Genomic DNA, 58,900 nt, shown 5'->3' with positions numbered 1-58,900 from the left:
TGAAGCTACTGGACGCCGCCTGGAACGTCTCTCCAGGAAAACAGCACTTACTATTCATAAGGACATGTATCTCAGTCATATACAACATTATAAAGAAGCTATTTATCATGCTAAATCTGCTTACTACACTAGTAGGGGAGAGTAGTAGATAGTGGCTGCACAGGTTCATAGACACCTCACTGGAAATAACTTGTACAAACAGTTTCAGTCTGGCTTCCGTTCATGTCACAGAACAGAAACAGCCCTAGTAAAAATGACCAATGATCTTCTGCTTGCTGCTGACTCTGGACTCATCTCCATCTTCATTCTCCTTGACCTTACAGCAGCTTTTGATACTATCTCTCACTGCATCCTTCTTCATAGATTAGCATCTATTGGCATCAATGGTACAGTACTCGCCTGGTTTACTTCTTATCTCTCTGGCCGCTCAGTTTGTTCAATTACTCCCTCACAGATCAGTATCTACTCCAGTTAATTCCGGTGTACCCCAAGGCTCTGTCCTGGGTCCTTTACTTTTAATCATCTATCTCCTACCCCTAGGTAATATTTTCAGGAAGCATAACATCCAGTTTCACTGCTACGCAGATGACACCCAGCTCTACCTATCCTCCAAACCCACAGCTACTCTCCCACCCACATCCATTTTTGACTGTTTAAGTGAAATCAAGGTCTGGTTTACTCACAACTTTCTTAAACTTAATGGCAATAAAACAGAATTTATTTTAAAAGGCACCAAATCAGCACTGACTAAAGTTCCAACCAGTCTTTCATTATCCATTGATAACTCTGATGTCACACCCTCCCCCCAGGTTAAGAGCCTTGGTGTCATCCTCGATAGCACTCTGTCCTTCACAGCACATATAAATAATATCACTCGGTCTTCCTACTTTCATCTCCGTAATAGTAACCGCCTTCGTCCCTCTCTCATCCAAACAGTACCGCCATACTTGTCCATGCTCTTGTCACAACACGTTTACAGTGGCTTGCAAAAGTATTCATCCCTCTTGAACTTTTCCACATTTTGTCACATTACAGCCTCAAATATGAATCAATGTTATTGGAATTCCACGTGAAAGACCAATACAAAGTGGTGTACACGTGAGAAGTGGAACAAAAATCATACATGATTCCAAACATTTGTTACAAATAAATAACTGCAAAGTGAGATGTGCGTAATTATTCAGCCCCCTTTGGTCTGAGTGCAGTCAGTTGCCCATAGACATTGCCTGATGAGTGCTAATGACTAAATAGAGTGCACCTGTGTGTAATCTAATGTCAGTACAAATACAGCTGCTCTGTGACGGCCTCAGAGGTTGTCTAAGAGAATATTGGGAGCAACAACACCTTGAAGTCCAAAGAACACACCAGACAGGTCAGGGATAAAGTTATTGAGAAATTTAAAGCAGGCTTAGGCTACAAAAAGATTTCCCAAGCCTTGAACATCCCACAGAGCACTGTTCAAGCCATCATTCAGAAATGGAAGGAGTATGGCACAACTGTAAACCTACCAAGACAAGGCCGTCCACCTAAACTCACAGGCCGAACAAGGAGAGCGCTGATCAGAAATGCAGCCAAGAGGCCCATGGTGACTCTGGACGAGCTGCAGAGATCTACAGCTCAGGTGGGGGAATCTGTCCATAGGACAACTATTAGTCGTGCACTGCACAAAGTTGGCCTTTATGGAAGAGTGGCAAGAAGAAAGCCATTGTTAACAGGAAAGCATAAGAAGTCCCGTTTGCAGTTTGCCACAAGCCATGTGGGGGACACAGCAAACATGTGGAAGAAGGTGCTCTGGTCAGATGAGACCAAAATGGAACTTTTTGGCCAAAATGCAAAACACTATGTGTGGTGGAAAACTAACACTGCACATCACTCTGAACACACCATCCCCACTGTCAAATATGGTGGTGGCAGCATCATGCTCTGGGGGGGCTTCTCTTCAGCAGGGACAGGGAAGCTGGTCAGAGTTGATGGGAAGATGGATGGAAGAAAACCTCTTGGAGTCTGCAAAAGACTTGAGACTGGGGCGGAGGTTCACCTTCCAGCAGAAAAACCACCCTAAACATAAAGCCAGGGCAACAATGGAATGGTTTAAAACAAAACATATCCATGTGTTAGAATGGCCCAGTCAAAGTCCAGATCTAAATCCAATCCAGAATCTGTGGCAAGATCTGAAAACTGCTGTTCACAAACGCTGTCCATCTAATCTGACTGAGCTGGAGCTGTTTTGCAAAGAAGAATGGGCAAGGATTTCAGTCTGTAGATGTGCAAAGCTGGTAGAGACATACCCTAAAAGACTGGCAGCTGTAATTGCAGCAAAAGGTGGTTCTACAAAGTATTGACTCAGAAACACAAAACACTGAGTCATCAGACTCAGGACCATGACAGCACTGGTCCGGGGGCCGGCTGTGCCGAAAGCAACGGCGGCGATGTAGAAGCAGTTCAGGGGGCCGACCGTGCGGACGGCAACGGCGGCGATGAGCAGACAGTTCAGGGGGCCGACCGTGCTTAAGGCAACGGCGGCGACGACAGCACTGGTCCGGGGCCGGCCGTGCGGAAGGCAACGGCGGCAACTCAGGCGAAGGGGGTCCAGGGGCCGCCCACGACGGCGATGACGCCCAACCAGTAGCCTGGAAGGCGGCCGATTAATCGAAGACACGGAGGCTGGACCAGGCGACGCTGAAGGCGAAGACACGGAGGCTGGACCAGGTGACGCTGAAGGCGAAGACACGGAGGCTGGACCAGACGAGGATGAAGGCGAAGACACAGCGGCGTGGAAGCCGGAGATGGTGGCGCTGCAGGCAGCGGCGTGGAAGCCGGAGACGGTGGTGCTGCAGGCGGCGGCGTGGAAGCCGGGGACGGTGGCGCTGCAGGCGGCGGCGTGGAAGCCGGGGACGGTGGCGCTGCAGGTGGCGGCGTGGAAGCCGGGGACGGTGGCGCTGCAGGCTGGACGGATCCCTTGGACCCTCCAGCGACGACAGGAGACGAAGGCCGGAAGGGCCCCTTGGACCCTCCAGCGACAACAGGAGACGAAGGCCGGAGCAGTCCCTCGGACCCTCCAGCTGAGACAGGAGACGAAGGCCGGAAGGGCCCCTTGGACCCTCCAGCGACAACAGGAGACGAAGGCCGGAGCGGTCCCTCGGACCCTCCAGCAACAACAGGAGACGAAGGCCGGAGCAGTCCCTCGGACCCTCCAGCTGAGACAGGAGACGAAGGCTGGACGGGTCCCTCGGACCCTCCAGCTGAGACAGGAGACGAAGGCTGGACGGGTCCCTCGGACCCTCCAGCTGAGACAGGAGACGAAGGCTGGACGGGTCCCTTGGACCCTCCAGCAAAAGCCATCACAAAGCCAGCAGGCATGGAGTCCACTGGCAGACACGAAGGCAATTGGGGCTGCACTGAGCACTGGCTCTGCCCAGGCAACGCTGACATGGTACAGTTCTCAGGGGGCTGCTTAAACTTCAGGGGTCCAGAATCAGCTGGGAACTGAGACCTAGCCTCTGGGGAAGCCCTGGAGTGGAAAACTATGCCAACAGCAGCTAAACCTTGAGAAACACCCAGAGTAGAAACTAGATTATCTCCCTGCATGGAGTGACTGAGTAAATCTGGTGACACAGGAGGCACTGGAGACTGAGCTGAAAGTGGCACTGGAGACTGAGCTGAAAGTGACACAGGAGGCACTGGAGACTGAGCTGAAAGTGGCACTGGAGACTGAGCTGAAAGTGACACAGGAGGCACTGGAGACTGAGCTGAAAGTGACACAGGAGGCACTGGAGACTGAGCTGAAAGTGACACTGGAGACTGAGCGGAGAGTGGCTGCTGGGCAGCTAACTGAGCGGAGAGTGGCTGCGTAGGCGAAAAGTAGTTCGTACTGCTATCTGCTGCACAAAACACAGCCCCTGAATGAACAGTCACATAGTCCGAAAACGAAACAGAGTCCTCACTCACCACAGCCGGCGATTTAGAAGTCCGAACGTCCGGCTGTGGGGTGGCGCGCCGGCGACGCGATCGTCGTTTCCTCCCCGCAGACGGCTCCGACGGGCCGGGCAAAACCACATCCGGCGGGTTGGGCAGCAAGGGAGAAGTGGCTGAGAGAAGGTGTGGTGAGTTGTGGAGGAAGGCCTGCATGGTCGGGGGAAGCGATTCCAGTAGCCATGGCAGGCCGGAAAAGAGCCGTTGTAACCGGCTTTCAACGGCGCGGCGGAGCTCCTCCGGAGGGTTCTCTAGTCACAGCCCGAGGAGAATCTCCACATTGTAAGTGATGTCGTCCCGGAGCTCCTCGGACGGATTTACTGCTGCTGGGTCCATGGTGGCTGGTTCGTACTGTCACGTCCGGTGTGGCAGACGTGTGGAGTTGAAGATAGGACCCAAAATGCGGCAGCTCTGGTGCAGGTGAGTATTTATTGAACAGGAGTAGATATAAACAGAAGTGGCGGGTGAACATGAAACTGGAAAACCTAAACTGGGAAAACTGAGTCATCAGACTCAGGACCATGACACTTAGTCTATTTTTACCTTGCTTAGCTTTCATACTTGCTTTTATACTTTAATGCTTGTTTTTTCTCATTTACCTTATGTTTAAATTTTATTTTGCTATATTTTATTATATTGTATTGTTGCTACCATTTTGTACTATTGTAAGGTGACCTTGAGGGTCTTAAAGGCACCTGTAAATAAAATGTAATATCATCATCATCATTACTATTATTATTATTAGTATGTCTTTGTCCTATCTTGTCTACAATATCCTGACCATAACTTGAACCTGGTATCCAATCACTTCACTGTAATTGCACATTACCACTTCGTATTGTCTCTGTCCTGTCTTTGTTTATTGTACATAGATATAGTTAGTAATAGCACCTTTTCATCTCTTAATCTTACCCAAATCTAGCGAGTTATTATTTATTTGTAATTTCAAGTTTTACATCTCTTGGAGATATATTTTTTATATTCTTTTAAATGCACCACAGGGGGCTTGGGGTGAAACGACATTTCGGTAGACTGTATACTGTGTATATTGTTGTATTGACAATAAAGACTTAGAATCTTGAATCTCCCACAGAATACTTCAAGGGACACAATACTTTCTCCAAGTCCACAGAACACATGTTGACTGGTTAGGTGAACTCCCATGCACTCTCAAACATCCTCAAGAGGATAAAGTTGGTCCAGTGCTCCACGACCAGGATGAAAACTGCATCTCCCTCTTGAATCTGAGGTTTGACTAACAGATGGACTCTAATTTCCGTCATGTTAGCATAGACTTTATCGTTGAGACTTAAAGGGTTAATTGGCCTAGGCTGCCAGGGGGCTTCCCATGATGCACTGAGCATCTTCTTCGCTCACTTGTTCTCTGTGTTTATATACCACTCTGCATTTAATCATTAGTTATTATTAATCTCTGGATCTCTTCCACAGTGTGTCTTTTGGCCTGTCTCCCTCCCCTCACCTACAACCCATCACGGCAGACGTGTGCGTGATTCTGCTGGAGGTTTCATTCTGTTAAAATGGAGTTTTTCCTTCCCACTGTTACCAAGTGCTTATGATTGAGGTTCTTTCTGTATTATTGTAGAGTACCTTTTACAATATACAGCTCCATTAGGTGACTGTTGTTGTGATTTGATACTGCAGCATATAAATAACATTGAAATGAATCTAAGTTTGTATGCAGACCCTAGTCTATCTGCCTCTGAGGTAGAACTGGAGGAAGTGCAGAATAATAAGCCATCTGGGCTGCAGACGCCTCGGGGTTAATAAGGACCAGCTGGATGAATTGTGTGCTGTTTTACCTTGTTTCTACTGTCTACTCATGCCTTCAGTCGGAGCCCACTGCTTTCTCTCTCACACCCTCTCATCCATATATCTTGTGTGTATGGATTCCTGGAGGAACTGATACTATTTCCATTCAGATGCCTGGTTGGCATCAACTAATCACTGACCTTCACTTCCATTCACTCCAGTAGCAGGTTCTCTCAATTTGCTATTTCTCTACAACTCTACCAATTTGTTTCCCACTTGGTCTGATGTTCCTTGTAATGTGGTAGCCACTCTTCATCTCCCCACCCCACATAAAAAGTCAAATTTTGCAAAGGCATTTTGCTGCTTCCCCAATACTGGCCTCAAGCATTGTTCAACCATGTGTTCATTGAAGCTAGCATTTCAGGGTGGCTTGGGTTCTGTAGTTGACTGTGTCTATGAGAAGAAAAAAAAACAAAACACATTTCAAATGTAGCTTACATTGACCACACAGGGATCTTCTGTGGACAAGCCAGCTCTTATCAGAAATCCCAAATAACGACCCCAAAAGGCAAAACTGCCGTGCACTGTGTGTGGGCACACCCACTTGGGACATCCATGGGATAAATGTGGGTTAGCCCAGCCCACACAGCCCCACATCTCACCTACACCTGCCCACTGTGGGCTCACTTGCTGGAAAAACCAAAAAGTCATACAGTCAGAGAAGTTGTTTAGAGGAAAAACAAAAAATGAGTGAATATAAATTATTACTGTCATCTCAGTTGTTTTCTTTCAGTGTTTAATTTAAATCCATTTAGATAAGTTCAATGAATTGGTTGCTTTGTTTACAACCTAAACATCATGTCACTATGTTCCAAACTGTCAGCCATTAAAAATGAGGTTCTTTAGTTGACAGTAAATCCTCACCATCACCAACACTCATATCATATCGTACCAGAGGGTATCTGCTTTTTATCTATCTTCTATTTTTAAAAAGACTTTGGTGGTTAAGGTTTCCCCAAATGCAAAAATGAATAAATAAAATACAAAAACCCCCATACTGTATGTCTGTTTTAGATTTACAACCGTGTGTGTGTGTCTTCCTCTCTCTATGTGTCCTGGTGGAATCTCATTTTCCAATGTGGGGTCCTTCAGGATCCTTGCAGCTGTGAGGACAGCTCCACACCGCTTCCAGGCACTTGTTACTGAAGGGAAACCCCACTTAATGGGGGTACACCTCATAAAGGAGGTCTACAAGTTTCCTGAGTGTGTAACGGGCAGGGAATGTTGATCTCTCTAGCAACAATCATGATGGAAGTTTATATACTGAACAATTACAAGAGTATGTTGCGATGGTTCCACATGAGGAAACAGCTTTGGGTTATTGGAATGTAAGCTTTCCAAACTTCTTTAGCTTAAGTACTTTTTTGCTTTGCTTTGTTGTTTGGCTGCAGTGTTTTTTTTCCCAAAATGTGAGTGGTGGAAGAAGTGCGCAATCTTTTTAGTTAAGCAAAAATAACATCATTTGTCCAGACTGATGAGGTTCAAGCTGTTTTTAAAGTGTGAAGAGCGAGTGGTAAGCTGTTCCAAAGCCTTGGAAGGCACAGTGTTTGTATGAATGGGTGCTGGTGAATGAGGCACGTTGTATAAAGCGCTTTGAGTGCTCAGATAGGGTAGAAAACCACAATTTAAGAACCAGTCCATGTACCAACAACACCATGGCCAATTTAGAATCACCTATTAACCCAACATATATGTCTTTGGAGGCACACATACACAGAACATGCAAACTCCACAATGAAAGGCCCCAGTCGGTCAGCAGGTTCAAACCCACAATCTCCTTAATGTGACGCAGTAAGGAGTCTGTTCATTAACCTGTGGAGGAATTTGCTGATCTGAGTCTGGAGTTTTGATCATTATTTGTGCCGTAGACGGGAGTCTACGCAACCCCTGGAGGGGCTTTTGGTAGAGTACGAGTGAATACCTATTGTCATAGGGATTAAAGGTACTGTGCTGCAGTGGTTTGAATCATATCAGTCAGAATCAACAGTTTCCAGTTTGTTCATGTAAATAGTGAATTATATTCACACACTAAAGTTAATTATGGAGTTCCACAGAGGTCTGTGCCAGGACCAATATTTTTTTTTTACATTACACGTGCTTTTCTTAGGTAGTATTATTAGAAAACATATCATACATTTTCATTGCTATGCAAAGGATACCCAGCTTTATGTATCCATGCCCCCAGATGACACACACCAATTAGTTAAACTGCAGGAATGTATTAGACAGACATAAGGCAAATATAATTCCCTTCCTGTAACTTCAGATAAAACTGAGCTTTTTGTACTCTGCCCCAAGATTAGGCTTGTTAGGTAGACTGCTTGCGGATTTCTATGATGCATGTCCTGTCTTCCTTCTCTCACCCCAACCAATCGCAGCAGATGGCCCCGCCCCTCCCTGAGCCTGGTTCTGCTGGAGGTTTCTTCCTGTTAAAAGGGACTTTTTCCTTCCCACTGTCACCAAAGTGCTTGCTCATAGGGGGTCATCTGATTTTTACGGGTTGTTCTGATTTCTTTATATTATTCTACTATTTTTACATTACAATATAAAGCACCTTGAGGTAATTGTTGTTGTGATTTGGCACTATATGAATAAAACTGAATTGAGCCGAACCGTTTAGCTGCTCTAATATCAACAGAAGGAGGCTACTATTAGTGCTGGAGATCAGAGGCTGCAATCAAACTCAAAAAATGCGTAGCTGTCCCTGTCAGAAGATACATTCACTGAGCAGAAGATGGGGATTGGGACTAATGGGACCAACATTAACACAGCTCCACTTACTATTCCCACTTGGTTATAGATTAAGAATCAGGGACCTCCATAGAAAAGATAGTTGGATGCAAGATCAAGAACCATCAAGGGATGTTAGTTGTGTTTAATGAGAGGCAGGATGAAAGAGATTTACTGCAATTTGTCCAGAAGTGAGCTGAAGTGAAAACTCGTTCAACATCACAATAGAGGACATCCAGCGAGTTATGACATGTTTGAGTCCTACTAGCAACATTCATGCGCGTATGCTTATATTTAGTTGTTACTGTTATGTAGTATATACAGCCATGGATTGAATCAGGCAGGACTCAAAGAGCAGACTCAGACCTAAGTTTGCAGTAGGGTTCATCAGAGAATGAGAAATGGTTATCAAGCAGGGAACTGGGAATAAAGGAGAGCCTCAACGAGAATTGGATCACAGGAGCTCTGCCACAGAAGAGAATAGCAATTAGCTAGATCCAACAGGTAAGTGTTGTAGTGGTGAGTTGTGGAAGTGTCTGATTCTCTGATTCTGTCTTACTTGTTATGGTGGGCGAGGAGAGCAAGAAGGAAGAACTGAGTAGGCAGGAGAGTTGCAGACCATCAGAAGGTGGAGAGCAGGCAGACAAGTTGTGAATAGGCAGGTGGGAGCTGTTGCTGTATAGCGGGTGGAAAGCATCAATCATAGCATGACAGCTCGTGTAGCATTTGCTGGTATACTGTAGAATACAGTTTGTTATATTCTCAAAGAAGAATAAGTCGCGCTGCAGCAGCAGCAGCAGCAGCACAGATTGTTTCTTTGTGAACAGGCTACAAACAGAAACAAATCAATTTGGAAGTTATTTAAAGACAAACCTCATCATTCACCCACCTGCCAAATTCAACATTAACCTCTGATTGGAATCCCCAGTTTCACGGTGCTTAGAATGATCGCAGGTAAGGATGTGCTAAAATGCATCAAAAACCTCTCGTCTGAGAATGTTTTCAATGTTTCACAATGAAATTGTAATAATTTGATGAAGAGTACTCAGTATTGCATTACTTCTCAATCTCCCATGAATGATGAACTTTGTGAGTAAAGGTCAAAGCACGTAATTCTTTTTGTTCTCCAAGACTCCACCAGCATTAAGGCCAAAATAATGGCTTTCGTGTGGGAAAATAGAACCGATAAGGCTGTGTCCATATGTACTGGATCACAGGCTCTATCAAAAGTCTGCTTTCATGCTGTTGTTCTTCCCAATTGAAGTGTATAGGACATTTTGGGAAAAGAGGGAATATAGCCCCAGAACACTGGCAGACACAATACACACATAGTGAGTCTATTACGCTGTCATAGTATGTTGTTTTTATTTGTGAGTAAGTCAAACCCCTCACCGGGGGGCTCAGAGGGATTTTCTCCATCCTGTAGTGGGTGGGTGGGCCACCACAGCATCAGCAGCTCACCACTTCTTTGGAGACACTCACTTCATTAACAGCCTATTTTAGGACTATCCCTGGCAGATGCAAAACAAATCGGAAAACAATTCAGAGGATTGCTTGTAGGCTTCATGTCATTTTCTCCAGTGAGTACACTGAGGAGCCACTGTTAATTAAAACACTCGGAGCATTTCATCGCCTTGTGTTCTGAATGTATATGTAGAGGCGTAATGAACCTGCTCTGCCTCTCTTTTTGAAACCTCTGAGAGGTAAAAAAATCTCAGCTGTAAAGGCTCATTAGGTCAAAGACAGTACTATAAAACCTGAGAGTGAGCGGTGAGGCATGAGTGACTGTTTGGAAATCTAGTGCAGCTGAGAAAAAAGCGCCTATTAACACTGCAGGATGCTCTAGCAGTGCAAGGGGGGCCCTTATGCCAGGCATGAGGGAACTGACAATCCAAGGAGGATCTCTTCACAATTTCCAAAACGTCATTTTTCTCCTTTCCTTGGGCAAGGAAACCAGCAGTGAACCGCTTACTTATGAGAGATATGCTTGTGGTTACTTTAATAGAGGAGTCTATAAAAATGGTGTTTGCAGCTACCACTAAACATACCAGCTACAATTCCCTGACAAGTACATTCCCTGCTATGCCCTGGTCATGTTGAGGAAAAAGCTCTCATCCTCGGAAAAAATGTCTCCAGTGTGTAAAATCACAGATTCAGGAACATAAATGTTTCCTTTCCATTAATGAAGTAGCAACCTGTGCTACTACATCTGGCAAAATGTAGGCATTAGAATGAGGTGCTAATAACACCAGACCAAGGCTGGCATCAAGCACCGTGTAGGTAGTCTGTAAAGTTTGGACTGATATAGACTCCTTTTTCATTCACTCAGAAAACACACCAAGGAAACACAAGCTAGAGTAACAGTGCATTATTTCATTGATTAAAATTCTGTGAAATAAAGGCCCGATTTACATGAAAAAAATATTCAAAATAGGATGGTGTGTTGGTTAACAAAGCCAGAGAGCCCTGAGTTCAAATCCAGTCTGGGCCGTTTCTGTGTGGGGTTCTCTCCCACAGACATTAATGGGGTTAGGTTAGCTGGTCATTGTTTATATATAGACAGAAATTTGCCTCAAAAAAGGTCACAATTGCTTATGATATGATCCACAAGCATAAAGTAAGATTTACAATCGTGTACAGTTATTTGTGTGTAACTATAAAGGGCTCACAAATGCATACTCCAGTCCACACAAAAATACAAAGCAATCTGACTGCATGTAAAACTATTTTACAAATGTGCACATCCAAACCTGAATTAACAGTGCCATATATGCAAAACTTTTTAAGTTCAGCTCCACAAAAGTCTGAAAATAGACGTAAAATCCCCCTGGCTCATAAAACAGAAAGTCTTCACAGGAGTGCAGCCCGTGATTCAGAAGTAGATCAATAAAATACAGAAACAAGGAACATCAATGAAGCTGGTATCAGACACACAAACCATGATGGTGTAATTAGATGATCGAAGTCTGAAAGAGAGCAGGCAGAAGCTTGACATTTATCACGACCAGTGCTCATGAAAGCAAATTTAAGTTTGTATTTTAGTTAGGTGGCAGGGCGTGGTCGGTGGCGCGGCTGCGGGAGGGCGGGGGCGGACACACCGGAGCTGCATCGGCTCAACAAGCCTCTTTAAAGGACTGAACTGGGTCGTGACTGTTGTTGTTGGTGGTGTGTGTTCGGCTGGGAGCTGGAAAGCTGCAGCCGTGAGAGGGTAAAATAGGAACCGGTAATAAAGAGTGTGAAGAATGTGGTCGGGCTCATCATTCATTAATACATTCATAGTTAGCCTTCAATTTGCCTGACTACTATACCTTACTGCAATATACAGCGGATAGCAAATCAGCCATTGAAGTAGTCATGATCAATTATGACGTCACTGCTCATTTATTCATCATTGTTCGTCTCCGTGCATTTTTGTGAGCGTCATATTATTATGGCTACATCTAATAATAAGTAAATAACTGTGTTGTGGCTTTTTATTTTGTTTATTCTTAATGTTGCCCTTGCTGCTAAACTAATCCCCCCTTGTGGGACAATAAAGTATTGAATTGTTGAGCCAATACTCCTGGCTGTGCGCACATTGACCGACTGGAATGAAAACACCGGCTCATGAGCATCCTGACCCGAGCTGTGTACGCCTAGATCTTATAGCTCCACCCTTGGCTATATAATAGCTAGTAAAGCTGGGCTTCCATCACATTACTCCGCGCATCTTTTGTTTCAGCATCCCACCTCGGAACGGAGATGCTGACCAGAAACAGCGGTGTCAGGACCAGCCTGTGGATTATTTTCCTCTGCAGCTCAGGTGTCTGTGCCAGGAGGCAGCACGCCGATGCTGATGAGTACTGGTCGGAGACCGTTTCCAGGGCCAGGTGTGCGTCGCGATGCCTCAGCTTGCACAGTGTAGCGGCGCTCTCGATTCTGCAGGTCAGGACACCTTTGACAATGGCTGTTTATACATAACCAGTCAAAAGTCCTTAAATTTCACTTATTTAACTTTTTTTAATCAGCAAATTTTTTTTTTTTTATTGGTTTGAAAGAATATATCCATGACCCTTACATGAGTTCTGAAAAAGAGTTTCAAACAATAGATATGTGCATTAATTTTTATGTAAAGTTACATTACGCTAAGAAAATAACTTTTAATATAAGTAAATATATTTCTTATTATATATACTGCTATAGAATGAAACATATGCAGTCAGATATGGGCACTTTAGGGAAAGCTGAGGGAAACCAGTGCACAAGGTAGTGGAAAGTCATGTTTACACTACAAAACAAGGTCTCAGGATGTTGGTGAGTATACTCCAGAGACACTGACTCAACAAGAAAAACGAAAAAAACTTTACTTTAGAAATGACATCTAAATATCATAAAATTCTAACAGTCTGAAACGATCTAAAACATTGATATTATGGAGTTGACAAAATGATAAAAATAAGTTCAGTCATGCTTGATGTTCACTCACACAGAGTGAAGCACTGTTCAACTGAAAGGCAGGCCAGAATAGACCATACGGCTTATTATAGTGATTATTCAGACGGATTCTTCTTCTGTCATCCTCTCTCTCACTCACACACACACACACACACACAAGCACTGACACGCGCGCACACACACTGACACGTGCACACACACACACACACTGACACACACACACACACACACTGACACACACACACACACACTGACACGCGCGCACACACACACACACTGACACACACACACACACACACACGCACACACTGACACACACACACACACACTGACACGCGCGCACACACACATGCACACACTGACATGCGTGCGCGCACACACACACACACACACACACACACACACATGCACACACTGACACGTGCACACACACACACACACATGCACACACTGACACGCGTGCGCGCACACACACACACACACATGCACACACTGACACACGTGCGCACACACACACACACACACACATGCACACACTGACACGCGCGCGCGCACACACACATGCACACACTGACACGCGTGCGCGCACACACACACACACACATGCACACACTGACACACGTGCGCACACACACACACACACATGCACACACTGACACGTGCACACACACACACACACATGCACACACTGACACACGTGCGCACACACACACACACACATGCACACACTGACACACGTGCGCGCACACACACATGCACACACTGACACACGTGCGCGCGCACACACACACACACACACATGCACACACTGACACGTGCACACACACACACACACATGCACACACTGACACGTGCACACACACACACATGCACACACTGACACATGCACACACACACACACACACACATGCACACACTGACATGTGCACACACACACACATGCACACACTGACACGTGCACACACACTTGCAGCGTGACTCTTGACTCTTTGGTTCAGGCTTTCGAGTGTGCCTCACTTAGTCCAATGAAACTGCACAGAATGATGGTCCAGCCCGTAAGAGAAAATCCATGAATGTGTGCTGTGGTGCTCGTCTCTTCAAACATGCCAAGAAGCAGACTACTGTACTGTGTCCTTGTTTTAGTTCCAGCTCTCCAAAGCTGCACCTCAGACATGTATCACTGATACATCAGTTGCCATTCCTAGTCTTGCAGTAGCCAGTATTCCCACAGCACTCATGTCAATTCATTAACTATTGAAGTGTGAAACATGCTCACATTGACTTTGTGAATCTGCATGTCATTTTATTTTAGGGCTACCCTTTGTACCCTGTTTTGGATTTAGACTATTATAGTTAACGTCCACCCTCAGGTTTTTCACCACTAATTATCCTTGGGCTCCTTTCCTCATAAAGCTCCTGTGAAAGTCACAGTTAAAAGCATGACTTGTCCTGTATGGCCATAGTATATTTTTTATGTTTCATGTCAGTGATTCACCACTGTCTAATTCAATCTAATCCAGCACCTCTGTTATGATTTCTACTTTCACAAAATTTAGAAATGATTCATTTGTTAACGCTGGTGATATTTCCAGTTCTCGACCTGATGCAGTAGTTCCCACTGCATGGTAATGGTAAATGGACTGGTTCTTATATAGCGCTTTTCTACTCTTCTGAGCACTACACAACTTGTGCATTCACCCATTCACACAAGCACATTTTCTAAGTACTTTCTAACTAACATTCACACACATCAGAGAACAATTTGGGGTTAGCATCTTGCCCATGGATATTTGGCATGCAGAGTAGGGGAAGCCAGGAATCGAACCACCAACCTTCCAATCAGTAGATGACCTGCTCTACTGCCTGAGCTGCAGCCACCCACATGTGAGGCTGACTGGCCAGCTTAAACTGGTAACAGCCAGAGCTACACTGGAGTGGTTTAGACAGTGTTAGAATGGCCCAGTTAAAGTCCACACCTAGATCCTGTTAAGATTCTGTGGCAAGAAGCCCATCCCCGGCTGCCTCCCTCTTCCCGCTCCACCACACCAACCCACACAGGTAGGGCCTTGGGGTGCGGGTGTGTCACCAGGGTGCAGGGGAGGCATTCCCCCCCCTCTGTCCCCTTCTGGCCACCTGTGCCTCAATTTTATTCCACAACTTAGACATCCACATTATTCACACTCTCATAACACACACATATATATAGGGCCTTGAGGGTGACCACGTTAACGGCGTCCAGTGGACGGTCTGTGTATTCAACCCTACCTCTGGCGCCGGTGCCCACCTCTCAATTTTAAATCCATGTAGACATTGAGGGTTCTCGGGAGGGGCCGTGCTAACACCTGCTGCTCTCTGGCAGCAGCACCATGCCCTCCCTTGTTTTAAATGCACTTTAGAACAACACGCAGCAACACTACACATGAGCGGGAGGAGGGAGGTATGGGGTCTTCACACACCCCCGTTCTCTACTAGCCATCGGGGCGGGGGACTGGGAGGAGGTGTTGGCTGTCCGATTGGCCTCCCTGCTGCTGCCTGGGGCGGTCTGCTTGCCTCCACCCCGGGGGAAAGGGTCACATCTCTTGGGTCTGGGTGCCGTTTCCCCCTCTGGGGGTGAGGGTACCTGGACCCGGGGTATAGAGTATGTTTGGGGAGTGTGATTGTGTGTACATGTCCATGTATGTCTATTACTACGTTGGGTGAGTGCTGAGTGTTTGTATATGTGTGCATGAGGGTGGGAATGCATGTTTGTGTCTGTGTGTGCCTGTTTGTCTGTGTTTATATGTCAGGTCGGGTCTTAGACTCCACCTCTCTGGGAACACCCAGGCCCTCCAAAGTGTGGAGGTCTATCTCCCCTCACCACACTCCCTGCCAGTGACTGATGCCCTCAGGGGTCGGTGCATTGGTGGTTCTTGGTGTCCGGGGCTGGGCGCTCAGGTATACACCAGCTCACTCCCGGTGGCTACTTGGCGGGGCCTGGTGCCTGTCGCTCGGTCAGGCCTCTTCCGGGGCAAAGGGGGCCCTCGGGCCTCCGGCCTCGGGGTCTGCGGCTCGGTTCACTCTGGCACAGCTGGCTGCCGGCAGAGCCGGCGGGCACGCCAGTGCAGCCCCCTCTGGCTTCTGCTCCGTGGCTACTGGGTGACCCCTCGTCTGGGGATCTCCTCAGCCCTTCCCAGGAGGGTGGCACGGATGCCCCTCCGGTGGTCCTCCTTGGGCTCTCGCACTCTGGGGCCTCTGGATGTCTGAAGCCTGGATCTCCTCCATGCCTGCTTCATGCCCTGGGGGACGGGGCTATGGCCCTCCACACCCTCTAGCAGACCGTTACATGGAGAAACCTTTTGTATACAAGCGCGCTGATCCACACGGGTGTGCACACGGGTGTTCACTGTTCGTAGACATAAACTACACCTTTCTTAGCTGCTACTTCAAAGCACATTGTGCGCTGTCGGTCCTGCGTGCTGCACAACAACATTCAATATTTAGTATTTACTGCTGTTCACACTTAGCTAGATTAACGGGATGGTGTTGTGTTTAGTATGTTGCTTTGTTTTTTTTTTGTTGCTTGTTTTCTATTCTTTTTCTCTCAACAGGTGATCCAGGAGATTTTTTTTTTTCTTCTTTTTCTCTTTGTCTTTGTAAGTGCCCTTTCTCACTGTCCCTTTTCCCTTCTGTTTTTCTTTTCCTTCCTCTCTTTCTTTCTCTCTTTCCTATCCCCCAGTCATGTCTGTCCCATCTGTAACAACTGAAAATAAAATAAATAATAACAACAAAGTTTGATCAAATGGACCAATACGGCAATGCCATGATGATCCATTTGGCAAAATAAATCCATTTGGTATCCTTGTTGGTCTTCAGACAACAATTCTGACGGCTAAAGAACCAAATGGGACAGACAAAAAAAAAAAAAAAAAAAAAAAGATTCTGTGGCAAGGCTTGAAAATTGGGATTCACAGATGATTTCCATCCAGTCTGACTAAAGTGGAGCTATTTTGCAAAGACGAATGGGCAACGATTGCATGGAAAAAGTCAATGAGTATAAATACTTTTTCATTATACGATTCCTGTGATTCTGTAGAAGGAGTCTTTTCAGGAAATTGATGCTAGCTCAGTTTTAAACAGCCAATAACAAAATAACTAAAACTGTTGATTGACATAATGACCTTGGCTTTAATAAAACCAAACACACAGAAGACAGTTTGTCTCCGCTCTCAATCATTCAGAGCAAACAGCGTTGTTAGACAATCACTGTTCGATATTTCAATCTCACTGTTTGCTGCCAACATTTTCAATGGCTTTGAAATGAAAAAGAAGAAGAAAAGAACAGTGAACAATTCCCCAGCTGGTCATAGATTAAAAAGAAACAAACATTTCTTGTTACTGTCATTTTATTCACCAGCGGGCTGCCAAGTCACCAGGTTTAAATCCAGAAGAGCAAGAGACTGTCAGCGTTAATTAAAAACAATGGATCTACCACCACTACTTACTGGTCAGTGGCATCCTGTCCCGAGGTCTCCAACTGAGCACTTTGGATGTTTGTGTTTTAAAACCAGGTCATAAGGTTTTCTTTGTAGGTTGAATTCGGTTGTACTGGATTGTTCTGTGATAAGAGACAACTGGCAGTCTGTTCTGTTCCTGTTGGAAAATGAATCCACATTAGGCAGGGAAGGATGGTGTGATGTTCTTTTAGCTTGTTCAGCACCAGTCTCTTAAAGGATTAAAAACATCAGAGTAACAGGTCTGCAATCAGTCTTGCTGTCTGATCCCAAAGACAGAAGCTGCTCCGACAACAGCAACATGTTTGGAAGTTTGAATATTGGTGGAAAAGATCGTGGAGGTCATGCATAAAGTATCTGTATAATCATGTGTGGGCTGAGCTATGAGGTCTGCATGCTTTATTTAAATGAACAGAGTTAGCACTAGATGGCTGTGTTCCTATTCAATACTTTAACAATCTGCAAAGTTAGACACCTGTTGGTTTCTCAAGTTCCTCTGAAAAACAAATCTTTGCAGCTTGATCACAGCTTGATCAGTGACATCACTCAGCTTTAAAATGGATTCATTTGTGCTTAACTCAGACAGACCCATTTATTTATGCTTATGTCCTTGTCTTCCTCATTTTAGTCTCGTCTTCAGAATAACGGATCCTTGGGCTGGTGTCATAATCATAAACAGTGTGCAAAGGTAGGAAACATTTTTGATTTTCCATTCGTCACACAAACCTGAGACAGTGGGTTGTTCCTGAACCTCATTTGCATGAAGTATTCTGATTTTCCATAGAAAATAACAACACCTGTGGGCGGTGCAGTCCTGCAGTGGTTAGCACTCTCACCTGGATAAATCTCCTGGTTAACTGGGCCACACTACATGTTCTTCCTCCCTGTGTGGGTTTCCCCACTACATGCAATTTAAGTTAATTGTTGTAAGTGTGGATGCAAGATGGATGAAGTGCACTAAATGATTTGAATGTGGCTTGTAGTCTGAAGTGCTTTACATTGTGCTATTTTCATACAGTATAACACATTTAGAAGTTTATAAAGTGATGCGCTCATTAATGCATGAATGCATGTAACGTGAATGTGCTCCTTATTCAATCTGAAGCACTTTATTGAATTATTTTTGTACTTTTCTAAGGATGCAAATACTTCCATTACCATGCAGTTTTGAATCCAAAACAACTTCCCTACTTTCTGTTCCCTCGTTTCTCAACTCTATATTTATTTCTAATAGATTTTCTTATTTCCCACGGGCCCCTCTGACTTGGTCTCCCTCAGTACATTTTAAAAAATCCTGGAATTGCCTGGAAAAAAAAAATTATATCATGTAAATTTCCCCTTGTTTTGCAGTGTGAAAGAAAAGATGCAGATTAAAATTTAAATGATGAAATTATTGGCACACACTGTGCTCGTATACACTTTTACATCATGGACAAGAACTGAAGAGCTTCAGTTAGCTGTTGAGTGTAAAAATAGGAAGTCATGTGGGACCGCTGGAGTTTTTCAGAGTAATAAATCACTCTTTCTCGCCCTCCTTATGTGTGTGTAGTTTTATGCTCCTTGCTTTTGCAGCAATAAATCAGCCCACATGCAACCTGACAGCGTGCTCTGTGCACAGGTGTACATCTGTATGTACTGAGACGTGCTGGTGGATTATAGTGGTTATTACCCATTTCTTAAGTCTGCCATTCATCACCAGTTGTGACTCTTTATTCTGTGACATCCTATATGTCAGAGCAGTTTCCCTGTTAATACATCAGGAGTCATGAAAGAGGCAGACAGTAAAAGATGGATGACATTGTTTGCAAGCTATCTTTTTGATAATCTGAAAATTTGTCAAGGCATTTTTTGTGAAATGATGCTCAGGTAGTCCTGGTGTTTTTAAATCCAGTCATAGCTTATCCATTATTCAGCAGCTTGAACAACCATCTTTAGCAGCAAGAATTAGAAATAATCCTTTTCTATTTGACTTATTAGTATCTCACATTGATGTGGGGAATGTTGGCCAACCCCTTTTTAGTGTTATGTCAGTTCACTGACGTTTGTGGGCTTTTCTTTAAGTACAGCTCTGTCCTTAAGAGTTCTGCTCTGTGATGGGCCACTGCAGAAACTTTGAGTCTTTTCTTTTTCAGCCTTTGTGTTGTAGTTTTGCTGCTGAGATCATCGTCCTGTGCAAGGTGCCCATGTCCCATTGCTGCAAAATAAACCCAAATCAGAGCTTATCAATGTGAGATAAAATTTTTTGATAAGAATGTAACTGAATTATAGAAAATAAAATGGTTATTTATCTAAATAATTAAACATTAAGGAAAATATCCTTTGTATGAACTGACTGCATATCAGATTCCATTAAATTTAACATTTATACCCAAATTACATGGAAAATTTACATGTAATGAATTTACTTAAAGTCACCATTTTGGGCAAAAATATTTTTTTAATTTTAATGTGACAGGACAAAACAAGGAACAGAGAAGACAAAAATGACACGATGCAGTGGTATATAAACATGTGGGGAGTGAAAAGAGATGAATGAAGAAGAAGAACCGGTCATCACACAAAGTTACTGCAATAGTCTGAGCCTATAATTGTGTAACAGATGGTTCAAATTCACCTGGTCCAGGCCTAACTATATGCTTTAGCAAAAAGGAAAGTTTGAAGCCTAATCTTGAAAGTAGAGATAGTGTCTGTCTCCTGAATCCAAACTGGAAGCTGGTTCCACAGAAGAGGGGCCTGAAAACTGAAGGCTCTGCCTCCCATTCTACTTTTAAATACTCTAGGAACAACAAGTAAGCCTGCAGTGTGAGAGCGAAGTGCTCTAATAGGGTGATATGGTACTACAAGGTCATTAAGGTAAGATGGGGCCTGATTATTTAAGACCTTGTATGTGAGGAGCAGGATGTTGAATTCTGGATTTAACAGGAAGCCAATGAAGGGAAGCCAATACAGGAGAAATATGCTCTCTCTTTCTAGTCCCTGTCAGGACTCTTGCTGCAGCATTTTGGATTAACTGAAGGCGTTTCAGGGAGTTTTTAGGACATCCTGATAATAATGAATTACAGTAGTCCAGCCTGGAAATATGTTAATGAAGGCAAAGGTAATGCCCCAAGAATCCGGTTAGACACCATCTTTCTGAGATTTTTAGTCGTAAATATAAAAACTTTTTTTGTCTGAGTTTAGAAGGAAATTGGAGGTCGTCCACAACTTTATGTCTTTAATATATGCCTGTAGTTTCATTGATTGATTTATGCCACCAGGCTTTATGGATAATAAAAACTGATTCTAATGATTCCTACTGTGCTCACAGGGGGTCATCTGATTGTTGGGTTTTCTCTGTATTATTGTACAGTCTTTACCTTACAATATAAAGCACCTTGAGGTGATTGTAGTTGTGATTTCGTGCTGTGTAAATTAATCTGAATTGAATTGTATGCACAATTATCAGGGAAGGTGTTACGTCCCCCCCACCATGGTGGTGGCAAAGGCAGGAAGGAGACAGCAACACCGGACAACCACAATTAATGAAGGAGAAGGACAACAGGACAGTTAAAATTCAGGCAGGATTTATTAGTTGCTTGCCTTGATAGTCAACTTAACAACAGAAAAAGGTGGGGGAGGAGGACTGGGCGGTTGAGCCAAATCAAAGAAAGTAATAAAACAAAAAGAGGTCGATAGCTTCCAGGGCCTAACTAAAACAAAAATGCAAAACAAAAGGCTTACCTAGCTGCTCGACAAAAAGTCAGTGAAAACATACAAAAGTGGCATCAACCGCATAACCTAGTGGGTCTAACAGATTAAAACCTGCAACCAGTGTATAGGGTACCCCAGCTTACCTGTCCAGCCTCCCACCACACATAATACAAAGAAGCCTGTTTGCAAATGTTTGTCATAGCAGAAGCCAGCAGCCACCAGCTGGCCAGGGAGCTGCTCATTTATAGTGATCCTCGGTGTGTGATTGGCTAACTGGGCCCAGACCAGCCAATAGACACATGCCAATCAACTTCGAACTGGCCAATAGGACGAGGCTTTACACCTGAAAGATAAATAGAACACAACAGCAAAGCCACATCTCTTGGCACGTAACAGAAGGCTTAATGATGTTGGCAAGCACTTGTTGGCCAGCGGTCCCCAACCCCCCGGGCCACGGCCAAACGTACCATGGTTCAGTACCAAATGACTTACCGGTACCAGTTAGATCTCTCACGACCTTAGCGGCCTTGTTGTTGCAAAACATCCCGATGGCACTGGTTACAGAAGAACTACTGAAGGTTCCAGTGAGTACTATTGGGCCATAATCCGAAAGTGGAAAGAACATCATTTCACTATATACAATTGTTCCCCACAAGATTTCAGACAGTGAAGTGAAAAGAATTATCAGAAGAGTTGTCCCAGAGCCAACGTGTGGAGAGCTGCAGAAAGACCTGGAATCAGCAGGTACAGTCGTTACCGGGCTGCGAGAGTTGAGGCTTTTCACACTTTCGGCTGTGAAATTTATAATTTTCAGGGTTTTTATCGTTAACTTGGTTTCCCTGGGTCTTTTCCCGTGTTGTAGTTGTGTGTCTTATTTTGAAAGAAACATTTAAGAGTTACCATAGCGACCAGAGAGCATTAAGGGGCAGAGAGGAGGATGTTCCTCTCAATGTTGTTGGTGCATTTCAGGAGGACGCTGCTAATAACGTTACACAGTTACACAGTGAATTTGTGTTTATTATTATATTTACAAAATACCACAGTTTTTGTCTCGGCCGTATCGTTTTATTTTGTTGTATTTAGCCGTGAAAATATTGTCTGACATTAAACCGGTCCGTGGCACAAAAAAGGTTGGGGACCGCTGTGATAGGCTGATTAACAGCTTAAATATATAATACCTACTTACATTTATAACAAGCATGCATATTTAAAATATCAGACTGATTTAAGAACTACAACTCAAGTTTGAAACTTAAATGACGATACATATCTTTATTAAAGTACTAAATCCTGCCCACATTCACCTGTCAACTGTCTGACATGGAAACATGGACGTCATCTAACCTCAGCAGAGGCTGGCTGTGGGCCTCACTCCAGATTTCCTTACCTGGATTATTGAGCATGCATCTAGACAGTTTTATACTTACAGACAAACAGCACTTTAAATATGAACCACAGTAAAAGATAAAACATCTCCCTAGTGACAACTTTAGATATTTAATATTCCTCTGTGTTATAAAATATTACTCATGTCTTGTTCAGACTTGTGAGTCTGGCTAACATGACAGTCCCAGTTTCAACATACCCCTGCCCAGCTCTTAATCTTAGAGAGGTCTGATGATAAGCTTGCTGATCCTTGTTGCTGTGAGACAGCCTATCACTTTGGCCTCATGTCATCCTCATGGGCTCTGGTGGTAATGAGAGCTTGTTAATCCTTCTGTCACTATTTCCTCCAGGCATATAGCCATTTGCAAATGCCAGAGTTGATTAACAAGACACTCCCACACAGTCTAGTTCGATTCAGCTCTTAAAAAAGGCTTAAGATGGCACTGTGGCATTGGAACAATGAGAGAGCATCATAGTCATGTGCTGGCACCAGTGTCCTTAGCGCGAAACATACACAAACTGGCATCGAGCGAGTGTAATGACCTTCTTCCACTCAGCAGTAATTAGTGTACTTCAATACACAACAGCCTTGATGTGATGTTTGATTAAGAGCCAGAAAACCTTTTCTTTCATTCCTTCAAACTCATATTTTCAAGCAAACAAAGTACCTGCGAAATCATTTGCTAGGAAAAGTTAAAGTTCGTCTGTGGATGTTCAAAAATCTGGAACATTTTCAAAGACAATGGCGGCATTCGAAACAGGAAACAAGACAGAAACACGGGACCTATTTGGTCTCTGTGGGGTTTGTCTGGGCAGTGAATCAAACCGTGTCAGGAAGCAAAGGAACGGCATTTTACACGGTCAGCAGAGAAGATGTCTGCTCCATTATCTCCGTTTGGTCATGGAGGAATAGGGAACATCCACTGCCAAAATAACACAACAGCACAATAATATTTCCATTATTTTAGAAGACATTATGCTGACATATGGACCATAGCTGAAACTCACCTCACCCCAACACCAAACAGCCCAGGTCCAAACCTCCACCTGGCCTCACTTTAACCCCAACATTAAACCCATTTAACATCCTGAATTATGATGACTTGTCTTGTGAAGACTTGGTTACAGTTTTTTTGCAGGTCCACACAACATGACCATATAAAGAGAATTATTGCACTACAATAATAACAGTATAATGACACACACACTGCTGTGCGTTGTAGGTAAATAAGAACAGCGTGGCTCCCGTTTTAGTAAGAAATACATTTCATGGGCTGCTTTATCTTCAGAGTAGTGAAATAAAATGCTTGATTTAAGCTTGAAATGGGGCAGAAAACTCACTGATGCTGAGGTACAAAGGGAATGACATGAGAGTAGGAATGTCAGTCTGCATTAGTGGAAGCGTCCTCTTGTGGAGAGCGTGGACAGGAGATGGGAGATGACAGGCCTGGAACAGGGCAATCAGACACTCCACTGCGGAGCGGGACAGTGTGTGCTCCACACTCTGTAGTCTATTTTGCAGCAACTTCTTCTTCCCTGTATCTTCCCTTATCTTAGTACACATCACTGGCTGTGAGTTTTGCCCTTTTTTTAACTTTCATAACCCTTTTTGTTGATTAAAAGATGTGGAATTTTGACAATGTGGTTGCCTCAGCATGGGGCTCTAAAACAGTACATCATGTCAAATCATTTTGCAGCTCTCCCTTGTTAGCCCTGCAGGGCGACCTGACCATGGTGTACACTGCCTCTCACGCTGTGACAGCAAACTCAGTGTTGTACATAATCATTAAGGGTTGATCTGTGATATTGGAAGAACAAACAGATAAAACCGCTGACTGAGTGACTGGAATTTGTTGTCACTCGTTGTTGTTCTGTGCACAGATATTTCCGTCAGCTTGCATGCAAATGACCCAAACTAGTTGGAACATCACGCACAAAGCGAGTCTGTCATCTCTGTTGTTGTTCGCCTCTGCAGCAGGTCAGACGCTCACACACAACATGCTGCTTCTCGTGTCTTGTGGACTCCTGTACAATCTTTAATGTATTCTTTCATCTTGCTCGTGCTGCTGAACTCTTCCTCGTGGAGCACTAAGAGCACCCAACACCTGGTTCATTCAGCACGTCTACAACAGGACGTGTGGCTTGTTTTCATCGGAGGGTGTTTGTGCCTGTGGCTTCATATTAACCCAAAAGCTTATTGTCTACCCTGTAAGCAGTGAAAATGATGACAAATCTGTAAGCTTTACAGAAAATACACAGAAGTAAACATGTGTGACTGTAAGCCACAGTTACACTCTGAGAATAGAGCCACTGACGTTTGGTTGGTAAATGACCCCGCTGTGCCTCCTGAGCCACAGCCTAGACTATAAGCTTAACCAAAAAAGATTTTTAAAGCCCAATTTAAAAGTAGAGATGCTGCATGTGTCTTTTCATTTCTTCTTTTTCTGCGGTGGTCTATTTTGCTGCATACCTGAATCAAAGGAATCGGTATCATTACTTGAAGCAACTGCATCTCCCAGTGTTGCAAAGTGGATCGAACCATTTGTCTGAGAGGGAAACCAGGATGATGGTCATGATTATGCACAGTTCATGTTATTGTACGAAATAATGCAGAAACAATGGTGCAAACTGAATTAATGGAACCTTGTCTTGCAGCTTTATGTCTATTTAATATAACGTTAGACTGAGTTTAGTTTTTGCACACGAGAACTGGGAAGCAGCCTGAGGCCAGCTGAGTAGGATCTTTATGCAGAGTGCTCTTTCCTACCAAATCAGAGTGACAACATGCTTCAGCATGGTGAGAAAAATCATTCATGGGTAGATCTTTTACGACTTGCTTGTTGCAAACATATTATTGACATTAAAGTTCTACAGATTGGATTATGAGGGTATGAGTGATAGATTCATCTAATTCTACTTTTAAATATCCAATGAAACACAAGTAAGCCCACAGTCTGAGACACAATGAGAGACTATGAGTGTAAGATGGGGCCTGATGTATTTGTGGAGAAAGATTTTAAATGTGATTCTGGATGTGACAGTATAGCAGACATGCTCGCTCTTTCTATGAAAGTAAACAAATGCATGAGCTAGTTTTCAGCGTCACTCTGAGACAGGACATTTCTAATTTTAGAGATATTGCACAAAAGGAAGAAAGCAGTTTTAGATGTTTGTTTAATATGTGGATTGATGTACACATCCTGATTCCCAGCAGTGTTACTGGAGGTCAACATAATGCCATCCAGAGTAAGTATGGTAGTAGATACCATATTTGTAAGATTTGAAGGACAGAGTACAGTAACTTTGTGCTTTGTCTGAATTTATAGTGCAACAAACTGTTTTTCCAGGCCAGACAAAAGTGTTCTGAGTTAGTGAAGCGTCACTTCCTCTCCAGCGTGTGACTTATCTGCTACGCATTTGGAGCACTCCTCGAACTTTCAGATGACTTGCTATGCCCTTGTGAGGCTGTCGTGCTTTTCACTTTTCCCCACTGTTTCTCACTACAGCATGAAATTAGAATCAGTGCACACTTGCTCCCCTGGGCTGCCTCTGCTTACTGGTGCAGGATTGGGCTTTGTGGTGCAGAGGACTACACTGTTAATTCTTGACATGCTCCAGAAACCCCCTGAGTGTAATATAAATCCCCTCACACTGAGGTGTGCACCTACATAATGCTGAGTGTCAGCCTTCTCACATTATTCTTTTAATGAGACAGTGTCTGTTTGCTTACAGACATGACAGAGAAATATTATCATATTTAAAAAAGGAAGAGACAGAAGGAGGCACTGATTTCCTCACTTTGCAACTAGTCTGATGTGACCACACTTTTATGTCCACTTCCCCTGGAAAAAACAGCATCATTATGAGTTAATAACATTCATGAAAAAAGCACCAATTATTGTTTATTTTATTGAAGTTAATATTATGGGTATAATCAGTTGAATGCCTTTACCCATAAACATTTTCTAATTAATATAAAAGACACACACACACACGCACGCACACACACACACACACACGCACACACACGCACACACACGCACACACACGCACACACACACGCACACACACGCACACACACGCACACACACACACGCACACACACGCACACACACACACGCACGCACACACACACGCACACACACACGCACACACACACACACACACGCACACACACGCACACACACACACACACACACACGCACACACACACACGCACACACACACACGCACACACACACACACGCACGCACACACACACACACACACACACGCACACGCGCACACACACACACACACATTGCACATTTTTGTGCATTGTTGCATTTTTTTGTATAATTTTTATTTATACTTAACTAAAGCGAGATGTGACAGACTGTAATTTGTGGTTACCTACAGTTTCACAGAGACATTAAACTGTCTGACACTCTTGTGTTCAGCAATAAAACATGAACACTTCACTGTGTATAACCTCCAAATGTATTTCTTCATTTCTGACCGTAAACTTTAAACGTGCTCACACTGCTTTGACTTCCACAGTGCCTGGAGCCCTGCAGAGACTCCTGGGAGATGAAGGGGAAAGGCAACTGCAGAGAGTTATGTGAGGTATGGTGCAGCATAGAGTCAGTCATACTGTATGCTTTCTGAGTACAGTATAAAAACAGCCAAGGGTTGTTTTGTGCAATCACAGTTTGAAATAAAGATGGAGAGTCTGTTAAACTCTCTGTCCCAATAAAAACCTGGAGAATCCGTCTGTTCCTGGAAATTATATTTATTATTCATATTCAGTGCTGTTCTTTTTGTCTCGCTTTTCTTAATTTTCTTGTCTAGATGCTACTTATTGATGCAAACCTGACATTATCATATTTCACAGACAAAATTCATACCGTTTATTCATTGTATCACTGTCGTATGACAAGTGTGAGAATTACACCATGTTCTAAGCAAAGAGCAGAAAGTAGCTGTAACAGGCCCAACAGAAGAATGTGAAAGTAGTTAACCTGTGCTAACTAGTTTGCCTTTGATTCATCCAGCGGGTGTTTCCCAGAAAGCACTGGGAGTGTGTGACCAGCTGTGAGTTCCTTCACTCTGTGCTGATGGTGAAGCAGGGCAGCTGTCCACCTCCACAGAGAGCCAGTGGTTTTGCTGCTGCCTGTGTGGAAAGCTGTGATCACGACAAAGAATGCTCTGCTCAGAAGAAATGCTGCTCTAACAGCTGTGGCCACACCTGCCAGACTCCCAGTGACATCTACAAGGGTATGTTGAGCCAGAATCACTGGCTATTCAAAAACACATCACTATAAACAGGGGTGCATGTAAGTGGTCCGCAGGTGCGCATTCGCTGTCAAAATAAAAGACGCGCACCAGATAAGAAGTTGCAACGCGCGTTTGCGTACATAAGATCTTCTGGAGGAGGACAGACATTTCTTTAGAACTCTTAAAGATGTCGAAGAAGCTCCTTTAAGCAGTTAATTTGGTGTTCCTCCACCTCCAAAGAAATGTCAGCAGGAGTCCGAACCGCAAAAGAAGCGCATATTCTCGGAAAAGTGGTTGCAGGAGGTGAGCTGGCTTCAAAGAAATGATGAACGCACAGAGATGTGGTGCAGAATATGCTGTGAAAATCCCACTCTAGCAGACAAAAACAGTGCCTTTTATATGGACGCAAACGCGCGCTGCAACTTCTTATCTGGTGCGCGTCTTTTATTTTGACAGCAAATGCGCACCTGCGGACCACTTATGTGCACTCTGACTATAAATGTGTTTAACGATTTGACTGTAGGAAATAAATAATAAAGAAGCTCCATGCGTCCATTTCTCCCACTTATCTAGTTCAGCTAGAGCTTATCCCGGCTGTCACAGGGTGAGAGGCGGACTGCAGCCTGGACTGGTCACAAATGAGTTACACTTGATGACATAGATGTCATCAAATTGTGAGAGGAAGCCCGAGTATTCAGAGAGAACCCATGCAGGCATACGTACTCGAATGTTATCAGTCCTGATAACCTAAAAAATGCCCCCCTGGGCCTTTACTCAAATAAATGAAGTGGAAATTCTCTCTCCCTGAGTAAATCTGCAAATCCCTGCAGCATTGGTGGGTGCTGACTAAGAGCTCGATGCCCCCACTGCGGAGCTACAGCAGATGATGGACAGTACTGTGCTCATAAGAGTCCCTTCAGTTGTACTCTGTTTCACCTTTGGCGGATGTTTTGTCTGTCCAGGTGCTCCTCTGAAGCCAAGGAAGGAGCTAGCCTTTGAAGAAGCGTCTTCTGGCCAGCTGGAGGTGCACTGGTCATCGCGCTTCAACATCTCGGCCGAGCCTGTAGTCTACATTCTGCAGAGGAGATGGAACTTTGGCATCCAGCCCAGTGAGGACACGGCCACATCGTGGCAGGTGGCTGCACAGGTTAGTTAACTGCCTCCAATATAAACTGTTACTGAGATGGGACAAATTAAAGGAAAAAAACCCAAATAAAGTCTCTTTGTAAGGTGCTGGGTCTCCAAGTGCTGACAGAACAGCTCTGTTGTTTTGGCATTTCTGTTTTTGTTTTGTTGATGGTGGCGTAAAGCACTGCCCAAAACAGGCGTCGCATGATACACTGGGACTGTTGTGGAGGCGAGCAATAAGCTGATCTCAGCTCTGCTCGGCATTAACTTCATAAACTGGTAAAAGTAGATGTTACAGTTTTCACATGTACGGCAGGCACAGCAAGAACACCAACATTTTATCACAAATGACTTTTTTTTATCACATTTATTTCAAATTTTCAGACTTTTAACTTTGTTAGACATGAGATTATTATTTTGCTTGTAGTTTAATAACTTCATCTGCAGTTTCTAGTCTGTTTGAGCTATAACATGTGCATTAATGTGAGGTTAAGTGTCCGAGGTGGAAATCTGAAAGACAAGCCTGTATCTGTATCTGGATGTGCTAAAATTCATCACTGAATGTTCAAAATTCTGCAAACGTTTTACGGGTCATAAGACATTTTGGTAAATTTGTCTTAACTCAACAATGACTTGTGACATGCTTAAAAATCTATCAACTTATTTTCTTAGACATCTACCTAAACACTGACTAAACACAGTGTTTTCTCCCAAACATCACTGACTTCCCTTTGCCCACAGACGACGGAGCAGAGAGCGAGGCTGTCAGACATCCGGCCCGGTCGCTGGTACCAGTTTAGAGTGGCAGCCGTTAACCTTCACGGGACCCGAGGTTTCACCACGCCCAGCAGACACTTCCACTCAAGCAGAGGTCAGACACAGATTGCATGTCTGTGTGTATGTGTGTGTTCTTCGAGCCCGCTCCTCCCATTCACCAAACAGCACCATTAACCACAATGAGTCACTGTCAGGGGGCTGGAGCCAGGTGACAGTCAGACGGCACACTTTGGACAAGCTGCCAGCTGCAGAGACACAACAACAAAGTCTGACAACAGAGAGTGACTGTGGTGATGTAGCCGTGCTGATGTGGTGATCTTCAGCATGGCTGTAGGCCAGTGAAGAAAGTAGGTGATGCAGCAACGTTCAAACAGGCAGAGGTGGTGACAGGTAGGACTGTGGCAGCGCAGGTCAGAGAGGCAGGAAAGGTGTTCAGACTGACCAGCTACAGTGACATCAGCTGAAAACAAAATATATTTTAACAGCTTAGAAAATACAAAGTGACAGAGTACAGCACAGCACCAGTCCTACCCTAGAAGTAGAAGAGATAGAGAAGAGAGATTTTTTTTAGTGAACTTAAAGTCAAGAAGCCAAAAGTTCTTAATATCAACACTGGCACAGTTAGAAGCTATGCAAGAGAAAACAGACTGTTTAGCAAATGGTTGTACTGTTGTATATATGCATTACAGAGTTTATGGAGAGAATCCTCAGAGGATTCATTGTTTTCCTCTGTGTGATTTCTATAGCTGCCACAGTCACAAAGGAGCCGCCTCGGCAAGTCGGAAAGATGTGAACCTTAATCAATTCAGACGTGTTCATGGCGTTCTCCCACTGTTTGCTGCACTGTGCTGAGGTACTTAGGGACGCAGTGTAGGTGGTGCCCTTATGTGCTGAAATGTATTATTAGAACAGTTTTACCATTGTTTAGCCATCTGTGGCTGCTGAGACATCAGATTGATCACTGATCCTGATCAGGCTGAGGAACACGAAGCACCAGATATAAATACCAGCATCCAGCCAATTCATGCTAATGGTAGGCAGCAGTCCTCACTATTAATGAATGCAATGGTAGTGTGTGATAATAAAGGACCCACGCACACAGCGTTACACGCTGAGTGTTCGTTTTTATCCATAATCTGTTTTTGCAGCAGCTTTCCAGCTGCCCTCCTCCGCTTCACGCCACACACAGACCTCTGCTCTGGTCCTGGTGATATACTCAAAGTGGAGACATGATCAGATGATGGCGGTCAGACTCCCCTGACACCATGCCCTGAACCCACTGCTCCTCCCTTGCAGCCAAGCCACAAACCACAGCCTGCCACACAGTACTATCTGTAAATATGGCAGAGTCTTCTGGAATTGATTTTTTTGGTTATTTTGAGAGTAACGTGAATGAATCGGCCTATTGTGAACTTTGCAGGATGGGTTAAAAAACTAAGCACATGTCAGTGCACTAAAGGTCATTGTTTCTGTATGCAAACAGATATTAATAACATCCAACATGTGCCCCTCAGATCCCTCCAATCCTCCTGCTCCTACTGAGCTGAGAGTAGCAAATATGAGCTTTGGTCCTGGGAGCACAGTGGTAGCCAGGATTGAGTGGAGCATGCCTCCTGACCTGGATGTTCCCATCCACCACTACAAGGTCAGCTGGAGCTGGACTGCAGTTGGACATTCTTCTGCCTCATCCCTGACCAAGAGGAGGAAGACGGTCAGAAAGGTGAGAATGCCACAGCTGCAGATGGAGCACGTCAAAAGCATGACTTCTATTTAAGATCCAAGAAAGATATAATGTATGTAATGTTCTCTGAAACCCTCATGGAGTGTCACATTCTCCTAAATTTGCTTTGAAAAATCCGAGACAGCAGTTTTAACCACACAGAGCTGAACCATTAATTTAACCAGGTTTGAATAAAGATGCTGTTGCTGTTCAGTCGCAGAGGTCTCTGTGTGTAACATGTTTACATCTGTGATCACAACTGGAAGCAAATATGACAAACCTGAATATAACATGGAATCAGTGATGTGGTATGTGCCTAATTGTGTGTCTGCGTGTGTTTGTGTGCACAGAGCCAGGTGGAGCTGGACAGCATGAGGACCAACAGGAGCTACAGTGTGGAGGTTCAGGCTGTGTCTTACTGGGGACAAACTCAGTTCAAAGGACCGCGCGCTGTCCTCCACTTCACCACGGAGCAAAGTACAGAAACATGCACACAACACAGAGGCTTTGGCATTTTCAGCTTGAGCTCGTAATTTTGTCGTGAAGAAAAGAAAACGTCTTCATGTCGGCTTAAAATTTCTCTAAAGTGTAAAAGCATGTTCAGATGTTTAGGCTCGCACTGAAAGTTTCCTCTTGCTTTGCTTGCCACGCGTTCGTATAATCGTTAGGTTTGCTTTTACACTTTTATGGTGACATTTTTTATTTTTAAAAAAAGCACCTTGGGGTTTAATATTTCAAAGGTTTTCTCCTGCTGGGATGTTCAATCTTTGATCTCCTGTATCTCAGAGCTTCACTCCAGATGCAACCTTAACATTCCACACCTACAAACTTATCAGTGTGACAGGGCTGAAAACTCTTTTAGCTTTGAAATTCAAAATGTCAAGGCGTTCCTTTCAAAGAGATGGTTGACATTATACAAAGAAAAAAATAGAAAATGTTCTTGACAATTACAGAAATGAGCGTGAGAGTGAGTGCATCATGAAAGAAGGATTGAAGTGAAGTCGCTGTCAGCGTCTCTACTTTTGTGCAGAGCAGAAAGCGTCGTGTGAACGTTCAAGGTGAAAAAGTTTACCAGCACATCAACGTTTTGTGTACGTGACATTTTTTCCGCCCGTTAAAAGTATGTATGTTTTTCAGCATTTTCATAAGCTGAATGATTTCTGTTCTTGGAAAAACCTTCACAAGCTTGGAAACCAGAGTTCATTCACAAAAGCACATTGTGATAACCCCCTCCTCCAAATGTATATATCAAACTGGCAAAATTAAATGTATAGATTTATCTTTAACGTAAAGGAGAAACTGTTTTTTTTATTCTAAGACTTGCAGTGATGAAATGATAAAAACTTGAAAGTGAAGGGAAACGCATTAAAATCACAGGCAATCAGAAACAACCTGAAAACAGAGACTGGAGATGTATCAGTATGTGCACAGCCCCACGTGTGACATGGGTGGGAATAACTGTTGCATGCAGATACAGTGCGTAATCCACCAGGATGGGAAAATAAAGTCATAGTTAATACTAATGAAGAAACTGTCATTGAACCTACACGTTCTGATGTGCAATGGAGGCCCCTCAGTCAGTTTCTGTTTACTTTGATCGGGTTTTACTGTACATCTAGTTGATAATAAGTGAATATTCATTTCAACTTTATCTTCTAAAAAACCCTGAATGAGATCGACTTATCAGCTTTCCACAGTGATGCTGTGTATTCACTGAGATTATGTAACATAAAGGCAGTCATGTGAAAAACAAAGATTTTACAGGGTTGATGCTGTTGTGTAGCGCAGCCTTACTGCTTCCATCCGAATTAGGAAATGTAAGTAGTGTCCAGCTGCTCCTAGTCAGATGCACTTTATTAAGAGATTATCAGTAGATGAGAGCGCCTCTGTCAAAGTCTGCAGCATTCAGGTGTGTACTAACACACTGAGGAGGAACAACATCAGCAGTGATGTAATCATTGCTGTCCATCAGTCTGGGAAGGGTTATAACGAAATTTGAAGTCCACCACAGGAAAAAATATTATTCATGTGTGGAAACATTCAAGATGGTCACCGATCCCAAGAGTCCAAGCAAATTCATCCAAAGTCAGACTGCAAAGGCCTCAGTTAGCATATTTAGTTCATGCTAGTGCACAGACTGCAAAACGGCAACTCTTCAACAGGACAAAGATCCCAAATTGTAACAAATCTATAACAGAAAGAATGCAGCTGTGGCCCAAAGTCCCGACCTCGACATGAACCTCCACATGAAATACTGTGATGGGACCTTAAAAGAGCTGTTCACAGACAAAGGCCCACAAGCATCAATGAAATGAAGTAACGGTGTAAAGAAGAGTGGGCCCAAATTCCTCCACAACAACTTGAGACACCAACAAGTCATACAGAAAATAATTACCTCCAATGATTGATACTAAAGGTTTTTGTACCTGCGGCTGTGTCATGGCATGTGTTTGGTTTTTTACAAACTAGAGTCACTCACGTATCACTGTATGTGATGCTTTAAGATGTCAGTTCATGTTTAATTGTATTTTGTCTGTATTGAAGGCACGAGTGCTCCCAGAAGTCCTGCAGGTGACGTCCTGGATGTGGGGACACCGTTCTACCAGGACGGACAGCTCAGGGTTCATGTTTACTGGCAGAGAAGCGTGGGTATGTACAAATCATATCACAAGTAACATCTGAGTTATCCTGCAGCTGCTCTGGAAACGTTCAAACAACTGCTATTAAAAGACAAATGCCCTGTTTGAAACAGCGTGCAGAGATAAATGTGCCATGGTTTACTCAGCAAAAATTGCAATACACGTTATTCTGAAAAAGAAACGTATTTTCTGTGCAGAATGTGTAAATATGATGAGTAATTCATGTTATGGAAGGAGGCTAGTCTACTGCCATGAGACATAATGTTAACCACCAGTTTCACAACATCAGCAAGACGCTGAAGCGAATCTTGAAACATGAGCTAAGGTTAGAGCTGCTTAATGTCTCCCACAGAAATGAATGTCTCTAGGAAACTACTGCATCACAGCAGTCAGTGCCAAACACTGCAAACAAAAACAAGAAAACAAGCACAAAAATAAAGTATACAGAGCAAAGACGCAATTTTATGAACAGGCTCAAAGTTAAAAACAAAATAAATGCTCTGTACCATACTCACAGTTAACACAGGGGAAGAATGAGTTATGTTGGCCTGCCAAACAGTGGACTGTGCAAAAATGTCCTGTGGAGTGAGGGATTTAGTCGCTCCCGTAATCTTTCCCTGATGTGACTGACAATCCGTCTTGCAATGATGCAAACTGTAAGCTCCTACCTCTCGCTTCTAGAAACAGCCCTATTTCTCTGCAGCCCGAAGGCTGTGCAGGATATGTAAATGCAGGAATACACTAAGCTGTTGTTGGGCTTTAACCCACATACAGGTCAGAAATAACTCAGATGTAATGATTAAAAGTTCAGCAGTTTAGCCTCAGTAAAGGTTTATTGGTGTACATGGGGCAAAAGGCTCTGTGAAAACCAGTAATAAAGAATTAGCAGTAAGCTCACTAGTTACCTGACATTTAAAAATAATGACTCAGGTATCTGGAAAAAAGGAAGACACAGCACAGCACTGCTAAAACCTTTACCCCAAAAACAAGGATGAAAAACTAAATACCAGAAAGGATTCAGAGGACTGGTGACAGGTGGTGACAGAATGATCTAGCACGCAGTGGCAAGCTGCAGAGATTTGGGTGAATATTTGAAGTTTTAGGGCTGTGGTTGGAAGCACACACGTTCACTGAGCGAGTGCTTGGTGACTAGAGACAAGTGTCATCACATGACAGAAGACACCAAAAATGGCCCCAATCACAACAGGGCTGGTAATTTAATGTTTCTGCAAGGTTGGAATCAAAAACCTGAACCTAATCTCTGCAGTAAAATCCTAGTTGGACCTCCACCATGGACCTGAAAACAGGGTTAGTAGGTCATAAAATAAAAAGTGAATATATAATCTGGTAAAGCTGAAATGGGAGTATGAGTATTTAAATCTTGTCACCTTGTCAGGTATTATAGTGAATAACAGCTGGTGGATAAACTATCATGCTAACAACCTCCATAAAAGCACTCAAAGGAAGCTTGAGAGAAAAAGCGACATAGCAAAACAATTATGAGATGATCTGTGTCATTACATAACTAGGTTTAAAAAAGCAGGTTTAAAGAAGAAGGAAAACGTTAAAGGTTGTGTGGACATAACAGTATAATACAGCTAATGAACAAAGTGGTTCTGACTCTGTGCAGGACTCAACATAAACAGATCCATTATTTCTTCTTTTAATGGCTTCTTGTGTGCAGACCCTTTGGTTGAATTCTACAGAATCCAGTGGGGACCTGAATACTGCGGACACAACCAGACCAGACCTATGGAGAAGACCAGTACAAAGGTAACCCTATTCAAATAAACGAGTATCATTCTGATCATGGAGGTGAAAAGTATTTCATTTCCATAGCCAAAATAAAACAGAGTTGAAACACATCACATGGGTGGTACAGGTAAAAAGGACTGCTTTTATTAATCTTGTTATTGATAGGACAAGACAACGTATGCATCGTGAACAGGTGATGTTAGTCTTTGCCTTGCCTGCTGTGAAATGAGAGTTGCAGTAATCTGAAATTGGGAATCAGTCTCCAGTCAGCCATGCTCACACCCTGTCTGTCTAATCTAGGAGAGCTTTATCAGCCTGCAGGGCTTACTCTTCTCCTGTAAGTATAAAGTCCTTCTGCAGCCAGTCAGCAAGACGAGTCATCCTCTGGCAGAAAGCACCAGCTTTCATACGCCTTCCTGCACCACCATCCAGGCCAAGAGTCCAACACCCGTCAACTGTCCCAGAGAAACCGGTGAGGCAAACGCAGCATCGAGAAAATGTATTTTTATCACGATTAGATTTTAAGCTGAAATAATGGATTATTTATTTTATTTTATTTATCAGTAAATAATCACACCTCAACACTTTCTGAGTGCAGCAAGAGTCAGCAAGGTCAACTCTGTTAGCTTCTAATCAAGTCTTTTTTTTCTTTAAACACAAAACAATTCTGACTCACAAGACACATATGTATAAAAAAATTACTGACACTGAACTGCCCAATCAAATCTCTCAATGCAACCGGCCCCTCCCCTACCTTCCGTACATCGTTTGAGGAATTTGAAACTTTACATCCATGATCGGGGTTAAACTTGGAAATGGGAAGTGAGACAACTTTAAGACTGGGTGTAGTAGTGCAACACTGAGAAAAGAATTATGATGATAATATGGTGCAAAATAGTGCAGCAAATGAAACTGTAAATAGCAATACTGCAAACCAGTCAGTGTAGCCTGTATTAAACTGCCCAGTTTGTCACGCAATCCTCGAATAACACAAAAATTTGTGCGCTTCAGTTAGTTTTGAAAGATAATTAGCAAAAACATAATGCAACAATACATATAGATATACACATTAAAAGTCTAAAATTAAATTTAACTTTTCCAGATTATCAAATCTCACTTGTTGAGCAATCCTTAGCTTTCAAAATAAAATCTTAACTTCCTCTCATGTCCTCTCTTTCTTACACCTCTCCATTGAGTGTCACTCCATCACATTACCATGACATCAACATATTTTTTTCCTTCTGGGAAAAATAGCACTTTTACATTAGTTACAATGATGCAGTATGTAACAAAGTACACATATTAAAGTGTTTTGTTTGATGGTATTTGTTGAGCTGTTTGAAAAGATGTGCTTCAAATGACCTTAAAATGTTATTCCATTTATGCTTGCTTTTTTCAGTAGCTAGCTTCTGAGGTACCACAACATCGACACCTTTTCTTATTACTGAGCAAATATCGGGATGTCGTTGGCTGGTCAAGGTCAAGGTCAAATTTATTTATATAGCACATTTCAAACAGCCAATGCTGCACAAAGTGCTTAACAATATAAAAATGGCATTAAAAAGCAACAATGTAATACAATAATAACAATAAAAAACAATAATAGGACAATAAAAGAATTAAAACAATAACTAAAACTGATTCAAATAAGACCAAAATGCTTGGATCATAGTGTGTTAAAAGCCAGGGCATAAAAATGTGTCTTTAGTAATGATTTAAATTGCTCAAGTGTTTGTGCAGATCTAATATTTAAGGGGAGACTATTCCAGAGTCTGGGACCTGCCACAGAGAAGGATCTATCACCACGGGATTTGAGATAAGTCCGTGGGATGGACAACATTAATTTAGAGCTAGACCTCATGGTTTTTCCTGGAGCATAGGCAGAGAGGAGCTCAGACAGGTAAGGAGGGGCTCGGGCATTAAGTGACTTAAAAACAAAAAGTAAAACTTTAAATTGGATCCTGTAGGAGACAGGAAGCCAGTGTAAAGAAGCTAAAACTGGGGTTATATGCTCTCTCCGTTTGGTACCAGTTAGCAGGCGAGCAGCTGAATTTTGAACCATCTGAAGACGATGGATGGTGGCCTGATCTAGACCATAATACAATGAATTGCAGTAGTCTAATCTGCAAGTAAGGAAAAGGTGAATAACACGCTCAAAGACGTTAGCCGGGAGGTATGGCTTTACCTTGGCTAGCTGTCTTAGCTGAAAAAAGCAGGACTGGACTACTGCACTCACCTGCTTATTCAATTTAAAAGAACCATCAATGTAGACACCGAGGTTTTTTACATGTGTTTTACAATACAAGGAAAGGGGGCCCAGAGTGCTGTCGATATGATTAAAGTTGCCAAAAATGACAACCTCAGTTTTATTTTCATTTAGCTTTAAAAAATTTAATGACAACCACTGTTTGACATCGTCAAGACAGCGTAATAAGAGCTGGGGATGGTCTGACCCTGCTTTTAAAGGTAGATAAATCTGCAAATCATCAGCAAAACAGTGAAATGAAATGCTGTACCGCGAGAAGATGGAGCCCAATGGCAACAAATAGAGTGCGAACAGGGCAGGACCCAAAATAGAGCCTTGAGGTACACCGTATTTAAGAGGGGCTGTTTTGGAGTTGTGGGGGCCCATATTGACATGAAAAGACCTTTCTGACAAATAGGACCGAAACCACTGTAGGGCAGATCCTTTTAGGCCAGCATCAAATTCTAGCCGTGATAACAGGATGTCATGGTCGACCGTGTCAAAAGCTGCTGACAGGTCCAACAATAAAAGGGCAGCAGGGCTGCCAGAGTCCAGAGTTAAAAGAATATCGTTAAAAATCCTTAAAAGTGCCGTCTCAGTGCTATGTAGTGATTTAAAACCAGATTGAAATTTTTCAGAGATCATATTAAAATCAAGGTGGGCCTTCAACTTTCTCCACTTTCTCCAAAACTTTAGACAGAAAAGGAAGCTTTGAGATGGGCCTGTAGTTGGACAGAACAGTTGGGTCCAGGTTTTGTTTTTTAAGAAGAGGCTGAACTATAGCTTGTTTAAAGCATGATGGGACGCAGCCTGTAGCAAGGGACATATTAATTAACCTCAGGATAAAAAGCCCAACAGTATTAAAAGTGCTTTTAAGCAAGCTTGGAGGGAGACAATCAGAGGGGCAGTGTGATGATCTTAGGTTACTAACTACCGCAGTCAAGTCATTAAGGGAGACGGGATCAAACTGCTCTAAGACAGCTGAGCACACAGGAGAAAGACTCGGATCTGAAGCAGCAGACGACGAGACAAGAGCCCTAATCGATAGAATCTTGTCATTAAAAAATGCTAAAAAATCATTGCACATACTTGGTGAAGAAATGACTCTGGCATTATCACGTGAACTAAGAAAGCGATTAAGGACATTAAAAAGTACCTGAGGCCTGTGACTGTTTACTGACACTAAATTTGAGACAAACTTTGTCTTTGCAGTTTTTACAGCTTCTTGGTAAGCAGAAAGACGAGTCCTTAAAATCTGTAGGGAAACGTGCAATCTGTCCTTTTTCCATCTCCTTTCGGCGCGTCTGTAGTCACGTCTGAGGGAGCGCGTATGTTCGTTCAACCATGGCTCTGATAAATGTTTAGCGCGCACAGTCCTGAGCGGAGCAATAGAGTCCAAGATATCAGTGCAGGTAGAATGAAGAATGTCCGAAAGGTCCTCAACACTTTTACAGTTGGAGTTAATTATTCCAGAATCCATAAAGGCAGCAGAAAAAGCGGGCGCTGTTAGAGCATTAAGCGCTCGCTTTTTGCGCGCTGGAGCGTACGGCTTATCTACCGAGCAGCGCAGCGTTAGAGTGAACAACACAGGAAGATGATCGGAGATGCGCAACTCAGATATTTCCGTGATGCACACATCCAGCCCGTGGGAGAGCACCAAGTCCAGTGTGTGACCTCTTTCATGCGTGGGACCGGTAACCCACTGGGTCAAGTTAAAAGAGTCAATAATATTTAAAAAGTCCTTGACCAAAGGTTTAGAGTCACAGCAGACATGGATGTTAATATCACCAAGGATTAAAAAACTGTCGAAATTAAGAACAATTCCAGCCATAAAACCTGAAAACTCTTTGATAAAATCCTTATTAAACTTGGGAGGACGGTATATGAGGGCACACAGCAAAGGCGCAGCAGAGTTTAGGTGTAGCTCAAACAGCTGGAGTTCAAAACTAGAAAATGAGTCGTGCTGTAATGTTTGATGGCAATGAAATCGAGCGTTGAACACGGTGGCTAAGTCTCCCCCCCTACCAGAGGGCCGAGGGAGGCTGAAGAATGAGAAATTAGGAGGAACCAGTTCCGAAAAAGCTACAGACTCACCGGGTTGAAGCCATGTTTCTGTCAGAAAAAGAAAGTCCAGCTGTTGTGACTTTAGGAAGTCATTTAATACAAACGTCTTGTTTGCTAATGATCTTACATTTAGTAAAGCCATTTGGAGAGCGTAGATCCTAACATCAGATGTTCCAGCTCGGTTAAGTGTGCGAAGATTTCTGTGGTCCACACCGCATCCATGGGTCCGAGGCCGCTTAGGGAAATAGAAAGCTGAGAGCGGGGGATCAAGTGTCGTGGGAGCTCCAGGGACAACAGGCAGGATCCATCTGAAGATGCACTCTGCTGGTCCAGTAGTTCCACGAGAAGCACGGAGAAGAGCTCGGACTTTGATGAGTGTACCAGCCTGCTTTCCTCGTTTCCTCGGGCGCTTCTTCCAGGAAGTGGTGTAGGAGTGTTGGCACAGATAAACCGGAATACAGGGCTCAAAAAGTGGTGGAGGAGGCCCATAATCATCTCCTGTCTCCGTTTGTTTAAGAGCCAGTTCATACGATGCTTTGATTTCTAAGAGTAACTGGCGATTGTACACACGCAGAGCGAGGGCATTTTGGGATAAAATAGAAAAGGATAAGGCTAGCGAAAGCCAAAGCAAAGCTAGCAGAGTTGACTGACGTGTCGCCGTGCATACTGCTGGCGCCATCTTTTTCCCAAACTCGTCCTACAACAGGACGGGGACAAAACTACCCGTCCTGTTGTCATGTGGCTCCCCGTCCTGTTGTCATGTGGCTCCCCGTCCTGTTGACATGACAACTTAACTTACTCAGTAGTATTGTGTATTTATCTATCAGATTTAACTACTCATTTCCTGAAGGTGCCAGAAAGCTGTTCCAGATTGTTTTTCCCATTTTAACCCCTTCACATTTCAAAAGCAGTAAAAATACACAACACAATGATGTAAATATGAAATGTAATTTCAGAGGAATCATATGCACAAATATTCAAAATTGCCTGAGGAGACATAATCACGTTCCAATTTGTCTGTTTTTATACTTCTTATGGTGAGTGATTGGAAGTGTATGCCACTTGCTTCCTCATGGAGAGGAAAACCTTGTTCATCATTCCAGTATCTGACTTCATTTGACTGTCCGGTTGTGTATTTTTCAGCTATGAATCTTCAGAAAGTCCTGGTGAAACCAACCAACCTGATCGCATCTTTTGAGGTCCTGGGTGGCAATGTGACAGCTATCTTTAGCTGGGATATATCTATGACTTCATCCCACCACCAGCAGCTAACTGGTTACCAGGTTACCTGGGCAGAAGTCATCTCAACTAACCGCAACTACAACGTCAAGCTGCCTCGCACCTTGATCTCCCAGTCCCAGATCCTACCTCCGGTCAGTGAAGTGACTTTACTAAACTATACAATGTGGAAAATTAAATCTGAAAAGTGATGTTTTTAAAAATACATGTATTGCTTGGTATGGCAAAATCCACCTTATTGCAAAAACATCAAAGCACTGAGCATGACTGAGAGATGCTCAGAATTCCAGATGAGAGAATTCCAGTGTGCCTCGCCTGCTGGTTATATGTACAAACGTACAAATAAAGAACCATGATGAGCATCTAAGTTTTTAACCTGTAAAAGTGTCAACTTGACTCAACTCATACTGGGCCTAAAGTTCGTCACCAGCTTTTCTAAAGTCTTTGAGAAATGCATAACTACATCTGTCTTTACTCACTATTAAACCAGTAATAGAGAAAAGGCACAGTGAAGGGAACTCATCACTGCTGGAACTGAAACAGGAAAAGGCAACAGAAAGTCCCTTAGTCACCCTTCCATTTGCTTACAGTCGCCCTCTTGTCCGTCACCACGTCAGACGAAGAACTACAGAGCTCTGCTTCATCGGTTTGCCTCCAGGCAATCCAAGAAACCCAAACACTCTCAACGTCATGGCGATGCTTCAAAGAGACCAAATGCCGAATACCTGAAGTTATGAAGTAACTCTGGCCACTCGCCACCTCCGTGAAATTCAACAAGATCACCCACCAGCAAAGCTCACAGCTCCACTCACGTTGCTCTGAAACAGGCCCACAGACTGGGCAAGTTAGTCGAAAAGCCGACAGACTCAGAGGCCATGCCATTCCAGCGCTTCCGAAAGGTCTCCCAAATATCCTTCCATTAAGGATTCAAACTGGACCGTAGCCTGGTTTCAGCTGCTTCTACCACCAGCATTCAAAGCTAACTTTTGTAGCATTTTAACCTCACACATCTAAATGTCTTTCCAAAGTCTTCTTCCATGCAGAAGCAAAACTGCACTTCCAACAGCAAAAGCTACTGTGTATCTTGTAGCTCCACCCACCCATCAGTGCCAGGTAGCAGGGGCAAGCTCAGTTCTGTGCACCTGCCTCCTACCACCATTTAATGCGCACTTGCAAAATCAGTCGCTAGTTCAATGCTCTGCTGCTCCTCCATTGCCATTTGTCTGTGTTAGACAAGGGATGCCAGCTTTGATGTTTTCTATGCCTCCTTCCGGAGCAAGTAAAGAAGCAAGTTTGTCACTGGGATGCCAGGTTCTTCTCTATCCGTCATTCGCAAAAACCAGTAGGCTTTTCTATCACCAGTTCTCTGCATCTGTCTATCATTTGCAAAAAAAAAAAAAGAGGGGGCACTGGTTGGCCAGTTTCCCTTCTCTCTATCCCGCAAATGCAGCAGCAATTCTTTCTACCACTGGGATGCTTGTTTTTCCGCATTGATCCTTCATATACAAAGCAGCAGTGAACCCTTCAGCAGTGAACTGGGATGCCAGATTCTTTCTCTATCCCTCAGTCGCAAAATGCAGCAACAAGCTTCTCTGCATCTATCATTGCAAAAAGCAGCAGGAAACCCTTCTGCCTTCTGGAGATCAGCTCTGTGCATCTATCTATCGTTTCCAAAAAACAAGTTTTCATTCGCAAAATGCAGAAGCAATTTTCTGTAGAACTGGAATGCCAGTCTCCATGCATCTGGCCTTCAGATGCTAATCAGCAGCGATTCCTTTCTGTACGACGCCAGGTTCTCTGTCTCTATCCCTCACTTACTAATGCAGCAGAAAGTTTTTTGCACCGGGATGCCAGGTTCTCTCTTCCCTAACATTCTTTCGCAAAATACAGCAGCTCACTTCTCCAGCACTAGATTGGCAGCTTCTGCCATCTATCATTTGAGCTACAGTTCAGAGTTGAGCCACATCACTACCTGACTGAGGTTTCCCCTCATTCATCTATCAGGGTCCAAAATTTCCTTTGATCTCTTCTCCTCCAATTCCTAATTTTCTGAGCTCCACTCTTTGGAATCCTCAGCCACCGTATTGAGGCCATGGGCTACTTATCTCCACTAGCCTGTCTACCAGTTCTATTACTGCAGAGGTCTTTGTAACCCACAGTCATTACTGGTTCTAGGGGAAGCCTTCTTTGGGGATCTGCCAGGCCTGGGAGCTGCCGCCAGTCAAGTTATTGTGCAAAAGTAATTTTGATATAAAAATGTTGCATGACACGTGAAATTGATCATCTTAAATGTAAAAAAGCAACAAAAATCACCATCTGCTGATATCGATTTCTTTGTGTCTTAGTTTTGTGATAGTACAGTGAAATACTTAGCTTTCTCTTTTCTTTACTTCCAGGAGAACTTAGACAAATACTGTATGAAGGCTAAGTTTAAATGAAAATTCAAAATTAATTTCTTCTGTGGGCAAATCTCAGGGGCCCTCAGCTGAAACCTGGTTTAGTCTGCAGCTTTCCTGCACTTTCACACAACATGAGTGTTTCACACTTTGTGTCGTACGTCTCCTTGACTTGTTGTCTCCTCTCTTTCAGGATGGTAATGTTCTAGTGGTGTCAGGCCTACGCCCTGCTAGTTTGTACAGGCTGGAGGTACAAGCCATCACAACGGAGGGTGAAGGTCCTACAACCAGGAGAACCTTCCAGACCCCTGGATACCAAAGCACCTTACTCCACAGTAAGAGGTTAAAACAATCAAAAGGAAAACACTTATAGAAAAATACTCAATCTTTTGTTTGGACATTTTGGTAAAAGCACAATTACATTTTAAAATCAATTATGTCAACTTTACAAAAACATCACTGTCCAAACATTTCTGGACAGAGTGCATTCTGACCCTGCATCACACAGTGCAAATGTTTGATATTGGCCAAAAAGTCACACCATACTGTATCATATTTTTAGGTTGACTGGTGATGCACAACATATTTCCTTTTAAGTGTCCTACATGGTCAGTAAGTAAAGACAAATGTAAAAAGGCAAAAATACTTGAAATATATATTTGGAAGTCCATCCATGTATATATGTTGTCATTGGGAAGTAGCAAAGCTTGATTGAATAATGTCATGGCTTAAGTGCCAAACCCACCCTCATTATGTTGTTTTTTCATTCTCTGTAGTCACCAGCTGTAGGTGTTTGCCTCACTCCTACTGTTAGGCTCTAGAGTTTGAATAAAAATGCCCAAAGCTGCAGGAAGGTGTCTTATAAATGAATATAACAGAGAAACAGAAAGCTGAGATATAATGAGTGTGTCCGCCATTGGGGTTTAAGCTTTACTGTGCAATTATCACACAGTAGCAGCATCCAGTCACACAGCACAATAGTGGCGCTTCAATTAATAGTTAGCCTGAGCCAAGCTAGCTGTCGGACACTTCCTGTGCTCATACAGGATAGTAATAACTCACCACTGTTATAAACTTGACCCTCACTTTGATGTTGATCAGCAGCCTGCACAAGACTGGCTCAACAAGAAAAAGCTCACTTTAATTTGCCGGGCCTTACAAGTTAAATATTTTGTATCCACGAAAGCCTGAAACTATTTTTTATGAGCAGACTAATATCCCTAATCTTTGGGAGTCTTTGCTGCAGTGGAGAAACAACACCTTGTTCTGTATTGGCAACGTGGTGCTACTAAAAGTTACGTGTCCTTTTTTGAAACCAAAACCAAAACTTTATGTTAACATTAAAATATAACCTCTCCCACCCCTGCTTGCATTCAGGATCAAGGCTGAGGAAGCATCCTGAGCAGCCAATCACTGACAGACACTGAGAGCAGACGGCCTCATGAACCGAGTTCCCAAAACCATAAAGAAGAAGCCACAGAGCAGCGATGCTAACTGACAAATGCCAGCTTGTCAGTTACAACAAGACAACAAGTGACAACTGACAGACATATGAATCCCTCCCTGCAGTATCCCATAATGGACCGAAGCTTTACCGAACTTTACCCTCAAGTAAGCATGTATACAACATATTTAAGTAAAAGTATGATACAACTTTCACCAACAGGAAGATAAACAAAAAGCTCTCTTTGTGTTTTCAGTTCTTTTTACTTCTATTTGCTACAGTTATATGTAAAAAATAAATACAATAAAACCATGAAATGGATTTAGTCTACAATGACATCAGAGATGTAAAAGATATATTAACGTCACTAACAAGCACTGATAGTAAACTGGATCCTAATAGCTGGATCTTAATTTAAACTTGCCTGTAAGGATGGGATTTGAGTTCAGGATTAGTTTACTGAGGTGTACTAAGGTCCGATTCACCCTCATACATGGACTGAATTCAAGGAAACAAGAAAGTGAGAAAATAACCTGAATCTAAAATCTGCAACGTTAGTTAAATACACTGAATCTGATAATCCATTTAATGCTAACTTAGTGCTTCAGCTTCATTTTAAAGTGAGGCAAATAACAGCATGAGGCAAATAAATCAGAACTAATGTTTTTTCTTTTTTTAAATTAAGGTTTCAAATTGGCCAACCTTTTTTTTCTGGGGCATCAGTTACAATAATTTTATCAAAGATGTTGCATATCAGAGGTAGACATGAGTCACTGCTATCACAGCCTGTAAAACAAAGCAAACACACACGTCTGTGTTTACAGCTTTGCCTCCTGCACCCTTCCTTCTCCCTTAAGGATGAATTTGCCACTTTCAAGCAGGATCGTTTGCTCCTGGTGTCCAACTTTTCAGTGGCCAGTGTAATACATCACCATCACTACGGGAGACCTTGTGTGTACGTGTGACAGCAGGTGTAGGTGACATGGCTGGGAATGCCCAGCTCTTCTTCCAGGCTACAGCATCAACAGTTTTGATACAATTGCATGTAATAATAATAGAATAATAGAAATTAATGTCAGTGTCACTGAGTGGTGCCATTAAAAGCTCTTGCAACTTATTTTCTAAAAAGATTTGTTGTTTTATAAATGACATGTAGCTCCTCCCACTCTCTTTTCAAATGCTGTATATACTTTGTGTCTCTATTTATTGGTTGTGGTATATTTGTGCCTGGACTGTTACATCTGGGTTGTATGTGTGTGCACACATTTGTTCACCTCTCTGTGCAAAGATGGTTTTAACTACAGGTACGTGTCAAATACAGCGTGCTGTACCCATGTACACTTTTGATTTCTTTTTTTTCTGTACTCCTGATTCATGCCTCAGTATTTATCCATGAGAAGTGTAACCAAGACTTATTCATGTGGACAGAAACAAAACTATGAGAAAACAAATGGTTGTACTCCAAATGTGGTTCTATTGTTCTTGAAGTGTGTACAGGTATGAGTAAAACGTCTCATTGCCAGTATCAGCTGCTGTATGTTAACAAAACTCAGAGTTTATTTCCATGATGAAGTGTTGTGCTACATATGGCTGCATACAGACACAGTGTACATTGAGTCTGTTTGGATAAGATCATAAGAGCATGTTTCCTTTACGTTTACCACAGTGAACAGAGCCGCAGAGACAAAGACTGAACAGAGGAGGTTGGTTTAGTGCAGGCCTGCACTGAGAGTGTAACTTTAAGGCTATGAAGAATATTTATCATAGTTCAGACCATAAACAATAAAAAAGATGCAACTCGTCACCATCATGTCACCCTTTGGAGAACGTGGTACGCATGTTTGTATTTGTTGTTGTGTTAATCCATATATCCATCCATCCATCCATTTTCTTCCGCTTATCCGGGGCCGGGTCGCGGGGGCAGCAGCCCAAGCAGAGAAGCCCAGACCTCCCTCTCCCCAGCCACCTCCTCCAGTTTATCCGGGGGAACACCAAGGCGTTCCCAGGCCAGTCGAGAGATATAATCTCTCCAGCGTGTCCTGGGTCTGCCCTGGGGCCTCCTCCCAGTGGGACATGCCCGAAAAACCTCGCCCGGGAGGCGCCCAGGGGGCATCCTTGTCAGATGCCCGAACCACCTCAACGGGCTCCTTTCGACCCATATACATGTTTATCGTTAATCCATATACATGTACTTTAATCTGAGTGATTGGAGCAGCCACATGCAGAACAACAAACAACAGTGGACACTGTGTACAACTATAATGCAGAAAGGACACACAAAAATGATCTGACATGCGATTCATTTTTCCTAGTTTGTTACAGATTTACATGATAAAACTAACTACCAGGTAAAAGATAACATACATGAATCAAATGTGTTTATGTGAAAAACAAAAATGTGTTAAACGTATAAATATTAATTAAAAGCACTGAAGTGTCTTATAATGCTCTTTAAAAACATGCCTGGTTACACATGCATATATGTTTTGTCAATACAACCTGAAACCTGTTAAAATAAATAATAAATGAATTAAATTAAATGCATTTATTGTCAGCTCTGGACATTGTTCCTTAGTTCAAACAGCAGCTTATGTGGAGTGTGCACAGCTACAGTTTCAGGGGTGAGACTACACCGGTGGCTCACCCAGTGGTAAATTAATGATTTATTTTGTTCCATCATTAATTAATTCCAACCATTCAGCTGTTGTAAACTGACTTGGATTCCCGTTGACAGAAAATGTTTTTGGGAATAAAATGTGATTCTTATTGGCCTGAGCACTTATAAAATGGGCTTGAACGGGCCGGTAAATGGCCTACTCTACAACAATGGATCACACAACAGTGCTGAATACATTTCACTACAGCAGATGTCTTTGGAAAGTGCTGTAACTACATTTAAGGACATAATTCCTCCACTGCTAATTTCATCAATACCATGTGCAACACAGCCCAGAGCAGCTACTGAAACTGTACTGTGTACAGTCAGTTATCTTAGTAATTGTATAACATCCTCACCCTGTATGACTCTGGATACTGTGGCTCCTCTGAAAAAGAAAGCATCAAATCGAAGTACTTGACTCCCTGGTATAACTCTCAAGTGTGCACCTTAAAGCAGATAACCTATAAGCTTGAAAGGAAATGCCATCTCACTAATTTAGAAGATCTTTATTTAGTCTGGAAAATGACTTTTTTTCTCTAGACTAGAATAGAATAGAATAGAATAGAGGACAGAGGCTATAAAAAGTTCTATAAAAGCTAGCTAGCTTACTATTCATCAGTGATTGAAGACACTAAGAACAATCACAGGTTTCTCTTCAGCGCTGTAGGCAGGTTAACAAAGAGTCAGAGTTTTGTTGAGGCAATTTAACCTTTCACCTTTAACCTTAACTAATGATCTGGGCCGGGAATCGAGAACTGATTCTTGTAGCGAACTGATTCCTAACAGCTCAGTTCCTTGGACTTGTGAGTCAGCTTGCCATCCCGTTTATCGGCTCCACTTGAGCTCCAATCAGCTGATTTCAGTTCAAGTGGCAAGGGAGGAAATTGTGGTGCAGTCTGCAGCGTGAATATGGCATCTAGGACAGAAAACTGCAATATGCTGCTCTTTGCAAGCAGCTGCACAGACAGCATGCTAACGCTAAGCTAGCCAGGAACCCAAAGTGACCTTCAAGCAGTGATAGGTCAGGCTGCAGCCTCAGTTTGTACCTGTTGATGTTTTTAAAGCAGAATCACTGTGGCGATCACTTTAAAGTCTCTTTGTGCAGCTGGCTTTGTGTTCATGTTTTCATTATCTAATGTTAACACTTACACAAGTGTAGTTCATTGCTTTCTTTATACTATATTTTACCAATTTTATGATCCTGACCTCCTTTGAGCCTAAATGTAATTGTAGATAGGTCATTCAAACCATAAAATAATAGGAAACCTTCCTACTGGGACCAGCAGTTGTGGAATCACCTGCTGTAGGAGGTCAGTGACACACATTAAGTCACATGAAGTGACGACCCCGACCCTAGTCCTGCCTTTAATCAATTCTATCAGAATATGCAATATTGTTTGTATTTCTTTTCAAAAATATCAGTTTCTCCAAAACAGATTAGGACTGGAATGATCACCTATGATGACTTTGACGTCAGCAGGTCAGTTACATGCTACATTATGTCTCCGCTCTTCTCTTTTTCCTGCAGTTTGCTTTGTGACTTCAGGGCGTCATAACACCTGATCTGATCTGTGGTTGTTTTTCAATGTTTTTCTTGTTTGCTGCTACTGTTCCCAGCAAAGCGTTATGGGTGATGTTCCACATCTAAAATGTTCAGTGCTATCTGTCTACTCATCCTTAAAGGTAGCAGAAGTATGAGATCAGCATTCTCATTTCTATTTGTCAGTCTCGTTGTCATTTGTATGTATCTTGTAATCCTGTTTGGATGCTTAAGCATTCTCCTTTCTTTTCACTCCTTCTGATTTCCTCTTTTTTCTCCCCACCTCCCTGTCTTAAGGTTTCTTTCCTTCCTGTCAAACAAAGAGATTGTCCTTATAATCTTAGTCCTCATTTTAGGAGTCATTGTGGATTATTTTTGGATTATTGTGTGGATCAGATTATTATATATAGATTCTAAGATAATCTCCATGACACAAAATTTGTACTGTGGGACATTTAAAATGTTTCACTGTATCAATGAATGAAGTTATAGCAGTTTGACTTCATTAAACAATGTGATAAACATAATGTACTTTGTGTGTTTCATATTGTTTGTGGAAACTTTACACAGAAAATGTGTATTTCACTTTAAGTGATTGTGCATGAGAGAGAGTGGAGATGCAGTGGGCGTTTTTGAATTTGCACAACATCTCTTGCACAGTGTGAGAGTTCAGAAGAGCTCCCCCTCCCTCTCAAACACAGAGATTGGCTTTGGTTAAGAGAACTTCTTCAGGAAGAATAAATTGAAACTTTTGATGTGTTAAACATGAAAGGCAACACGTTATTTTTGCTGTGAAATGGACCGTGTGGAGCGTGTTTTTAAAGGAACTGGAATGAGATGATAACCTGCTGTGTGGGGAGCATCATGAAGCCCAGTAAGAAATGTTTTATGCTTATATGTTTGTTACAAATGCGTCCTTATGATTAGAACTTTAATTTGATTGCACACATCTGTTGGAGACATTTATTCCGTCTTTTCATTCAGGAGTTCATTTAGTGTTTTATGATGGTGTAGACAACCATAATTAATGATAATATCCGAGTGGGTGCTTTAGCTCGTAATGTGGGAAAGCAATAGTTTAGCCCTCCACACACCGTGCTTTTACTGATTATATGACAGGCGGCACTGCTTTGGTGCTAACGCCCTGTGTCTGTATTTACTGAACTGCGCACAAGGACACAGCAACACAAAGAGATTTGATAATGAATTCTTGGCTCCTAATGAGTGGGAAGACCTTGAAATAGAAATATAATTTGACGGCGTGTGCCCTGCCTACTGACATCCTCTGCCATCCTGTTTATCTGTTCCAGCGTCTGTTACGCAATATGCAGTTAACAAAAAACTAAATAAGCAAAAGTGGAGCCTTATGACTGATCCCAGAGAGAGACCTCAGAGGCAGGCGAGGGGATAACTAAATAATCACAGCGTTACCTTATAATATGACATAAAAACAGTCATTTATTAACTCTTCTTGACAATACTTACATTTTATTTACTGAGCTTACAACGGTCCTGCATTATAAAGACTCCGTATAAAGTACACATGTACATTTCTACTACGACAGCAATCACATTGCCAGCATGTAGATAGTTCTCAATGCTTCTTATTAGGCCAAAGGTTTTAAAGAAACATTTACTGTGAATGTAACCCTAATCAGATGTGTCAGATCACATCGGGAAATGTGAAGGAATCCATTAGGAAGCTAACTCCTCTCCCTTCTAGTATTCTGAAAAATATTCAGTTTTCGTGGGATAAGAAGCGTTCACAGCACACTGGAGAGATCTAATCACAAATTAATCATGTGTTTTTGCAGCAGGTTTGTCAGTTGGTACACCACTGTGATACAAGCTGTGTGACTCTGTGTTTGTCGGGGTGAGCCTCTGACTTTCCCTTCAATAAATGGAAAGAGACTGGTATCTATGTAGCTTTTTTTTAGTTGTACTGATCACACAAAGACTACAAGTTCTGTTTTGAATCTTGTTAACTCATTATTGTTTTTATCTATAGTTTCTATTGGTGTAGCTTTGTTTCCTTCTGCTTTTTTGACCTTTTCTGATTCCCGTATTGTTGTTACCTCGTAATATGTTAGATGACTTTAGGTTACTTAAGGTTCCCTTTAGCGTTTCCCTCCAGTCTCCTAGTCTTTTTGTTTTGTTTTATCTTTTTGTATCTTCCGTACTAAGTCAGTCTTGTCATCGCGCCCACCTTCTGTGTTCTGTCTGCAGCGTCCCTGTGTTTGGTTACCTTTGGTCTCTCTCTCTCTGCCATGTCAAATTTTTTATTGTGCAGTACTTTGGTCAACACTTGTTGCTTTTAAAAAGTGCTATATAAATAAATTTGAACTTGAACATGTGCTTATTGCATCAAGTTTGTGTGTCTTGAGTTTGGGTTTCTGTCTCTTTGTTTGTCATGTTTCCTGTCTTATTTTGATAGTCCTCGTACCTTGTGTAAGCTTTTCTTCCCCTGTCTCATTATCTCTGATTTGTTCCCGCTGTGTTTATGCAGTCATCAAAGCAAAGGACACAAACAAACTCATCAGGAAGGCCCAGTCTGTTGTTGGCACGGAGCTCGAAACCCCGGCGGAGGCGATCAGTGACAGAACGTGGACAAGACTGCTGGTAATCATGGACAATGAGTCCCACTCCCTCCATAACACACGGGACATCCTAAGAGCAGCTTCCTGCTCCTTCAGCCTCGCTGTCTAAGGGAACGTTTGAACTAAGCAGGAACGAATCCTCTAGACTGAGGTTGAGGTTATGGAGAAAAGGAACTGGTCCAAAGTCCTCTTTTCAAATCAAAATAAATTTTACTTTTCATTTAGAAATCTAGAGTGTAGAGGAGTGATCCTCTGCTGGTGTCTGTGCTGGTTGTCTGCCTCTTCATGCTTCTATCTGCTCACTAGCTTTGTGAAGACGCTGATTTCCTTTTCCAGCAGGACCTACGTAGAGCCTCCCCACAGGGCCACGACTAGTACCGAATGCTTTGCTTGACTGTCTAGTCAACTCGCCTGACCTGGACCCCACAGAGAGTCTGTGAAGAGGAAAACAAGAACCAGCAGACCCAAACCCCCACAGACTAAAGACAGCTATCAGAACAAACCTGACAATGACAATTTTATTTATATTGAACATTTCATTACATGAAAACTCAATGTGTTTAACACAGAAAAAAGTTTAGGTTTACAATGTCTGAAGCCAATGAAAACAGCAATGTATGACAAAACAAAACAAGGCAACACCACCTATTGAGTGTAGGCCTGTGTGAATGCTTTTGACTCTGTTTTTTTTAATCTACGTACAGATGTAACTGATGTCAGCTCAGCAGGCAGCTTGTTCTAAAGAGCAGTAGCACAATAAGTGAAAGCAGCCTCCGCTGACTGAGATCTGGTTCTGGGAACAGATCTGAACCTGATGAGCTGAGAGGTCTGACTGGGTTGTAGACAGTGAGCATGTCCGAGGTGTACTGGGGGCCAAACCACTGAGAGCTTTGCTAACTAAAAGAAGATTTTTCAGGGTAATTCTATACTACATTGTTGAAATGCCTTCAGTGCTTCAGTGTGGTCAAATGTACCTGTAAGGATTCTGGTTGTGGCATTGTGTCCTGCTAATGATTTGGAGACCCTTGCAAATAGAGCGTGGCAATAATCTCACCTACTTGATATGAATGTATGGATCAATTTCTGAGAGTCAATTTGAGATGGGTCACTAATCACGCCATGGCTCCTGAGATCATCCATTTTCAGAGAAATGTATGTTTCTTTGCCGTTCTAAAAAGTTCTGAGACATCCAACAGTTAATGCCATCATTAGTTTTGACCCCATGATGATCCTCAGGTCATGACGTTAGTAAGAGCTTTTTCTGTGCTCTGATTGGTTCTGAACCCTGATTGATAACTATCATAAGGACTGTGAGTCTTAATGAATCCAAGTTGTTTTTCTTCACCGGTGGTGTCAATACAAAAGGCCAGACTGTAGGGAGCTGTTTTCTAAATATTTGCTAAATGGTTTGTGAGACAGTGAGATACAGATTTGAATACTTTGGTGGGAATGAGGTGAAGCAAAGAGATCCAAGACGTTAACTGATGAAGAATTTCTTCCAGATCTTTAGAAATGACAGGCGAGAATTGTGATTTCATCAGAATGTGAGGCAGTGAAAGATAAATTACTAGGATATAACATCTAATATTGGAAACTTTGTTTTGGTAGAAAAATGCAAATTCATTATACTTATCTGCTGAAACCAATTCAGTTAAATAAATCATTTATCAATCGATGAAAATAAAAAAGCAGAATTAGGCTTGTTATGGTTGATCAGTTGGGAGGTGCAGAATGGTTTGATTTCATGGTTGTATCAGTAAAGTGCATCTTTTCAAAATAAATTTTTATTTTATTTTTTCTATATTTTCCCTTAGCTCTCCTGCAGGTTCTTTTTGCCATCTCAGACCTGCACTTATGCAGCAATTCATGGTTAAGGAGGCCCAGCCATAATCATCAAAATGTACTGGCAGTGCCGCTGTTGGATTAAAGCAATGCACCGTGAATGAACGTTGACCTCTGTCAGTCTGCATTCAACCCCAATCAATATATGAGTGCTCTGGAAAACCTGAACTGAGTGACTGGAGGACAAACTCATTATTATTTGCATGTAGCCCAGGTGATGGTGTTGGGGTGGGGCATCTGCTTTTGTGCAGAGCTTGAACAACAATGACAGAGAGCTGTGCATAGCTTTAACTTTGTGTTACCGACCCAGAGTTTGGGGCGGTAAAACAGATTAAATGTTCCTGCAAAACAGGGAAATGATGAGACAGAGACGACTGGTGAAGTTTCTCTTTGCCTCGCTTCTGCCATATTTATTTATACAATCACATGTATTTTCAATTTGCAGCACCAACATTCTCCATATGCAACAGAAATAACAACAACAACCTCTATTTAACTTTTAACCCAAATACCTATGTATTCTGATTGTTTTAACCACCATACCAGTGCTTGGTCTTAAACCAATTTAGCTTAGTAGCTCACAAATACATGAAAGAGGCATGTGTATGCTGGCAGGCTCAGCCTTAGCTTTAACATTCTCAAAATCACTTTTTAGAACCAGTAAACAGTCATTCTTCACTGCCAACAGCATATTAACATTCATATTCACAATATCAGGATACAACAGGGAGCTTATTCAGCTAAACGTCCTGAAATAAGTGCAAGATGAAACCAAAATGGCGCCCGCGGCTGGCTAGGCTTCGGCATTTTTCCAGTCCTTCTACTTCATAAAACGTAACAAATAACAGGGTTTACCCACTGATTTATACCCCCACATTTAGCTGTGTTTCTTATCAATATTTTACAACCGTTTTAATATAGTTTTTACTGGTTACTAACCTGCAAAACAGGGAAATGATGAGACAGAGACGACTGGTGAAGTTTCTCTTTGCCTCGCTTCTGCCATATTGGAGAGGAGGACCTATGACCTCACTATTCTGTCTCACTGAGCAATACGCCACCCGGAGGCCGGGGGGTGCAACTACCTTTTACACATAGTTCATTTTGGTGACAAATCTCTCATTTTTTACAAGTACTACTTCTAATGGGATCACACATTAGTGTGTCACATTTGCAGCCTTTGGCCATCAGTTTGAACCACAGCAACCCTGGATTAACTAATCCTTATATACATTCACATTGTTTAAGTAGTGGATATCGACACCACTGCAGTATTTCATTTCTTTTGAATGAATAAGTAGAAGTACAGAATTAGAAACTGAAGTAGAAAAGTAGAAATCCAAACATCTAACAAAGCTCTAAGTTAAATACAATAAATTCCACCATGAACTGTTTCCTCCACACTAAGTATTGAGCAGCTGGACTGTGAAAAATAGCTAAGAGAGTGTTGAGAACATGTAACGAGGAGGGAAACCAAATGTGCTTTTGAATAATACACTACTGAAAAAAGTAGTTGCTTCCTGTAATCCTGTCAAGATCCATATGACGGGGACTTGAAGAAATGCTGTTCAGCATGTTTTCTGATTCTGAGTGTTACATGTTTGATCCAACACAGATCAGGTCCTGTGGGATCAACACAATTATCCAGCACTGAGAAAGAGAGTAGACACCTCTGCATGTAGACCCAACACCAGATTAAGTCTTCTAAGGCTGATTTAGACTGCTATGTGAAAATCCCAAACACTGTGGTGTTGGAGGAAGCCAGGAGCTAGTGACTGACACCTACATGCATGATCAAGTGTCTGTAATTTTAGTTTTGAACAAAAAGGCGAGTGAGCGCAGTATTTCATTTATTTCCTTTTGCTCAACAGAGCAGTTAGGCTTTTATTCTTTCTTTATTCTTTGTGTTTATCCACATTAGTTGTTACCACAGCAACAACTATTCTGCCTGTTGTCCAGAGATAGGCTTTAGTGGTTCAACTAGATTTCACTTTGGCTTTGTTTTTTGTTTGTTTGAATAGCCACCATCCACCCTAGAGTCCTATTCTTTTCTTTTCTTTTTTTTACGTGGAATCTATTTTTTTCTTGGTGGCTGGGCCTTAGTCCATGGGGCCCTGCCGGGCACAGCCCGAAAAAGGGACAGGGGCCCATCTCCCTGCATGCCCACCACCCACAGGAGGCACCGTAGGGGTCGGGTGCAATGTGAGTCGGGCGGCGGCCAGGAGCGGAGGTCCTGGCGGACCAATCCCCAGCTACCAAGACTGGCATTTGGGACATGGAATGTCACCTCTCTGGTGGGGAAGGAGCCTGAGCTAGTGCGTGAGGTTGAGAGGTACCGGCTAGATATAGTCGGGCTCATCTCAACGCATGGCCTGGGCTCTGGAACCAGCCTCCTGGAGAGGAGCTGGACTCTGTCTCAGTCTGGAGTTGCCCCTGGTGAGAGGCGTCGGGCTGGGGTGGGTATCTTGGTATCCCCTCGGCTTGCTGCTGGTATGTTGGGGTTTCTCCCAGTGGACGAGAGGGTTTGTTCCCTTCGCCTTCAGGTCAGGGAACGGGTCCTGACTGTCGTCTGTGCTTATGCGCCGAGTGGCAGTTCAGAGTACTCGGCCTTCTTGGAGTCCCTGAGTGGGGCACTGGAGGGTGCTCCTCCTGGGGACTCTGTTGTCCTACTGGGAGACTTCAATCTCACGTGGGCAATAACAGTGAGACCTGGAAGGGCGTGATTGGGAGGAACGGCCTCCCGAATCTGAACCCGAGCGGTGTTTTGTTATTGGACTTCTGTGCAAATCACAGTTTGGCCATAACAAACACCATGTTCAAACATAAGAGTGTCCATAAGTGCACGTGGCACCAGGACACTCTAGGCCACAGGTCCTTGATCGATTTTGTAATCGTATCACCAGACCTGAGGCCATATGTTTTGGACACTCGGGTAAAGAGAGGGGCTGAGCTGCCACCTGGTGGTGAGTTGGATCAGGTGGCGAGGGAGGACGCTGGACAGACTTGGCGCACCCAAATGTACAGTGAGGGTGTGCTGGAAACGTCTAGCAGAGGCCCCAGTCCGCAAGATCTTCAACTCACACCTCCGGCAGAGCTTCAACAGCATTCCAAGGGAGACTGGGGACATTGAGGCCGAATGGACCATGTTCAGCACCTCCGTTGCTGAAGCTGCTGCACGGAGCTGCGGCCGCAAGGCAGTTGGTGCCTGTCACCTGAGGTGAGGGGAGCCACCAAGCTGAAGAAGGAGTCCTACCGGGCTTGGTTAGCCTGTGGGACTTCGGAGGCAGCTAACAGGCACCGACAGGCCAAGCGGAATGCGGCGCGGGCAGTGGCTGAAACCAAACTTCGGGTGTGGGAGGAGTTTGGAAAGGCCATGGAAAAAGACTTTCGGACTGCCTTGAAGAGATTCTGGCAAACTGTTATGCGACTCAGGATTAGAAAGCGGTGTTCTACCTGCACTGTGTATAGTGCAGGTGGAGTGCTGCTGACTTCGACTGAGAAAATTGTCGAGCGGTGGAAGGAATACTTCGAGGACCTCCTCAATCCCACTGGCACGTTTCCGTGGCGTAAGCAGAGTCTGGGGATGATGGGGATGACCCGCCAATCTCTGGGGGCGAGGCCACTGAGGCAGTTAAACAACTCCTTGGTGGCAGAGCCCCTGGGGTGGACGAGGTCCGCCCCGAGTTCCTGAAAGCTCTGGATGTTGTAGCGCTGTCTTGGTTGACACGTCTCTGCAATGTTGCGTGGAGATCAGGGGCAGTACCCCTGGACTGGCAGACTGGGGTGGTGGTTCCCATCTTTAAGAAAGGGGACCGGAGGGTGTGTTCCAACTACAGGGGATCACACTCCTCAGCCTCCCTGGGAAAGTCTATGCCCGGGAGCTAGAGAGGAGAGTTCGTCCGTTAGTCGAACCTCGGATACAGGAGGAACAATGCGGTTTTCGTCCTTGTCGTGGAACACTGGACCAGTTCTCTATCCTCTCAAGGATACTCGAGGGCGCATGGGAGTTTGCCCAACCAGTCTACATGTGTTTTGTGGACTTGGAGAAGGCATTCGACCGTGTCCCTCGGGGGGTCCTGTGGGAGGTGCTGCGGGAGTATGGGGTGTCTGGCCCATTGCTATGGGCCATTCAGTCCTTATACGACCATTGCAAGAGCTTGGTCCGCATTTCCGGCAATAAGTCCAACTCGTTCCCGGTGGGTGATGGGCTCCGCCAGGGCTGCCCTTTGTCACTGATTCTGTTCATAATTTTTATGGACAGGATTTCTAGCCGCAGCCAAGTTTCACTTTGGTGGTCTCAGGATCTCATCTCTGCTTTTCACAGATTATATGGTCCTGTTGGCTTCATCAGCTGATGGGCTCCAGCTCGCCGAGTATGAAGCGGTGGGAATGAGAATCAGCACCTCCAAATCTGAGGCCATGGTCCTATCAAATCCGGTTCTTTTATATTCTTTTACTGACAGAGAAAAAACCCGACTCAGTGTGGTCAAAGCTCAAAAGTCATCTTTATTCTACATTTCCGGAAAAGGAGAGCTGCAGACGCTAGCAAGCATCAACAGGTCTAAAGCAGCGGTCCCCAACCTTTTTTGCGCCACGGACCGGTTTGTGCCCGACAATATTTTCACGGACCGGCCTTTAAGGTGTCGCGGATAAATACAACAAAATAAAACTAGTACCGGTACCAAAAAAAAGAAGATTTATTCATAACACACGTGAAAAGACCCAGGAAAAGCGAGTTAACGAAAAAAACGATAACAAAATAATGCTAAAAGCCGATAAAAACCCTGAAAACCATACATTTCACACCCGAGTCTCAACTCTCGCGGCCCGGCACCAAATGACTCACGGACCGGTACCGGTCCGTTGCCCCGGGGTTGGGGACCGCTGGTCTAAAGCATTACAAGCCAAATGGGTATAATATAGTTCGGTTATACGTCTGTCAGGGTCCTGGGTCTGAGTGACCCAGGACCCTGAGCAGTGATGGACTTATCTTTTATTATATGTATTTTTGGTAGTGCTGTCCTTCTTCCCCCTGTTTGCAGATATGAGTGTGTGTGGGTGTGTGTG

At 43.3% G+C, this 58,900-nt stretch overlaps 1 protein-coding gene across 1 annotated transcript; it reads left to right on the top strand.

The window, feature by feature from the left end:
- The first annotated feature begins 12,127 nt into the window (after positions 1 to 12,127).
- Positions 12,128 to 47,700, top strand: anos1a (anosmin 1a). The gene is made up of 14 exons (XM_063466303.1): positions 12,128 to 12,456; positions 18,085 to 18,144; positions 27,072 to 27,137; positions 27,566 to 27,788; positions 28,751 to 28,935; positions 29,658 to 29,787; positions 31,208 to 31,413; positions 31,764 to 31,890; positions 33,958 to 34,062; positions 35,737 to 35,825; positions 36,108 to 36,279; positions 41,260 to 41,489; positions 43,945 to 44,086; positions 45,129 to 47,700. The coding sequence occupies exons 1-14, from the start codon at positions 12,274 to 12,276 to the stop codon at positions 45,176 to 45,178; spliced, it is 1,968 nt and encodes a 655-aa protein (XP_063322373.1). The 5' UTR covers positions 12,128 to 12,273; the 3' UTR covers positions 45,179 to 47,700.
- The last annotated feature ends 11,200 nt before the right edge of the window (positions 47,701 to 58,900 follow it).

This window comes from Pelmatolapia mariae, linkage group LG23, assembly GCF_036321145.2.
Source record: "Pelmatolapia mariae isolate MD_Pm_ZW linkage group LG23, Pm_UMD_F_2, whole genome shotgun sequence".
Lineage (NCBI taxonomy): Eukaryota > Metazoa > Chordata > Actinopteri > Cichliformes > Cichlidae > Pelmatolapia > Pelmatolapia mariae.
Note: the sequence above shows the minus strand (reverse complement) of the source record. Positions and strands in the feature narration are given on the sequence as shown.

Excerpts from the sequence above, each read along its gene's own strand:
- anos1a (XM_063466303.1), top strand. The coding sequence starts at position 12,274 with ATGCTGACCAGAAACAGCGGTGTCAGGACCAGCCTGTGGATTATTTTC. Across the intron at positions 29,788-31,207 it reads ACACTTCCACTCAAGCAGAG|ATCCCTCCAATCCTCCTGCT; the intron begins GTCAGACACAGA and ends TGTGCCCCTCAG. Across the intron at positions 35,826-36,107 it reads TGGAGAAGACCAGTACAAAG|GAGAGCTTTATCAGCCTGCA; the intron begins GTAACCCTATTC and ends TGTCTAATCTAG.